We start from the raw sequence: 72089 nt of genomic DNA on the forward strand, positions 1-72089 counted from the left end.
AAAAATATGGAATTGAAGTCCAAAATATAATCAAAATACGTATTATAATATTCTAAATACTAGTTACAAAACCAGAAGTTTTATAAATATGGGATAACATATGAATCTGAAGTTTCTAAAAATTAATCTCAATATTTCTCCTACAAAATCAGCTATTTTATAATTATAAGAGAATATTTGAATCTGAAATTTCAAAAATTAACTCATATATATTGTCTATGAAACTAGAAGTTTTGTAAATATGACAATATTTGAACTTGAAGTTCCTAAAATTGGATGGATAATATTAAATGGGCTTTTTGCATGAGTCTCCACCTAGAATTTATGAGCCTTGAAAAACTAACTAAATAAAATGTCCTAGAAGGACAAATATAAGGCTATTATCTTTCGACATCATATCCCTGAAGGATTACAAGCCGAAATATGGATATAATGATAAATCCATTAAATTTGTGGAGAAATTTGAGAGATAGATTTGAACATCAGATTCAATAATACTCTCAATGGCTTTATAATTTAGTATAACTCTGCAATGTTCATAATCGTTTCCTGAATGTGGAAGATAAAATATTCCCCACATTTTATTTTATGGTCCTGTAGTAGCAATAGCAGAAAAGGAATTCTGAATTAATATTTTTTCGTTATACATCATTCCCTGAAGTGAACGCAACTACTAGAAGTAGTTATCATGAGTATGAGTAACTCGCCCCATAAGTATTACATCGTTCCCTGAAGTGAACGCAACTATCAGAAGTAGCTATCATATATGTGAGAAATAATAGAAAATCTCAGTCACACCACCAGAAGTGGATTAAGACTGAGACGAAATAAATTATAATGTAAAGTAAACCACAAAATAATAAGTGTGGTTATAAATGTCATTGGTGGTGTAACTGTAGTACACACAAACATTGGGTGAATCTATATTAAGCACCCACAAGAATTAAATTTTTGATAAGTTAGATATTGTCGATCTAATGATTCTTAATGTTTCAAATCTTTTTTCAAAGAATAACAATATGGGTCACTTGAATAATGACAAGGATGCCCAAGATTTTTATAAGTCCATCATATATATTTATTTTGGAGTCATAAATATTATTTTGTCTTTCAGTATCATATTCTCTTCCTTTCAATATTTTGTGTACGTTATAACTAACGTAATTTTTAAATGAAAGAAAATGAACTCCAAAATTGAAGTGTTGACTTCAAAAGCTGATGAGAGAGACATGTGTTTGGTGGATAGTGCAACAACGCACACAATTCTCAAGGAAAATAAATTTTTCTTAACTTTAGCATTAATTGAACCTAAAGTAAATACTATATCAAGATTAATTAATTTGATAGAAGGCTTCGAAAGAGCCACAATTATGTTAAACAATGGGATCAAATTAAGCATCAATGATACATTATATTCAAGTAGATCCAGAAGAAATCTACGGAGTTTTAAAGATATAAGGAAAAATGGTTATTATTTTGAAACCATGAGTGAAAATGGTGCAAAATTCATCGATATAACTAGTAATACCTCCGGAAAAAGATTTATACTAGAAAAATTATCTACTTTATCATCTGGATTGTATTATATAATCATAAAAGCAATTAAAACCTACGCAGTATCGAACCAGAAGTTTGTTGATCCAAAAGCATTTATGTTTTGGCATGACCGTTTAGGCCACCCAGGATCTACAATAATGCGTAGGATTATTAAAAATTCACATAGACATATATTACAGAACCATAAAATTTTATTGTCCAATGAACAATTCTACACCATCTGTTCTCAAGGCAAATTAGTAATAAGACCATCCCCCTCCAAAATTGGAGATGAATCCCCATCATTCTTACAAAGGATTCAAGGGGATATATGTGGACCCATTCATCCACCAAATGGGTCATTTCGTTATTTTATGGTCTTAATTGATGTATCTGCACAATGGTCTCATGTTTATTTATTGCCTACTCGAAATGTTGCATTTGCTAAACTGTTAGCACAAATTATCAAATTAAAGTTATATTTCGCAGATTATTCGATCAAGTCAATACGGCTAGATAATGCTAATGAATTTACATCTAAAACATTTGATGATTATTGCATGTCTATAGGGATTGAGGTTGAACATCTAGTCCCGCATATCCACATACAAAATGGATTAGTTGAGTCTCTTATCAAACGACTTCAGGTAATTGCATGCACTTTATTACTAAAAAGTCAATTACCTACTTCTATGTGAGGACATACTATATTACATATTGCAGCGTTAATTCACTTGCGACCTTCTTCTTATCATCAATATTTTCCCTTACAATTGATCTTTGGTCACCAACCTGATATATCTCATTTGAGAATATTTGGTTGTGTTGTATATGTCTCCATTACGTCTCCTCAATGCACAAAAATGGGACCCCAATGCCACTTGGGAATATATGTTAGATATAATTCACCATCCATTATCAGGTACCTAGAACCATTGATAGGTGATCTTTTTACTGCACGATTTGCAGATTGTCACTTTGATGAGACAACTTTCCCATCTTTAGGGGAAAAGAAAATGTCTCCTAAAGTTAGACATGAACTTACCTGGTATGTACTTACCATGTCTCATTTAGATCCTTGCACATCCCAAAGTGAAACTAAAGTGCAAAGGATAGTGCGTTTAGAAATTATTGCCTTTCAAATGCCTGATGTATTTGTAGATACGAGAAAAGTGACAAGATCACATGTTCCAGCTGTTAATGCACCAACAAGAATCAATATAACTGCTGAACAGTCCATTCGAATAATGACTAATCAATCTATCTCACTCTAGAAACGTGGTAGATCTATTGGATCGAAGGACACTGTTCCTCAAAAAAAAAAGGCAAATAATCAAACAACTATCAATCATAATGATCCTAAGATAAATAAAAAATCTACACTCTCTAATACTCTTCCAAAAGAGGTTATGGTCCCTAAAGTGACGCAAACCCCTAAAGTGGTACAAAATCCTGAAGAACAAGAAAATAAGAATATTGAAATATCTTTAAATTATGTTTATACACGAGAAATGTGGAATCATGAAACAATTATAATTGATGATATATTCTCATTTGCAGTAGCTACTGAAATTCTGAATGATGATAATTTTGAACCACGTATCGTGGCTGAGTGCAAACAAAGACATGATTGGCCTAAATAGGAAAAAACAATTCAAGTAGAATTAACTTCTCTAACAAAACGTCAAGTGTTTGGGTCTGTAGTTCCAACACCTCAAGACATATAACCCGTTGGATATAAATGGGTATTTGTGAGAAAAAGAAATGAGAAAAATAAAATTGCTAGATATAAAGTCACGCTTGTAGCCCAAGGCTTTTCCTAAAGGCCCAGTATAGACTTTGATGAAACATATGCACCTGTGATAGATATAATCACATTCAGATATTTAATCAGTTTAACAGTCTCTGAAGGACTGGATATACGTCTAATGGACGTAGTTACTGCTTATATGAAACTCCCTGAATGATACAAATTACCTGAAGCAAAAAGGGTTAATTCAAGAGGCATGTACTCAATTAAATTACAAAGATTATTATACAAATTAAAACAATTCGGACGTATGTGGTACAATCGTCTCAGTGAATATTTGAGAAAATAGGACTATGTAAATGACCCTATATGCCCATACGTCTTTATCAAAAGGCTAGAATCGAGATTTGCTATTATAGCAATTTATGTTGATGACATGAATTTAATTGGGACTCTTGAAGAGCTCTCAAAAATTGTTGAATATCTAAAAAAAGAATTTGAAATGAAGGATTTGGGGTAAACAAAATATTGTCTCGGCCTGTAAATCGAGCTCAATTCAAATGGAATACTTATCCATCAATCAGCGTATATTGAAAAATTATTAAAACGTTTTAATATGGATAAGGCTTATCCTTTGAACACCCCAAATGGTCGTTCGGTCTCTTGATCCAAAAAATGACGCATTTCGTCCTAAAGAAGAAGATGAAAAGATACTTGGTCCTAAAATATCATATCTTAATGTCATTGGAGCCTTATTATATTTGGCCCAATGCACGAGACCGGATATATCCTTCGCAGTTAATTTATTGATCTGATTTAGCTCTGTACCAACCCATCGCCATTGGAATGGAATCAAACATATACTTTGTTACTTAAGTGGAATCAAATCCCCTAAAAATCCTAGTTTGGTTAGATATGTAGATGTTGGTTATTTTCCTGACCCCCATAAAGCCCGTTCACAAACAGGATATGTTTTCACTTACAATGACACAACAATATCATAGCGCTCCACCAAACAGATCTTGGTTGCAACTTCTTCAAATCATTCAGAAATTTTAGCTCTTCATGAAGCCAACCGAGAATGCATATGGTTACGGTCTGTTATCCATCATATCCGAAATGCATGCAGTCTACCTTCTACAACAAACACTCATTCCATATTATATGAAGACAATGTAGTATGTATTGCCCAAATTAGAGGTAGATACATCAAAGGACACAGAACAAAACATATCTCACCGAAGTTCTTTTACACTAATGAGCTCCAACAGAGCAAAAAGATTGATGTCAAGCAAATAAGATCCAGTGAGAATCTTGTAGATTTGTTCACTAAGACACTACCGACATCAACATTTGAAAAGTTAGTATATAGCATCGGTATGTGGCAACTCAACAAGCAACTAAATTAATCCTACTACAAAGAGGGGGAGCATTCATCAGGGAAAAATTTGAAGTTTATCAAATATTGGACAAAAGGTATACCGCACTTTTTTTCCCTTCACTAGGTTTTATCCCACTGGGTTTTCCTAATAAGGTTTTTAATAAGACAGTTTAAGCACGTTCCACGCCAACTTACAGGATATTTAATAATTATATTTTTTTGCTTTGGTTTTTATCCCACTAGGTTTTTCCTTAGCAAGGTTAATATAATTACCTGTAAGTGGTAAAAATCCAAGGGGGAGTGTTGAAGAAAGTGGATTTTCCACCACGTGAGAAGAAACTTTGGCCAAAAGAGTGTGAAAGCATTAAATTGTTTTTGCTTGACTTGAGTGTGAGAGCCATTTTTGTTTACCGGAGGGGTGGCAAAATTTCCTATAAATACCCCCCTCCTCTCTTCATGTAATATACACTTCTTCATCCAAGATTTGCTTCTTGTGTCCTCACTCTTGCTTCTTTCTTTCTTTTATCGTAGTTTTGATTGAATAAAATCATAATTCTCATTTTGCAATTCAATCACTTTGTCATTTATTCTATTATATTTATAACACAAATAAGTTTAATAAAATTCCTAAGAATAAACCTTATACATTCAAAAATTATGAATTGAATATATGATGTTTGTAAATTTTAAAGTTTATTAAATTTTTTATAAGTCCAATAATATACTATATATTAATTAGATATCTTTTTCAAAACCATTTAACGGAACAACTTTTCAAGAGCTTAAAGACAAATATGATTTAATTTCAACATTTTACCTGTATACATCCTTTTGATTAAAATGAATTTATTTAGTCTATGAAAATCATATCTAATATATACAAGTATTAGGCCATCGTATGATGATGGCAATAATCCTGTTCTAGTATAAAAATAATAATAATAATAATAATAATATTTCATTATGAATTTATGCAACACGCATATTATCAATCACCTCGTAACATAAGACATAACCAAGTCTTAACCCTCTCAATAATATTTAGAAAATATTAAAAATAAATTCCGTTCAAAGGTTCAAAATTTTTAAGAGTTTTTTAAACTCTTCATAGGATGCTTCTCTCCACGGAGGAGAAAATATAAGATGTTCAATTAATCTATATGAAAAACTTATTGGATGTAAAGGGAGACTGATCATTTTAGTCCAAGAAAATACCCATCATATATGAAGAAACAAGAAACATGCTAATTAGAACGAGACACAAAAATAATAAGACTAATTGCTTCATATTACTAATGATACACAAATAATCATAAAACTTAGTGTCACATTGCCCACCATAAGAGATGCAACCAACTCAATTCAAACTGAATAGCTAGAAGCCAAAACATCATTCAACATTTAAACTCGTCTAGTTCATCAGATATGATCCGTTTAATTTACAACACAACAACTTGGGTGAAGTTGCTCCAAATTAGAAAGAGTTAGATAATCCCACCAATCTGATATCAAGGAATGGCATCGCAATGTGAAATTAACAAATGAAAAGCCTTTTGAAAGTATCTACCGTTTGGTGGGATGGTTCATAGGGTTGAAAAAGTATCACAAATGTAAATCTATCTTACTTTGGATTCCTAAGAACAATAATCACAGAATCTCCTCGGAGGAACATCTTACTGATGAATCTGTCCTTGTTAACTGGAAGCACTTTCTTCTTGCCTTTTCCAGTTTTTGGAACCTACAACAATGGAATTAAATATTATAATTTTTACATTGATATGCAACTGCCTTTTTGAAAAAAAACAAAAGATGTCTTGCAAAGAACCAACCTCAGTCCACATTTCTCTAACATTTTCAAGAACCATGTTGCAGTGGCGATCAAATGCTCTCACTCGACCAAGGAGCTTTTTGTTATTTCTACAATTAATAAGCACCTGTCCAATATGATCTAACATATTCAGTTTAAAATGACAGACTTTCCCTTTAAACAACTTTAAATCATAAAGCAATCAATAAAATTACCTGGGTGTTGTTTTTAACACTCATCATTAACACAGATAGTGGTCCAGTGTTGAACTCCTCTTCCTCATTCTTAATAGTCTGCAGCACAAACTAAAGGTAATTAACAAATTTTCAATGAGGAAATTTGGGCGGGTGGGTGTGTTTGTGTATACTAGTATGTTCAAACTACAAAAGTAACTTACATCTTCTTCCATTGGCCGACTGCAATAATATCAAGAAAAACAGAGGAAAGTTATCTCAGTAAATCAGCAATGATAATCATGAACTTAACAACTACTAAAGAGCAAATCAGTACCTCATGTTGATAAAAGCAACGAGTTACAATCTTCAACCAAATCCTAGAAGATGACCAGGCAAGAAAACACACCAAAAAACCTACTAATTAGAAACTGAAATTTGCTACTATCAATATTGAGCCTCAGAAAGCACTCTGAATAGATTAACTATCATAACAACATTCACAAGTGTTACTGATGTAAAAATTAGAGTAATAATACATTCAACTCACAGAATGGCCATCAAAATCAATTCAGAAACAGAAAAGAGAAAGAACTGACGATATTTATAATTTACACATGCAAAATGTTAACTTAACGCTAACTAAGACAAGAACAATATTTGATGTAAAATAGAAAAGAGAAAGAACTGAACTATATCTTTAAGGCTAACTAAGACAAGAACATGTAACCTAACTCAAGGAAAATAGATGATGATGTGTTTGTGGCCGACATTGGAGTCACAAGTGAAAATAGTTACTTAGGCAAAAAATTTACAAAAAGACACTAAAGAAAGCCAAAACCAGCAGAAGCAAAATGCAAATTATCATTACTTTCAATATTGGTCCCAGTTATCTAGACACTTGAAGGGCGCAAAACCAAGACATGACCGGCAACACCCGACATCTAACACAGTGGTAACTAAAATAAAATGACAAGACAGATCTTCATAAAAATTCTCTTCACCTCAGATCTCCATAAATTTCCACCATTATCTAATACGGAGAACGAAAAATTTTCATTTCTAGATCAGAAAAAAGAAACGATGTCTCCATTCCATTTACATATATTCACTTAACACAATAAAAAAGTAAAAAATAATAATAATAATAATAATCAGATTAAAACTAAATATAAAGGCCTCTTCAGTTCAGGTCTCCAAAAAATTATCCGCATGTAATATCTCGGAAGAACGAAAGTACAATTTTAGTCATCCCCAGAGGCTGAACTCTAAACCCTAAATCACAGATCTGAACGTTAAAAATTAAAAAGAAACAAAACCCATAAGATATCTCCAGTTCAAGTCTCCATAATTCTTCCGCAAGGATATATTCTCAGAAGAACGAAAGTTTTTATGATTCTAACATCATTAGAGACATTTTGAAAATGAAATGAAATTAAAATATTCAATAAAAGAAGAAACCCAAAACCCAACAAACTCTGTAAACAAAACCATGGAGAAACGAATGGGGGAAAGAATACCTGAGCTTGAAAGCAGACAGGGCAGTGAGTTCAGATCCGAAGCTCAGTGAGTGAAAGACTGGATCGATTTTATGGTACAAGATGCAGAGCAAAACCCTAGGAATCTTCTTTATTAGGGTTTTATTATTGGGCTTGTGAATATTGGGCTGAGCCTGGGCTAGGCCCTAAGGAATTGTCTTAATTGATAATTTTGGCCCCAAATTAAATAAACCGAAATTAATTTCTAAAAACTAAAATATATTTTATTTTTTTAATTTTGTTTTCAGCATTTTTAATGCCACAAATAGTAGGAATTAGAAAACTATTGTGGGAATAATATCAATTTTTTTTATATAACGTTTATTAGTATGCAATGAAAAATGAAAACTACACCACCTCTTAGGTTGGGTTTGAGGCAAGTTTAGTTCATTATTTGATTTGAAATAGTCAAATTTAAGTTAAGGTAAATTCAATTTATCAAGTTTGAGTTAGATTCCAGATTAATACTGATACTAAAACTCATTTCACCAACATTTTTTTTTATAGATGATCCATATTTTTCCCTATTTATTTTTCTCCTTCTTTGATATTACTATTTAATTTATTCAAAACTTGTTGTTTAACAATTCCAACAAATTGAGTTCGGAATGATTTTGCTAAATTTGACCCAACGTCAATTTTATCCTTATTTAGATTTAGCTTAGCTCGCTGATTAAATTTAATTGATAGAACAAAAATAAATGAAAATGATATTTTATCAAAATTTTTAATTTTCTTTTTCTTGTAAACTCAATTTCACCAAACAATATATTTTAAATAAAATATATTCCTCATGACCCCACTGGATAAGGTAAAATTCTCAAATTCTCCTTATTTTTTATGTGTCATTTATTTATTTATTTTTTTATCTCCCAATATATTTTTTGCTTGTATTTTGTTTAACCCCTGTATAATTAAATATTTTTTTATTGTTTTATTTTTTTTTTTCAAGTTCCAATTATATTTTGATCTTTAATCTTTTTCTCTTCAACTATACTTTATGTAGGGAAATCAAGGTGTATTTCCAAACATGTACATCAGAATCACAATTTAAAAATTTCATCAAAAATCATGAATCTTACCATGATCCGTATATAATCATATTAGAACATACAATTAAAAACAGACAACCATAGGGTGTATCAAGACCATACCAAGGTGAGTAGTTCCTTCGTCCTTTTTGGTCTCTAGATGCATTAATTTACGCTCTAAATCGAAGTACAGGATTACATCTTGGTATCTACAATAAGCATAGACTAGAAGAGGCCCAATCGCACACGAGAGATTTGCTAAGACTTTTGTGAATAAGCAAGTATTTTGAGTGTACAGGCATACTCAATATATATAGGGCAAAAATTATGTAATTGTGAAATCACGTATTTTTATATACAGTATGCATCAGCGTCCACCATGAGATACAATCGTTCACCATTATGCACAATCATGTATCCAATGTTTATCTTATTTGTACAATTGGTAATTATCCAGATTTTGGAACAGATAAGATCTATGAATAATCCTTAGGGAAATTGAAATTTTTACCACTATTTTAATCCGTGTATACAAAAATGTCACTCATTCTAAAGCTTAAACAAATATACCACAACAGTAATCAACTTCCCCAAAATACTCCTCTTTAATCTTTCATGCAGATATTCTCTCTTTTTTTCTCTCTTCTTCCTCTTTTTTCAAAGTGATAAAAAAATCATGCAAAGAGATCTTTAATCTCTTCATCTTCATCTTCAAAAACAAAATAAGGAAAGAAAAAACTGAATTCTTTAGATTAAGAATTCTTCAAAGTAAGGATATAAAAAAAAAAAAGTAACCCACAAAAACTCAACCACATCCACTTTATAACCTGAAAGAAATGAGGATCGAAAAAGATTATTTAGTAGGATTTAACTGAAAAAAATAAAAAATTGGTATTTAAAGATTTAACTGAAAAAAAATTAGCATTTAATTGAAAAAAAAATAAAAAAGGATTGGCGTAAGTTAACTGGGGAATAAGGGTTGGCGCCAACCCTTGGCGTTTGTTCCATATTATTATATATTATAATATATAATATTATAATATATTATATATTATATTAAAATATAATACTGCAATCTCAGGACATTATTTGATCTGAAAGCACTTTTAAAAGAAAATTATGTATAATATTTCAACCTTTAAAAGTTAAAATGAAGGATTGACTGGTGTTAACGCCAAGGGTTGGTGTCAACGCCAACCCTTTTTAATTTTATAAAGGGTTGGCGTCTGGCCAACCCTTTTAGCAAGGAAGGGTTGGCCAACGCCAACCCTTTATTTTATTTATAAAGGGGTGGGGGTCATGCCAATCCTTGCATTTTTACTGTAGAAGTATTATATTTTTATATTTTATAAAGGGGTGGGGTCATGCCAGTAAAAAAGGCTGCAGTATTATATTTTAATATAATATATAATAAATTATATTATTATATATATATATATATATATATATATATATATATTATAATATATAATAATATGGAACAAAGGTTGGCGTCAATGTCAACCCTTGGCATTAATGCCAACCCTTATTTCCCAGTTAACTTACGCCAATCCTTTTTTTTTTTTTCAGTTAAATGCTAATTTTTTTTTTCAGTTAAATCCTACTAAATGATCTTCTCCGATCCTCGTTTTTTCCAGGTTATAAAGTGGATGCGGTTGAGTTTTTATGGATTGCTCTTTTTTTTTTATATCCTTACTTTGAAGAATTCTTAATCTGAAGAACTCAGTTTTTTCCTTCTTTCTTTGTTTTTAAAGATGAGGATGAAGAGATTAAGGATCTCTCTACATGATTTCTTTATTACTTTAAAAGAAGAGGAAGAAAAGAAAAAAAGTTACAGAGAAAAAGAGAGAGAATATCTGTATGAAAGATTAAAGAGGGGTATTTTAGGAAAGTTGATTATTGTTGTGGTATATTTGTTTAAGTTTTAGAATGAGTGGTATTTTTGTATACGTGGATTAAAATAAGGGTAAAAATTTCAATTTCCCTAATCTTTATCAAGGGATAATACACACTCATGCATAGACTATGCACAATCATGTCTAAGCCAATTTTATACATATCAACTTCATACTTGTCTAATTGGATAAAGTCCAACAGTTACAATTTATTCCATAATAATTCACATTTTGAATCCAAAGAATTTTTTAGACTCGAAATCGTTTATCCAAATATTAGACCCGATTCATATTAATTAATCATATGTCTCTAGAGTTTGATCAACTTCTATGATATATAACTCATAAGTTCTCCGTTAGCTTGGTAGTGCATGAATTCATACTGGACCCACAATCTGACAATTATCCCTACAAAGACCAAAATTGGCGTTTAGCAATACATCATAACCACCCAACTAATAAAGTGTCAATAGTACAATTATTTGTACAATTTGATTATTTCATTATATGATATTAATTTGAGGTTGATACATATATTTAATATCTACCTCAAGGGGCCTTTTATATGCATGGAATGTACCAATGACTAGACGATATTAGATTGTGCTTCAACTTAATCCTACTATAGCAATAAATTCAAGTGGTTGTTAATGTTCATCAATAAGTTTATCAGAGATATCAGTTGTTATACCTGAGAGTAACACATCCTCTATTGATCTACTATACCCTTTATGCATCTCTCAATATAGTTAATCATCACTTTTTTTAAAATTCTTTCTCAAGGACCAAATTGGACTAATGTCAAATCATATCAATTTTTGTATAAGATAGTCTGATGATTTCAAGTCAAAAGATTACATGAAACACTGTTTGTTAAGAAAATGTATTCCATAAACAATAAAACAACCATACATATGAAATCCTCTTAGCAAGTCAATCTGGTTAACATATCTACAAGACATACACCCATGTATTGCATCAAATTGTTTACGAATAATTTTGACACATGATATCTATCACTACCTGCCTAACTAAATTACTGTATCCTTGGTTAGTATAATATTGGGACTATGAACGTTTTTCAAACAGTTATCTTATGTGAACATAGAGTTTTCATGATTAGTTGACATGTTTTGCTCTCCCCGTCACAATTGTACCATTATAAAGATATTTATCAATTTTTACATACAAGATTTATGATAAATAAATGTCATTTTGTTATTCAAAATCATGATAACAATTGATTGTACAATAGTGATGATTGACTCTAAAATAGTATCCAATGCTTTATAAATTACAACACAATATAAACTTAACATACCTACATCATGCATTATTTTTTAATAGAAAATATTTTAAGAGAGTAATATTGTATGTACACATGGTAAATATTAATGGATACACATAAATTGATTTGTTATTATGTGATTAGTTGATCTAATTATTTAATTTTTTTATAATTCAAAATTATCAAATTATATGATTGTATTTTTGTTACTATTAGTACCCAATCATTCGTGCATGAAATATTATTAAATCTTTAATGTTCCTTACAAACATATATATTATAATATTTCTATTAAATGTTTCAAGTTTTTTTTTTTATATTTTTGAAAAAAAAAACACCATCAAATGTTTCTTTGAAAAAAAAAAACTTCAATTTTGTAGGCATGTGAAAATTATCAATCAATACAAATTTATAAACTAATTCTATGAATTAATAATTTTCACATTTTTTATTTCTAAATATTTTAAATTGTTTTACCAATGTTTTCACAGTTAGGTTGGACAACAATAGATGAAAGGATTGATGCAAATTAGCCCAAAGTTGGACCTAATTACTATATAAATAATATTTAAAATAATTTTATATATTTATTTATTAAATATAAAATCCAAAATTATTTTATTTAAAAATTATTGTGGCTAACACCCTTTGTGTGGCCTCAGGAAGCTTCCCAATTTCCACTTGTTTCAAAAAACGGAGAAAAAAATACACTTATTTCTACAGTGACATCAGGTTAATGTTAGAATAAATACTTGACTGGATAAACAGACAAGTTTGAACTGGTTTGACCGCGGTTAACTCTGATTCAAAACCTTTACCAATCCATCACTCAAATTGGATTAGCTCTGCGTAAACCGCTTTGATTGGCCGTTCCGGCTTTTAAAAGCGTGGTGCCACTAAAACTCTATCCCCCAAAGCCTATCTACACGTTGGATAAAAATTGTCACAGCATCACAATGATAACAGCATACCGTAAGCAGAGTATTTGCAATTCAAGTCAACCAATTTCGCAAAATAAATAACAGATTGATAAATCGGACGCTTATAGAGTACAAATTTGAACAGTAACATAGTCCCGGCTCTTAATCTTTTTAAACGCAGATGACTTAACATACAGTTCAATGTACAGCATCAGAGGACAAATCTCATAAAGATGCGGCAATCTAAACTTAACCACAAACAAATCCCAGATTAATTCTAAACAACTTCTACATGTAAAGCTCATAGAAATTTCGCACAATATACAACAGATAAAATTTGTTTCTCTTTCATATTTCATTCACCAGATATTTGCTGCCTATGGATGCTGCCTGCAGGGGCCTGGGGAGCCATGACATGGTGTGTATCGATTGCTTGAAGTTTTTCTATTACATGGGCACATATACTGGAGATTCAAGGTTTTCCCTAGTCCAAAGAAAAAGCTCCATTGCAATACCTGCATAATTCATCAAACAAATTGTTGGTTTTCCATTTATCTGAGATATTCATTGAACTACGAAACATAAAAAATAACATAAGGGAGCAATAACAGCCACAGAAAAAGCAACATCAATCTGAAGGATGAATAATCACACTGATGTTATCGTCACTGAGAGAAGTTCATCACAAATCCAGAGAAAAATTATTACCTGTTGCTGAACTTCTCAAAAGCATCTGAGGCATATAGAATCGTTTCGTTTGCTTTCTCAAGAACCATATAAAGTTCCTTCCCTCTTGTTACCCGAGCAATAACCCAAGCATTATTTTTTGCTCGAATGCATAGTTCCAAATCTTTCTCAGCATCTGGATTATTGTATTTTGCTCTACCTTTTTCCAAATCTACCTCTTCTCTAAGCTTGCTTAATGCAAGTAAAGATTCCTGCAACACAACAACACAAAATGAACAAATTTATAAGTTTTATCATCTCAACAATATTCTTCAGCATATTTAATACCAGTGCTCTTAGTGCGCATCACATTTTAGATGGTATCTCCAAATAAAACACACTTGAGTAGTTACTTTAAGCCTAAACTTTCGGAAGAACATAAAGACCTGCTACCTTGACTAACACACATGAAATTAATTATCAACTTATAACTGCAAGCACAAAGATAGAATATCATCATATCTACAGTCACTACTATGATAGAATATTATTGTATCTACATTTCCCCAGACTGTCAAAAAAAAAATAATTCTGGCTCCACCCTGCGTAAGCTATCTATTGAGGAAGATAAATTAGTGTTGGACTACACATGTATCTGATCTAATAAACAATCAAAGTACTCTTATGAGCTGTCCTCAATCCCTAAACAGAAGAATAAACTGACAAGGCAAATTCAAAGAAACAAATGCTAACACTTTAACCTTATGAGATTAATGACAAAAGAATATTAAGTTTGAAACTGCAGCAAAAGGTTTTTAATCATCCAGCCCAAATAATTTAGTATGGATACATTCTTCTGTATTAAACCGGACATACTCACAACACAATTGCAACAGTGTGCTTTACCTTTGTTAGTGTAGTAACCTTTCCTGGTGGAGAAGCCCTTGAGATATTTCTGTCACCATCTGCAAGTAAGTAACGATACCCACTGACATGGTATGCATTCTCACCACCCCAACCTTTTGATAGTTTCTCTTCAACTTTTAATATCTTTAGTGAAGCCTGAAAGATGCAAGAAAGAAGATAAATTCAGGCATTAATATATGTTGTTTCAGATCTACAATGATAATTGTTCACTGTTCAAAAGAAGTAAGAACCCAAAGTCGCAAATAACTGACAGCATAAAGCAGAATTCAGGAAAAATCCACAAGAAACTTGTAGAAAGGAAATACACAACAGAGGAATCTTAAGGTGCTAGAGGATAATAAGAAAGCTTTAGGAGGATAATTAGTAGAATTAAATAGATAGAAAATCTTATTAATTTAAAATATCTGATGACCTGAATTAAACAGACAGAATAATCTGACATGATTAAGAGAGCAATTGGATGGGAATTCTGTAATAAACAAAAACTTTTGAGGGTAATGATTGACAAATGATAGCTAACAAGAAAAATAAGCTAGACAAGTTCAATAGCGAGAAACATAATAAATCAACAATGAGGTCAGGAACTAACATTATCAAGAACTTGTTGCTTTACTGCAGAAACACCTTGCTCTCCATTTAGAACAGAGGAAACAGGAATTAGAAGGATTATGGTAAGGTTTTTATACTGATAAGGACAAAGGTACATTCCCTCCTCAGTCTGCTGAAGCCAAACTGTTGGGGTGGCACAAATCAAGCTACCAGCATCCACACCCCATATATCAGTGACAAGAAAACCATCCTTTCCCTTGGACCATTTGTCATTCTGCAGGGGTCGTGCAACATGATTACTATTGTCTCTACCAGGTGAGGTATTACTTGAATGATAAATTTGTTCTGAGATAGAGGCAGAATGGGCCAAGTTAGACCCTGAAGCAACATCAGATGAGGTACTTGATCTCCGTAAATACGACCAAGAACTTGCTCCAGAGGATAGAGCATGTGGGGTTAATCTTGAGACAGCATATGTAAATAAGTTTATGGTGTCATCCTGACAAAGAGATTGCAAGAGTATTAGCAATACAGGAATATGTCCCAGCAATTGATTATTCCAAGGTTCTGTCAGAAATTCAATCCTTAGGGATCTCCTAAACTTTAAGGATGGTAAAAAATCTGCACAAACAATAAACGAAACTGACAACTGAATGGGCTTTGAAGATCAAAACATACAGGAGAAAGCGTTGTTGAAACCAGAAGGTTGTGAAATAAAATCAAGGAGTAGCACTGTGTGTTCCCAGCAGACGATTCCAGTACCCTGACAAGTGACTGCAAATATGAAATGTAATAATTAGAATTAATTAAATAACAAATTCCACTATTTTCTGCTCATCTGGCAGAGAAAAGCTTGTTCATCCAATTAATATATGAATATTTTTCAATCAAAAATAACAGACAATTAAATTCAATAAACTTGAAGTCCGTCATTTGGAATATTTCATTGAAGAGGGTTAAAGAGGTTGAACGTAAGTATTTGGAGTCACAAAAGTTAAATACATCTTTTACATAATGATAAAATGCTTAGAAAAGTATCTATACACATTCGTTTGAAAAAATTAACAATTATTTATAAGATTAACCAACCTTTACAACCATTTTTAATGCTATCTCTCCTTCTCTCTGAATGAAAGTAAAATTATTAGAGACATGCAACGCTCATTTACTCTTGAAATTTCAGTTTTTTTTAGTGACAACACTTCAAAGATTGAAGTAATAAGATAAAATAGATTGAAAACTGTGCATTCACTTTTATAATTGCATAGAATTTCAGAAAAAAACTTGCCAAACAATTGAAGAACCAAAACATTAGCAAACATGACATACATAAGCACATTGAGTAACATAGTCGGTGGGTTATAATGATAAATTTTAGGCTAATTTACACAAATATGATCCTGCATAAAAATAACAGTACAACATTTCTGGTTCAGTGTCTGATTAAGAGAAATGATACTAGTCAGGCAAACTGGCAACAGTTATTCCCAAAAAACATATGCCAAAATTGGAAAATAACATTAACTTCCAAATGTCAGCCAATATTCAGAAAAGCTTCCAGCAGAGCACAATGATTTGTTCAACCGTAGAAATAATCAATTTTACAGACCAGACTCTAATCTACAAGTACACAACCTGAAAGATGAAAGTGAATCTAGCAAATTAATATGCTGAAGCTTATTACGGACACAATATGAAGAATTTTTTTTTTCCCCATTTTGTAAACACATTTTAATGACAAACCTGAACCTCAATTGCAGCCTCCCTCCCTACGGTCAACATTTGTACAGTTCCACGCTCCTTCAAACAGTCACGGAATGATGGTAATTGGAGTTTCTTCCCCATGAAAAAATCTGCCTCAAAGAGAAAAGTTACATTAATGAAAGAGATATAGCAACTTCAGCATTACTTCAGTAGAACAGTTCCATTGGACGATATTTGATACAGCAACTTCAGCATACCCCAGCAGCAGGTATCCAAGATAGAGCGCTTGTGAAATGCTGACAATTAGTTACTCAACAATGAAATATGGTGAACCAAAGTCAATGGAACAATGGATTTTGCATAATTTTACTAGGTACATGATTGCCAATAACTTACCACTTAGATAATCCATGATGAATGGATACAAATGAGAACGAATTAGTCCACCACTAGGTTCTTTTTCAAGCATTGCTCTTAAGGATCCATAAAACATCAAGAAAAGGGAGTGCACTTCCTTCATAACCTTCCGTAATGCATCAATTCGCCATATGGCTTCTAATTCCTTACTTTTCTCAACTACCTACAACAATTTAAGTCAGTGATTAAAATCACTAAGCACATCTTACAGATTCATAACCAATTGTCACCAAAGAGGGAAAAAAAAAAGAGGAAGAAAAAATTACCACTACATAAATGACTTAATCAAAGGTAGATACAACAAACCTTTTCATGAAATAAAGCCATAGACTAGTAAAAGAGTGTTCTGAATAATGAAATCATGACAGATTAAGAACCTCACAATTACTCTCTAATTTCTTTACGTAGCTCATAACTTGCAAGAGCCCATACACCAGTACACTTGAGAATTCCAAAGCCTAGTAGAATTAAGAACCAAACTATAAACTAAAAGCATATAAAGGGCAAAGATCAATGGTACCAGCTATTTTACACAAATGATGCTGAACTTTTACACTGTTAGATTAATGTACTTTCAACAGTTGATATCACAGCAAATGTAATGCACATTGGGAATAGCATATGTCATTTATTTTCAACCATTTAAAATGAGTGGATGTTGTTAATTCTGCCTGTATATAAAATAATGACGGTAGAGAACTAAAACTTGGTTTCTCTACAAAAGAGAAGCAAGAAGAGCATTTACAGGGATGCCAGTCAGGCCATGAGATTTCATCATCATCAATACTTACTCAAAACATTACATGAGATATTAAGAAAACAGCTTGGAATCAACAGATACCATACCATCACCATCCAAATATCGGGTTCTGCTTCATAGAAAACATGAGAGTGTTTCTCTGCTTCTATGACCTCACATGCAGCCTCCGGTGAGAACATTCTGCATAAAGCTCATGTTAGATACATTCTAACAACAAAATATTTAAACATTTAAATAAAAGTCTAACTTGAACGACATACAGAAACCAATTAATTTTAAAGTTTTACAATAGAATTTAAAACTATCAGTGAATCACACCAACTAGACTTGGTGATGACATAAAAATAAAATTTGGCTACTGAAATTGATAGAATAGGGTGAAGAAAGAAGAACCAACAAGACTTGGTGAACAGACAAATAAAATTGGGCTACTGAAATTGATTTTAGGGTTAAGAAAGAAGAACCCATTTATGACTTGTAGCGTTATGAATAGACTTGCATGTATCTTCTGTGTTTAGCTTCCCCTTAAAAATATTCTAGAATCAGGACAGTGACTGACCTTGTAAATGTGATAAGTCCTTCGCTTAGCCCTATCACAGAAAGTTGTGTAGAAAAGGGCAAATCAGCAGGAAAGAAAAACAAAATCTTGTCCAGCTCCTGCCCTTCATTTTGTCCCCTTCTCAAATCAAATACACAAATTTGTATGCCTTCACTGGCGGTGCTCACGGATGCCAAACCCATAATTTACACAAATTCATAAACCTTCATAAAATTGCAGAATGAGAAGCAGCATAAGATCAGCAGATAACTAAGAGTCGCACATAGAACAGAGATATTAAGTAAGACACCTTTTTAACATCTCACAATTTTGTATCAAACTATAAATGATGATTTAGAAAAGAATATCATCCAAAAATCCTCTAAATAGGGGGGAAAACAAACCATTATAAAATAAGTGGCAATGGCATGAACTATGACGCTTTATATTAAATAAATGTCATTCTTACGAAGTTAAAAGACCTGTACTGCAGCATGACCCATAAATAAAACACAGAGAAGTTCCATATAATTAGCCAACTCATAGGTTTCAAAGTATGCAGAAACTGATAAACACTGTTAATAAAACAACGAAATGGGAATTAACATCCTAACATCCTAACTTGAAACTCTCTCCTAGCAAAACAATAGATTTCAAATTAAAAAAAGATTAAAAAAAAAAATTAGCAGCAATTCAGCTCAACATAAGAAGCAAATACTGCATTCTATTGACCAATTCATATAAGACAAACACTTCTATGAGAAAAAAAAAATTGTTTGATCTTAAAATTCAGCCATGAATACCAATGAAAATGAAAAAAATTACAAGTAACAGCGAACTCTAAACCTAGTTAATTATAGCGCGGTTAAAAATGGAAACTAAATCCATATCTGCGATAGAATTTATTTAATCGCCTATCAGTTAGGTTAAATAACCCTAAAACTTGTAGAAATATACGAACAAACATGCAATCAAATAAATAACAATAAAATAAAAAATGCAGAAATAGTTGAGTAGTTAAAAACGAAATCCTAACTGGTCAGCGGAAAAATTGAGAGAATTTGGAAGACTTACTTGGAATCAATCAAGCAGCTGCAGTATTTTCATATCGGCCCTTTTTATAGAGGGAACCATAATAATAAAATCACAGTCTTTGCCTGCCGTGAGATTTGAATGGTGGTTACTGTTAAATTCAAGAATTCGATCGGTTCTTACAGACAACTCTTCTAAGGGAAGCCTTGGGCCGTATATTATTATACATTATTTTTTTAATTATATTTAGTTTAATTTTGTAATTATAATTTGTAAAAATATTAACAATAATTTGACATACAGAAATAAATTATATTTAGAACATTACAATATATATAAATAAATTATATAAATTTTTGTATACAATATGATGTGATGGCATCTAATTGGATGTTTTTGAAGTGTAAAAAAAATTAAATAATCACATCACTCAATCATAAGCCGACTAACTCAGTTTGTACATAAAAATTTATATAATTTATGTATACATATAGTTTTATTCTTACATTTATATTTATGTTTGTGGTAAGTATTAATGCAAATTTAATACAAATTATAATTAAATAATGGCTAAGGAATTATTTTCTGCTCAAGTTTAATCCAATCTTAAAAGTACACTTGTGACAATTCAAAAACCTAAACATCTATTTATCCCTAAATTTCTGTTAAAACTGTAATTAAATATCAGAATAAAACCGTCATTTTAACAATGATATTAAAAAATATATAATTTTATCTTATTTTTCCCTAAATTTTGAAAATTAACATTTCACCTTAAGCCTTAACTTTGAAAATTGACTTTTTCTTACTAAAACCTCTAAGTTTTTTTTTTTTTGGCCTCTTCACCTACCTGCAGTTTCAACCTAAACCCGGCCATTAGAAACTTTACCCTAAACCTAGGGATGACAGAGCATTTTCCTTCAAAGGATAATATTCGTAGTCCAAATTTAGACGATAAAACATCATCTTTTGCTAGACGATGCTCGTAATCCTGTGACAATGCATTTGTCGTCTAGAAGAAAGTTTGACTTGATTTTAGGAGAGGGTTGTTGTTCGCCAAAGGAAGTAATTGGATTTTGGGATATCAAACCCTAAGCAAGAAAAGTAAATTTTTCAACTATTAGTTTTAAGCAAAAATATTAGTTTTTTAAATTGAAGAGACAAATGATATATAATTTTAATTATTTATGTATTAAAAAATATACATACATAGTTTTATTGTAAAACAATTGTCCGATTTGTTGTCAAAGTTTCTTAAATGAGAAATGTAGTTATAAGTTAAATAGTGACATATTTGAGTAACTATAATAGTAAATACATATAATCTAAACCTAAGATTTAAAATACAGCCTAATTCATACAATGGTTTAAAACCTACCAATTTTTGTTGCAAACATCAATTATTATCTTAATAATGTAGTGTAACACTTAAAGAATCAATTTTTGATCTGGTAGACCATATTTCCGAAGTAAGTGCAGCAAATATATTTTAGAAAATTTCAAATTCTTTCGTAACTTTCAAATTTAATTTATTATAAATTTTTAAAATATCTTCTTTAGTTGTATTTATACTAACATACTAATATCTTAGACAAAAGGTGGCCTTAATAATTTCAGGAAAAAAAAAACATTTTCTAATGAAAAAATTAGAGAATTTGTAGCAACTATGAATTCTACTACTCATGCAATTTGTGCATTGTAATATCACATTGAGATAATTGAAGAATGTAAATTAAAATTAAGTTGAGTTTGAGTTTCCATACCTATTGAATTTTATTTGATGGATTATTTGTGATTCTTTTTTAGGTGTCATCTCATCGTAAAGACATTATATTTTGCAAATTCCACATATCTTCTCTCCTTCCCTTGTCCAATCTTTAAAGTTTTTTCGATTTAATTTCTAGTTCTTATGAGAATACTACTCTTTTATATTGGTTTAGATACAGTTTTGGATATGTTTTGAATTATAGTATCTAAATTTTCATACTGATAGAATAAAAATGGATCTAACATATCCATTTCTTAGGTCAATATAGGAAAAATATATATATAAATAATCAACATCAAATTGGGAAGAAGATAATTCTCCAACCTTAAGGGAATCTATTACAAATTTTTTGTATAAATAAAAAACTAAAATAACTATAATAAGGTTGACATAATTTAATAAATAAAATAATCAAGAAATTAGATAATGAAAATAAATTGAGAGAAATTTTATAAACTTGAGGAAGTTTAAGAGTTGAAAGTAAGAGTAGAAGTGATATGAGAATGTTGTAGGAAGAATTAGAGAGGTTTGGGGGGTATTTTAATTGTGGTGTGTGGGGTGGAACATGCAAAATCAGCAAATGAGCATAGCAATTTTTACATTTTTTTACTGTTATTAATTTTTTACCACCGAGCTCTAGGTCTAGTCCTAGGGACCTGTATAGGAAAGGCCTAAGCTTTGGGGCTCAGGCTCGGGCTTGGGCCCTTCTTCCTTGGCCCAATCCAGCTCATGCTTGCCCTTTCTTGGGCTTGGTTCGGGCTAAGCCTGGACCTTAAGGACTAGACTTATTGTAGTATATCAATAAACGAACATCAGCAATAGAACAATATGATGGGTGGAAAAATGTCTTTTCATTGTTGGTGTTCACAATTGCCCAAACAAGATGTACACTGAACCATTGTGAGATTTAATGCAAAAATACGAAGAGACATGAGAAAAAAAAAATAGATAATCGATTTTTAACATAGTTCGCTTTGAAATATCAATAAACCTACCACATCGTAATGATATTATGTAATATATGCAAGAAGTTGTACTACAGTACTAAGGGATAATCAAGTCCTAGAAGTGTCTCTCTCTTAGTCCTCTCACTACTAAAAATTTGTATTAATGGACACGAGAGTCAGAAGTATAATTGTATAGTGAAGTGCAGAAGTGTATAAAATGATGGGCACCGTTGTGATCTCTATATTATAGGACAATACTTACACTTTAATTGTGATTGTTAGAATTGTGATAAATGATTCTGAGCCAATGAAAAATTATTATTTAATGTTAGATATATTACAGAAGTCATGACAGACGTGAACCCCTATTTTCTATTTGTATCTTCTAAATGAGATAATGTCCCAGTCTTTTTCTTGAATTATAGGGTATTGAATTATCTATCTGCTGGTTGGTGATCACTTTCATGAATATTGCATAAAAAGTTATAAGTATATAAATGTAGTTATAATTTTAAACTAAATGTTAATTTTAAAATCATAGGAAAAAATGTAATTAATTACTACAATTAGTGTGAATATTTTTAGTTAATATATATTTTTTAATATTATCTTGTATTTTAATTGATGACTTATGACTTTAAATATTATTTAAATTCATTTTATATAAATTTTAATATACATTTTTATAGGAAAGATATCCAACTTAAAATTTATATGTTTGTTCACGTGGAGCTAGTTAAAGTATAATTTGCTAATATTTATGAGTTATTCAATAAAACAATATTATATGTATTTAGTATTGAGTATCTAATCAAATACTTAGATGATATATTCTCATATAATTGAATATTACTTTATCCTTAATTTAAAATTATTTAATCACATTATAATATATTATCTGAGTATTCAATTAAATATTTAAAATTTTATACATATAATTTCATTGTATACAATGTTAATATGTTCATAATTTATCTCATGGGTGATATACAAAGCATAACTTAACAAAACTTTGTTATCATAATATACAATTAATTTAATAATATTTTTTAATATTTCCTTTTAATGTTAATTTCTTGAGTTAATTTTGTTTTTTAGTTATAAATATTTTACTATCACCATTGAAAAAAAAAGGAAAACAAATAAAATTATATATATAAGGTTTTGATCTTGAGTATATAATTAAATATACATATAATATGTCATTATATAATTAAATGATTTTAAATTAAAGATAAAGTAATACTCCTTCATATGATGATGTATCATCTATATATTCAATTGTATACTTTAACCTGTGTGCACATAATATTATTTTTAATAAAATTCTTCTTTCATGGTCTTGTTAGTTAACAAAAACTTTAGGATTCAACCATTATAACACAAAATATTGATACGAATGTGTGACATAAATCATGATTATTGATTCATGGTAATTTAACGGGCTGCAAATTATTTAAGGGTATTTGTTAAATCTTGGAAGGTTATTTTGTGAGATATAATATACCTACGTTGGACATCTTACAATTGATTATGCCCACTAAACTAAGATGCAGCCAAGATATCAATGTCAAAGTTCATTGCATCTTGGTCATTGTCCACCCATGTTGTGACATGAAACATGGATACTAAACCAGTATATGTCATTGACAACTTATTTGGAAAAAATGTATGATGTATTTTTTTGTGTTGTGGACTCTGGAGTGAATATGGAAACATTGGTGCAATGACTAAACCTCAAAGTTGTAACCAAAACATGTCACATGGAAGAGCTTATTTTATAATAGTTAAGTATTACACAAATATGACCCAATATGTCTTCGTGTCATCTAATACATATTTGATCACTAAAGTAGTAAGTGTTAGAGAATTTTTGGATATGTGCTAACATTAATTATAATTTGGTAATTGAATAGTCCAATAAAAAGTTAATAAATATGTTTAATGTCATTAATAAAGATAAACTAATACACTTTATATGTTATAATTTAAGTAAACAGTTCAATGTAGACATTACTGATTATTAAATATTTGATGAGAGATACAATAATTATTTATATATTAGTTAGATCATTTCTCTGAAACTCTAACATTACAACTTTACTTATTGAATACCATCATTCAAAGAGATTTTTAGGGAGGAATATTGGTCACTATAATATAAATAAATTTTAAGAGTTTTATAGATTCAAATGATATGACTTAATCAGACATCATTATAATCCTATTAGTTCTTAATTTAATAGTTTATAAGTTATGAGAAAATCATGCAATTTAGATTGAATTATGTTCTGTTCATGTAAATTGATTTTCTAGTGATAAGATGAGAAATTCTCAACCACTTGGTCAAGTGAGCTCACACAACCTTGGATTTTCCTTTTACAGGCCAATGCAACATTTTAAAAATAAAAAACCCACAAATTTTAGTTAATGCTCATAAAAATTGTATATATATATATATATATATATATATATATATATATATATATATATATATATATATGAAAAGAAAAGATTACAAAAATACAAGGAAAAATAAAGATCTTGGGTGCACCTGAGATGTCACGCGTGTTGCATATAAATTGCTGGCAGCTAAAAACCAAAAAAAAGAAAAAATCGATTACCCCTCAACTCTCATCAAAGTCCATATTTCACATATCAAAAACCCCTCACATTCACATTGTCACATATCAAAAACCCCTCACCAAACGTAATTACATTCGCTAAACTCTAATAGGTGTACTAATTTAACTTAAACCCCCAAAACACATAGTCTACGTTTCAATAACCCCATGCATAGTGAAATTTTAATTACCCCGTGAAGTGTGATGATATTACAAAAACCACTCAATACATGTGAAATTGACACGTATAGTAAAATATTTATTACCCTAGGAGTTTAGTAGAATATTAAGTACCCTCTATGTGAAACTATATTTAACTAAACCTCCCATTTTGTGCACTAAAATTACAATAATATGTGCCCTTAAATTTTTCTTACGGATCAAGTGTTCTAGAATTAGATAAATCTCATTACACAATTAGTGTTAGTGTCAAATTACATAAACCCCTACAATTTCAAACTACACTATGTTACCCGATACGTGTAAAACATGCATACTAGGTAACACATGCATATTAACAAGAACAATTAACATATTTGACAACATTGTTTTGTTAAACTTAAAATCTAGGAAAATTAATTAAATTATCCAAAATTGATTGGTCAAAAAAATTTGTCCAAACTTTTTAAATTTAAACAGAAATGTCCTATTTCATTGTGAAGAAGAAACTACCCTTCATGAAATAAATAAAGAAGAAGATGAAATTTTCTTTGAAAAGCACTTCAAAGCTCAAGTTATTGCGCATGGGTATAAAAAAGCGAGAGCCATGATTAAGAAAATATTAACAAAGAGGTAATTAGAAATGTTTCAACATACCCGTTTTAGACACTTCCTCAACCTTAAGAATAGTCGATTCAATGGAGTGTTAGTATGCTTTTTTATCCTAAGAGAGGTAAATAAGATGAACTTAAGTGATGAGTTATGGTTTAGAGTTAATGAGGTTGACGTTAGGTTTAGCCTGTATGAGATCACCATTATGACAAGCCTTCGATTCAGTCGATTATTATTTATTAACATGTATCTTCCGCCTAAGGCCAGAGATTAGATCCAACATACATATTTTCACAAGCGTAAGTCAGTTACATATGTTGATCTGAGTTGTGTTTTCCAACAGAGGCCTTGAGGGGAGGATGACACTAATGCAGTAAAGTTGGCTCTGTTGTATTATCTTCACATAGGGTTATTAGAGAATGATTTGGGGAAAACAATCTCCTGAAAGATATTACAATTACCTGATCATCTTGATAGATTTAATGCATAACCATGCGGAGTATGAGTGTGATAGATGACGTATCGATCAATCTATGACAATATCTCTTGAATTTGCATGGATTCCAGCCCTATGAAGAAGAAAGAAAATCTTATGAAACAGTATAGTATCATGGGGTTCTCCTTAGCTTTCCAGGTAATTGTATCATTTATTAATTAAAAAAATTGTGATTAAAATAAAAACAATTTAATATGATTATAATTTTTTAGAGTAACAAATTTAAGTTGAAATTGCTGAAATTGCAATTTTATATATGCGAGACTTTAGGTATGCTACATCGATGGATAGATATCATACCAGTTTCAAGTACATATTGAGGTGGCACATGAAAAACATTCCGGGATGGGATGTTATCCCCATTATCTTCACTGGAGTACAGTAAGTAATAATTTGTTATTGATTCAAATATGAATAAGGTATAACAAAGTTTACTCAAACAAATTTGCAGGATGATGTTAATTTCCCGTTAGTTTTAACTCTGATTGAGAAAGTTGTAGGTTGGTTTGATGACACTATTTGATACATAGGAATGTCAGATAGACAGTCTTCTTTATCGACATCTTCCTCATCCTCATCAAAAGAAGCATCATTTGCTCATCCTAATGTTGTTTCTCTAATCATTGATTCGTCTCATATTAAGGCTCCGATTTAACCTATTATCACTGAGCCCACTCTTGTCAACACCCTTGTTATAACCCCTGTCATCGAGCACATATCACCGAAGTCTCTTGTTATGCCCTCTATAACTTAGCACACATAAGATGATCCTCACATCACTAGACAAGATATCTCTATGCGTTACTTTAATGTTGCATTGACTCAATGGGATAATCTTATCTTGGATTGGATGACACTTATGAAGGATAAGATGACTCGCATTAAGGGCACAAAATCTCATCTCCGTATAGATACTGTCGTGCAGGTAAAAAAGTTAATGATAGACATGTTAATCAAATATGAAAGATGTAAACCCTAATATAATCGTATATGTTGTTATAGTCTCCTCATGACAATTATGATGTACCGTTGATGGGTGTCCCACATTCACATCTCCACCTATAGTTGAGGCAAGTACTAAACTGTTATGGTATCTTGGAGTTGTTATTTTATAAATACTTTGATTATCTATTAACTTGTGATTATTTATATTGTTACAGTATTAGATTTTTTATGAGGGACCATCGAGGAAGGATCTTATATTGACTTATGATGTAACCTTTCCTAACTAATAGGTGTGTTACAGAAAAACAGCACGAGTTCCTCTATTTTAGAGGGCCCGAGAAATTTTTTTTTTCTATTATGCCCTGTAACACTCCTAATTAACAATTCACACAAACCAGTCCTACCAATCGACTAGATTTTCATCACGTAATTATAATAAACAAAATAAATACTTATTAGTAACCATCATAAAAATTACCACCCACAAAAACTTTATAACCAATTTCAATGACTAGCCAGATATATATATATATACAATCACATATATACCTATAGGAAACAAAATATATACATATCCACCAATATTTATATCAAATGTGTGTGTGTATATATATATATGCATATATTCACATATACATCAAGACCTATAAATCCACAAAAATATGGTGCCTTTCTCCTTTAGTCTCATGTCTCACTAGTGCTCCCCGGGATATATATATATATACAATCACACATATACCTATAGGAAACAAAATATATGCACATATATACATACATACATACATATATATATATGAATATATGCATATATTCACATATACATCAAGACATATAAATTAACAAAAATATGGTGTTTTTCTCCTTTAGCCTCATGTCTCACTAGTTCTCCCTAGGAACCTTTGCTGCAACTCTTTATCAGCCACATAGGCTTGCATGCATGATTCTACTGCAAATGACTTTCATAAAATATTTGCTAATTCTTTTTTTTTTTGGTCAAATATTTTCATTGACCGGTCTAAACTACATATGACAGTACTCACATATATATATATATATATATATATATATATATATATATATATATATATATGTATATACATATATATACATATGTATATACATATATATACATATGTCTATACATATATATATACATATCTATATATATATATGCATATATTCACATATACATCAAGACATATAAATCAACAAAAATATAGTGTCTTTCTCCTTTAGCCTCATGTCTCACTAGTTCTCCCTGGGAACCTTTGCTGCAACTCTTTATCAGCCACATAGGCTTGCATGCATGATTCTACTGCAAATGACTTTCATAAAATATTTGCTAATTCTTTTTTTTTTGGTCAAATATTTTCATTGACCGGTCTAAACTACATATGACAGTACTCGCAGTCACCATACAAGGTACAATCCTCTCTTACACGCATATCTCACTTGTTTTTTTCTTTGTTGTCCACACAGTACAGCTGGTTGTCCACATAGTACAACCGATATCTTTCTTTGTTGTCTACACAGTACACCTCACGTGTAAGAATTTTAAGTACGTTTTCTGCTTTCCTGTATCATATGAGTCATTATAAAACAAAAACATTTGTTTTCTATTTTCCGAAAACATGCATAACTTAGAAAATGTTTTTCCTCTTTCTTTATTTTTCTGAAATCATGCATATGCTATGATTTCTTATGTATGCATGTATAACCATAATATGAAATATGCCTATTCATTGTTTTTCCTTATTCTTTTCAAGCCTCATCGAGCATCAGATTATTTTCTCATACATTTACATATGAATATACATATTTATTATAATGGGTTTTTTTACACATATCATGCACATAATTAAGCAAAATTAACCTACATCACATAAACTGACATTTTTGCCCTTATGGATATAAGGGTTATTCCACATATCATACACATAATTAAACAAAAATTAACCTTATGGATAAAATTACATGCTTACCCTTAATGTAAATTCTTTCATCAATTCATCATTTCTCATATATTCAACACACAAAATCCACTAAGCTAACCCTATGAATATGAAATGTCTAAAATACCCTTATGGCCAAAAATTACATCATGAATCCTAATGAATTTCTTTATCCTTTTAAGCATAAATCACCTTAATTCTAATACCTTACACACTTATACAAGTAAAGGTTATTTAAATAACCTAACTCAAATTACTTCAAGTATGTAAAGTATGAAATTCTTACATTTTCTTTGCTAATTAGGTGATTTAAGCTTATCCTCCTTCTTTTCTTCTTTCTAGCAACCTTAATCAACCAAAAACATAATCATCCATCAAAACTCTAAACTTCACATCTCTTAAAAATTAATTTTTTACCTTAGAACTTACCAGAATTGATAGATCTACACTTTTTATAACTGGAGGCTTTGGAAATTATGTGGTTTAGCTAGGTTTTTTGATGAATTTTGCTTGAAGGAAAAACTTTAGCTGAAATTATGGAGATTCTCAGCCAAGGAAGAAGAAAATGAATAGTTGGTTGGTTTTATAAGCTTTTTGGACTAATTTACCCTTAATCTTTTCTATAAATGACTATTTTATCCTTACCCAATTACCAAAAACCCTTAGCACCACCATATAATTTCAAGTGTGCCATTCAATTTAAATTCCCACTTTGTCTCTTAAATCCTTCTAAAATGACCATTTTACCCCCTTTGAAAATTATTGCTCATTTAATAACTTTCTATAATTATTTTACAATTTCTTTAAACAAGAAGTTATAAAATCAACTCTAGGGATAATTTTGGAAGTAGAGTTCACTGGCATACCTGAATCCGGGTGTTACATATGATGTTGGTGATAAGACATTATCGCATGAGGTTCCTTATTAACACCTTCTTTGATAGTTCAGGTAAGTATAATGTCGTCTGTATATATTATATCTGAATTTAACATTCGATTTTTGATTCCCTGTTAACTCATAGTTGTCGATATTGTGACGGTGCCTTAGGGTTGATGAGATCACATTGAGGGCAGATCCATATTGACATCCATTATGATAGTAAGGGTACGTATAATGTCGACTGTATATATTGTAATCTTTGTTAAATACTTTGATTAACCAATATAAAATGTTAATATTGTTACAGAATGTTGGGTATGATGGATCATCCCAAGAGGATTCCCTATTATCACCTTTCTTGATGGTTGAGGTAAGTACTCGGTAATTTGACTAGTTCATGAGTGAATCATATGTGATCATTCACTTTTTATCTTTCTTTATAATAGGATATTCAATTGTTCTATCTCAACACCCTAAGCAAAGGTAAAAAGATGATTGATATAGCCTCTCAGTTGATTGACATAATCTCTCAACGGAACGATATAGTTCAAATCCTGTCATAGGTAGAGATAGTTCAGGTATACAAATTTCATTAAGGTTTTCATTACATTTTAAATAAATGAAAAGTATATTGTTTATTTACTGTTTTTATGTATTTAATAGTAGCCGGTCCAGAAGTTTGATATAATCGATCTAACCTCTCTTGAGAATTCCCGACCATGACTCCTACCTTACAGAAAGTATTTAAATATATTTGGAAATTTCACGAGTAAATATAATTTTAAATGACATTTTTTTTATAGTATTTTCACACACTTTGTGGTCGACTTGTCAAAAAAGGACCGTTTGTTCATAGTCTTTACACAAATTCATTGAAATTGAGGGTCTAATGGGTGAGGCCTGTTGTGCTGTTATCGAGGACCAAATGCCAGAAAATTTTAAGAAATGGTATGATGACCTTGACCTCTTCAAAAAAAGAGAGGCGTATGACATAGGGATAAAGACCAAAATTTCCTTTTGGGGTACAGTGATGGAGACATTTGGATGGTTGTCTGATGAGGTGAGTTCACTTGGACTTAATTTAGTTTTTTCATATACATTACCATTGAGATGTGTGATCATGTTATATTATATGTTTTTACAGTACGTGGATTTTTTTTAAGGTTTATTATGTTGGTGACAACATGGCGTTACAAAGGAGGTCCGTTAAAACTGGACAATAGTTCTGGCTTGTTTTGTTGTACATCTCCCTCATAAGTATGTCGCAAGGATAAAAGATCAGGATAATTACAAGTTTCTTTCACTTTTCATTAGACTAATTGATATGGATTATCCCTCGGATTTACATTTGAAACCTTGGGATGTGGTGGATGAGGTTTGAATTTGATGATCAATTACCTTATGATGATTAATTAATTAATAACTATTCAAGTAAAGTCTCTTAAATATATTTTATCAATGTGTGCAGGTTTTTATCCATGTAAACTTCGATAATGCAGATTGGGTGGCAGACATTGTGGATTTTAATGAGTGGATGATCACAGTTTATGATTCATTAAAGAATTTTACTGTTGATCTAAAATGTTTGGTACGAAGATGTCAGGGTATATACTATGATATCACATTTGCTAGCTATGATGATATTTTGGTCTCATGCGGCCCATACTTCACAGGATGTCCCATTTGTATTGTATAGTGTTATGGATATACCATAATAGGTACTCTTATCAAGGGATTGTGGTGTGCTTATGTTACATTATATCGAGTGTCTAGCACTTGACTGACCTTTATCCTTTAAAGGCGAGGACTCGATTCACTTATGCACGCGCTTAGCCATACAGTTATTTTTCCAGAATATTAATTGACTTTTATGTTATATCCATTTGTATATGTGTATATGCTTATGTATTTATATATTTTATGCGTTAGTGTATTTATATATGTTTATTCATTTATATGTTTTATTTGTTAGTATGTCCATATGTTTTTGTCGTATGTATATCCGTTGGTTATTTATATAGTTACCATAACTGCATGATCAAGTCAACAACAAATGATGGAAAATAGATATATGAAATCAACATTGACATATATAACAATTATAATCACCAAATTTTATAGATACATTTACAATCATAAGTTTTATAGATAAAATTAACAAGCACAATCACAAATTTTAAATATAAAATAACAAGTACAATCACAAATTTTATATATAAATGAACAAGTACAATTATATGTGTAATTATCCTTACCTTTTCTTTTTAGTTATTGAACTTGATGGTATAGAACTGGATATTAGAACAAGACTCTTGCAATTTTGTCTCATATATCCAAGTTTCTGACATCGACTATAAATCTGTTGTTCAATTACCTCACCTTGTGAAAGATGTTTGTTTTTATTCGTTGAACGACCTGCGTGATGACTATGGATGAATGGCGGATGGATAACACATGCCTCATATGCATGTAACCACTCTAATTGATCTTTAATGGATTGACAGCCTTTGCATAAACTATATGGTAAAAGGTGGTGCTGAAGTAAGAATGCACCCATTGAACACAAGTGGTGAGCTTCATATATCTTGCTATAGTAATGACATGCTTATAGGGAATCTGCGATAGTTGAAATTTTTAACATATACATGTTCGCTCTGCAAGGTCAACCATACCGTCATATTGGCCACTACCCAAAACCTCGTATTGTTGAGATATAATAGGACGCACCTCTAAGTTTGAGGACTTTCGCATACGTTTGACAATCTTCTCCTCTACCCAAGGTGTTATTAGGTTGGTGCAAGTATGTGCAAATCATATAAATATTAACACATATGGTAAGTAATTAAGTATAAATAAACACATTTATAACATTTTATATTATTGAATATCTATTTACTAGCATGATTTCTTTTTTCATAAAATCATCGCTATAATGTACCTCTGATGAGCTCGACAATCATAGTAATTGGTAAACCATATCTGACAAGTGCATTGAATGACTCGAAGATATTGGTTGTTATTATATTATGCGTATGACCAGGGAAATATGCCTTTGCCTATCGATTATAACCTATCTCACATAAGTACATTGCTGCATCAAGGTGCATACGGGACAATGACTTTAGTATCTCTCAAAATTCATATGTCTTAGTTGCTTTCGATACATCTACGTAACTTTTGCATCCTTCTTATACTTGGATGGCATGTTACAGTGAAGGTAATGAAAACAATAGTCATGGTGCACACCTAAATGAGGTACCTCACCCAAACAATCCTTTAACTTTTTTAAAAATCAACACCATGTGTCATGATTTTCCTTGGGATTGATGCTAAAAGCCAATCAGTATATCTAATTATTACCATTCAATACAACGACAATAAATAATTGGCCTATATATCTGTTCTTTAAAAAGGTAACGTCAATATAAATAATTGGATGAATATGTTATTGGAATGCACGGATACCATAACCTAATGTCATGTAAAAATATTTAAATCATTTCTACTCATCCATTAGTATATGTGTCACAATGCCCAAATTATAACATACTAAATTGTAACAATACTCTGACAACAACATAAATGACTCTTTTAGGGTCTTCCTTAATGATTGAAGTACCCAATTTCTTGTCTGTCATACTTGTGCATATGATATATCAATTTTATATCAGTTGGCGATGTTCACAATGATCTTCTTAGGTCGATACATACGATCAACCAATATAATCTTGTCCTAAAAATTTTCCCTAAAGCTCGGCCACTTGCTTGCTTATGATGAGACAATATCTGATCTCTATGACATGTGTGCTGGCTATCTAAATGATGTAGTTCAAAACTGTCACTTTATCCCACCCTGTCTGCCCATGCACATTAATTACATTATTGATTATGACATTTAACCTCTTATCTGATTGTGTCTGACTTATGCATTTTAAATTGATATTCCTTCTTAAGAACATCTCGAGTTAGTGTATCAATGACATATTGTTTACTTAGAAATAATGTACCAACTTTTTGAGAATCATCATCTTTTTGCACTCCTCAACTTGTGGATGTGGATAGTTGGTTAGAAAATTTGGTTAACTAATGAAATGCATCAATACGAACATTCCCGTCATTAAGATTTGTTTGCGGGAAACTACTTGTACCCCTAATATCTTCACTAACATGTGTCATCTCTTCAAACTTCGATTCCTTGATGGGAATATCATGTATAACCTTCCCATCAAATTCACTCAAATCTAGAATTTTTTCTTCGTTGCCATGAACAAATTCTTTTGCACTATATAATACATCAATATAAACATCATTTAAGTGTGGGAAGTCTTCTCAAAAATTCTTATTTTGGTTTGATCCCAATATCTTAAACTAATCTCATGATCTTATAGATAACTACTTAACTCATCACTTTATAAACTCTTATCTGCTTGTTAAACCTCACAACAATCATCATGAAGTGTAGTTGTTACAAAACTAGAACACATTCTTTAAAGAGGTTAAACAAACTATTAAAAACTTCAATATCTTCATCATTTGAAGTTTCAACAGAGATGTTGTTGTCAAGATGTCTTGTTCTCATGCTTATTTGAATGTTGTTTACTCTTTGATCTATATTAAATTTTTTGCTCACTATTTGGATTAATCCCTTGAATATCGTGTGCTATGAAATTTTAATCAATTTCCTATTACCTTCAATATTTTTTATTACGCTATCATCTCTTTCTATTCATTCTCCCCTTTTCTGATTGAAGCATATCCTATCATTTGGATTAATCCTACGATAAAATATATAATCAATATAAATAACATGATCAAAAATACTATTTAAATATTTGTGTTACATTATTTTATTAATAAGTTCTAGTTTCGTAATTTTATTTTTATTACACAATTACACCTATTCTATGATTCTACTACATATTGTGAATATACTTTGAATAATTTGATTCTAATTTTTTGAAATATCACTTTACCCTTTATATCATCAAATATCATTTTACCCCTAAATATTATCTAATATCTCTAATGCCCTTAATTGTAAATTATCATTGTACCCCTAAATATTATCTAATATCTCTAACACTATTTATTATAAAATATCATTTCATCCCTTATTATTATATTACAAAATACCCTCTATAATTTTTTATTATTTTAATTTTTACACACAACTTTAAGTTATTATATAAGACACCACATATAATTGCATTATCAATTAAAGTAATAACGATTAAAGTTATAGTACGTATAAATACTTTGATATCATGAATTTTTTTTTTCTCGCTAGAAATCATGATCACAAACTTTTTTTCTCTCTTTGGAAATCTCTCTCTGATAATAAGAAAAATTGTATATATTAATAGATAAAGAAATATACATGGGTTATATAGAATAAAAGAAAAATAGTTTTGGCATTTTTTTAGATATTTTGGATATTTTCATTTAACTTCTTTAAAATCAAGATATTTTTGTTTAGGTTACAAAATTATAAATAAATTTTTTATAACCCATAAAATATAAGTAATTTAATTAATTTCCCTAAAATTTGTTCAATCTCGTGTAAATATGTTATCACACTACTCAATGCCATTCATGCCAACATATCAAATCAACACAATAGTTAAATTATCAAAATAAAAAATAAACCCCGAACTAGGAATTTTGTTTAAGGGAAATTATATTAAATGACCAAAATTAAGGGGGTCTAAGCAAAATTACCTAAAACAATCAGGTTTAAGTAAAAATATCTCTTTTTGTGAAATGACCAAATTGCCCTTATATATAAACAAAAAATTTTTCTTATTTTTCACATTATTTTCCCACGGTTCCACTGTGCAAATTCAAAGAAATTTTCCTTTCCCACAGTCATCCCACAGGCAAAGAGATTTCTGTCAATTTTTATGTTTTTCAACAACCAAAAATGACAAAGAAGGTTAGTATATTTTCTCTACTCTTGTTTGAATCAAGTTATTGTTCATATTATTGAGATTTAAGGGAGATTTTGAGGTTTGAAACTTTAGAGTTTCGACTTTGAACAATGTATAAAATGTTTTGATTCTTAGTTGTTTTCATTGAATTTCTTGAGGGGTCTTGTGTTATATGCTATGTAGATTTGATTTGTGTTGAAATTGGAGGCAGAAACGATGATTTTTTTGCCTGAAAATGGGTTAGAAGCCATCGGTACTCGGTCCGTGGGAACAGTGGAACCCACGGACCAAATGAATTCTCCTACGGGCAAGAGAAATCGACCGTGGGTTGGGGGGAAAGTTAGCTTTTTCAAACTTCTAGGGACCGGGGGTAGTCGATAGTCCATGGGGGGTCTTATGAAGATTTTACATGAAACAGTGCCCTGATGCGGTGAAAACCGTGAGTTGGGGGAAAACTAGCTTTTTTTACAATGCCGGGGTTGTTAGAGATTAGAAAATTGTTGATGAGGCAAGAGATAAATATTGAATCTGTTATAATAAAGATTGTTTTAGGGGGTAAATTGATTTTTTTCATATCTAGGGTTTTTCGATGTGTAGTTTTCGAATTTTATATTCGTTTTTCCTGTTTTAGGGTTTTTCAAGATATAGTTTTCAAATTTGATATTCCGTTTTTTTATTTTTGTACCTTGTTAGGCATATTTTACGATGTAATAACGAAATTTTTGATTGATATTTTAGTTTTTTCATTTATAGGATATATTGATTCGTATTTTCGAATTTCAGTTTTGTTTTTTCAAATTTCACCGTTTTAGGATTTATTGACTTGTATTTTTTAGATTTTCGAATGATTTTTCAATTATTAACATTATTGGGGATTTCAACATATAGAATTCAAATTTCAGTTTTGTTTTTTTTATATTTGTCGTTTTATGATATGTCGACTTATATTTTCAGATTTCTGAACGATTTTTTGATTATTGACACTCTAGGGTATTTTAACGTATAGATTTCAAATTTCAGTTTCATTTTTTCGAATTTCTCTTTTTTAGTATATATCGACTCGTTTTTTTCAAATTTCTGAACGATTTTTCGATTATTGACATTTTAGGGTATTTCAACGTATAAAATTCGAATTCCAGCTTTGTTTTTCAATTTTCTCCATTTTATGATATATCAACATGTATTTTCAGATTTTCAAATGATTTTTCGATTATTGACACTCTAGGGTATTTCAACGTATAGAATTCGAATTTCAGTTTTGTTTTTTCAAATTTCATTGTTTTATGATATATCGATTCATATTTTTGGATTTTCGAATGATTTTTTGATTGTTGACATTCTAGGGTATTTCAACATATAAAATTTGAATTTCAGTTATATTTTTTTGAATTTCACCTTTTTAGGATATATCGACTCGTATTTTTTAGATTTTCGAACGAATTTTTGATTGTTGACATTCTAGGGTATTTCAACGTATAAAATTTGAATTTCAGTTCCGTTTTTTTGAATTTAACCGTTTTAGGATATGTCGAGTCGTATTTTCAGATTTTTAAACGATTTTTTTATTATTGACACTCTAAGGTATTTTAATGTATAAATTTTGAATTTCAGTTCTGTTTTTTCGAATTTCACCGTTTTAGGATATATCGACTCGTATTTTTCAGATTTCTGAATAATTTTTCGATTGTTGATATTTTAGGGTATTTCAACATATAGAATTCAAATTTAAGTACCATTTTTTTGATTTTCATAGTTTTAGGATATATTTACTCGTATTTTCAGATTTTCAAATGATTTTTTGATTGTTGATATTCTAAGGTATTTCAACGTATAAAATTTGAATTTCAGCTTTGTTTTTTTATTTTCACCTTTTTAGGATAATGAAATCATATTTTTTAGATTTTTGAATGATTTTTTGATTGTTGACATTCTACGGTATTTTAACATATAGAATTTGTCATTTTTGTTTTGATTGTTTTTATGTTTTTTTGATTTGTCATTTCTATATTTATTTACATATTTATTTTTTATGAATGTCTTACGAATTTTTAAAATTTTTTGCAAGATACTTCTCGTAAAAGGAAACATGTCAAAAGCGAGCTATGAATCTCCGATGAGTCTAAGCACTTCCTAGTAGAGGTTATATGTTGTGCACAACGTACTGCATTGTCCAAGATTACTTCTACATTGACCCCGAATCAGCTTCAACTGTTTAAGAGGACATGTTTTGGGCATCTCTTTCGTCTACCCAAAACCAAATTTTCCAGAGTATTGGTTAATGCATTTCTCTTACAATAACTACATTAACCTTCCGTTAGAGACAAGTTATGGCTTAGGGTTAACGGGGTTGATGTGAGATTCAACTCGTTTAAAATTTCTTTGATGATAGGGCTATCATTTAGTCAACTCACTGCTCTTTCATCATATTTTCCTCGTTCATCTGAATATAGGATCAGAGATACATACTTTCAGGGTTGTCCAAAGGTGCAATATCATGACATAGAACGTGTTTTTTTGGCTAGGCCATGGGGGGACGATGATATTGACGCTGTCAAGATGACCTTGTTGTACTGTCTTCATATGATGTTGTTAGGGAATGATCGGGGAAAGAAAGTATCTGTTGAATACTTACAGTTGGTTGATCATCTGGACAGGTTTAATTCCTATCCCTAGGGCATTGTCGTATGGTAGATGATGTAAGAGTCTATGTCACAGGTGAGTAACAGAGTCTGCTCTGGACGGATGCTTGAAATGAGTAAATATGACCTCTATGAATTTCTTTTCGTATTTCAGGTAAGTTTAAATTTATTGATTATATATATTAATGGACAAAAATATGAATTGATTTATTTTAATCATTAATGGTTATATTGTAGTATTGAATATATGAGATGTTAGACACCTTGTATGATTAGGTTGATGACTTTCCAATATGCACCCGTAACCTGCAAGTTGGTAAATAATATGAGAACTTTTTGGTCAAAATGTATAAAAAAGTTAAACAGAACAAAATTTTAATACTTGTTTAAAAACATTACCTTTGAGTCTTGTTTATACTTTGCCCACGTGTTACACAGAAGGTGATGACAACAACATCCATGTTGGACACCTGGAAAGACTTCAACCATTGCAGAGTATATAACATGATGTCGATATGAGATTATCGCTAACTCTGAGAGATCATGGATGCATTCTTTAATCTTCCTGAGAAACCAATACCATGTGTCGTGATCTTCTTTTTTATCGACACTGAAACCAATAGAGTATATCTGGTTATTACCATCAAGGCCCACCGCAAGGAATAAATGACCTAGATATAGACCTTTAAGGAAAACAACATCAATGCATATAACAGGTTGGAGATATTCTCTAAATGCATGAACGGAACATCCTAATGCTATGAAAAAATACTTAAATTGATGGTCATCGTCTGTTTCAATAGCAATAACGGTTCCCAGATTAGTACGTTGTAGATTGTAGCAATAATTTGGTAAAAGCATAAATGATTCCTCTGTGAGCCCCTTAATGAATTTAAAGCTCAGTTTCTTACCCGTCAAGCCTGTGAATATTAAATGTCAATTTTATACCGATCAGTGATGTCCACAATTATTTTCTTAGGCTGATAAATTTGATCAATTAACACAAACTTTGACCTTATTAATTGACCTAAAGCACGGGCCCTAGCTTGTCTGTGATATGACATTATTTGATCAACTGAACATGTGTGGGTTGGATTTATTTAGTTGATTCGAAACACTTCACCAACTTTGGATGTGGTTGCATGTATATACTACTGATAATTTTTAGTCTTGCACTTAATATCCCATCGCTGTAATACTCTCAGGTATGTTTCAGGGGCATTTATGTCTTTTGATCTTGTTTTAAGATATTTTCAATTTTAAATATATATATATATATATATATATATAAGAAAAAAGAAAAAAAAGAATATGAGATTAATATTATATAAAGAGAGAAAAGTCAAAAAAAGGAAAGAAAATGAGAGAAAACACTTTTGGAGCTTTGGTAACCAAAAGATATCTTTCTTTTTCCCTTTTCCTATGTTCATATATGTTGGATGTAAGTTATATAAAGATGTTAGTGTGTTTTGGTGTTGATTTAAGGCGGTTTTGGTGATAAAAGAAGCGAAACAAAGAGGAGGGAGCCAACTTGTAAAGATTTGGCTTGAAACAAAGTAATGGGGTATTATCCTTAATATGTTTCATATTTTATGCTTTTGAATCCTTGGATCTATGTTATAAATGATGATTTTGAGCTTGAGAAATGTTGTTTTGCCATTTGAGGTATCTATGTGCGTGATTTTGTTGATGGCAGAGAGTTAGATAATATTTACAGTTTTACCACTGATTTCATCCCACATTTTGGCTATCTTATCTGATAAATCATGAGTGCTATTATAGCTTATTGAAAAGCTCTTTGAATCCTCTTTTCAACGATATATAGCTTGTATGAAGTAAAGACTATTAGGACTATTAAATTGTATGAAAAAGAAGGCTGCCCTATCACATGAATAGTCCGTGAACAGTATTTTCCAGTTTTTGGAAAGAAAGAAAAGGAGGAGAAAAAAGGAAAGGAAGAAAGAAAGAAAGAAAGGAAAGGAAAGGAAAGAAAGGAGATAAAAAGAAAAGAAGAAGAAAAGAAAGAAAAACAAGAAAAGGAATTTGGACTCAACATTCAGGGGTCGTCCCAAGAGTATAGTCTGGTGAGTTATGAATAGTTTTAGATGGAAGAAGATTAGTAAGATATAATGCATGCATGCATGCTATGAACTATGAAGGGGCACTTTACACTATACCGCCCGCAGTAGGGCACGTCTATAGTAGGACATAGACGTACAGTAGGGTATAGACCCACAGTAGGGTTCACTCGTAGTAGAGCATAATTTAGATTCAAAAATGGTGTAGTGAGAGAAAGGAAGAGAGCATAATTCAGAAAAGTGTCAAATTCCTATAGTCAACTTCCAGAAAGTATCAAATAGACACTAAATGGGACAAAGTATGACCCAAATAGTAAAGAATGAACTAGATTATCCTCTCGATTTCTTATAGAGGTTATGATGTAGGGTTGAGTCCCAAGAGTGAGTTAGAACAAGAAATTAGATAGTTTACTTAATTCTTTCCCCTTACTGAAAGTACTTATCTCTCACTTCCTTTTCTTTCATGTTTGTAGGTACGAGTGATCGAGGTAGCTGCGAGGCAGGGTCAGGTCAGCGAAGATAGATTCGGTTGGTGTAGGTTATCTCTGGTTTATATTACATGCATACAGTCACATGTTCTTGTTGACTTCTTTTCCTTTTTGAGATGATTGTATAGTTGTATAGGATTACTTCATGTTTTCAGATGCTTTCAGATGAGTTTTCATATAAGTATATACATTTTTTGTTCGCTTACAGATTTTCAGTTTTTTTAGAATAATTTCTAAATACTTTTAGTGATGCGTTTATTTTAAAGTATTTTCAAAGAAAAAAATAGACGCTCTGGGTATTAATTCGTAACATTTCTCCTTCGGTGGGTAGTACTTTTGGGGAGGGATGTTACAATCGCCCCCTATTAGACTTCTTGACCATGAATTGAAATCCTTTCAGTATAACAAATTGCTTTACAACATCTTTCAATTATACTTTATTATGGAAAATATCACCAAACTTTACACCATTCTTCTCTTGAATCGATCTTATACCACCTGATGATGTTGATAGTTGTGGAGGAAAATCAGAAAGCTACCTAAACAGATCAGTAGGGACATTGTCAAAAAATGGCCCAGAATAATTTTCACCACCTGAAATAGGATCTTTAAGCTACAAATTGTTCATACCCTCGGTAACAAGTGGCATATACTCGGGCTTTGCCTCTTCAGAAGGAATATTAGATATATCATTTCCATCAAAGTCACCATAGTCAGGAACCCTATCTTTCTCTCCATGAGCCCATGAGTTTGCAATGTACAATGGGTCATTACTGAAATCAATCAGGTTTTCCAAATCATATTCTTTTTTTACTCTACTCATTTCTTCTTCATCTTCATCTTCTTCCTTCTGTCCTTCAATTGGGGTATATATAACAAAAATAGGAATACATTCTTATAAGTATTGAGACATATCAATAAGACCCTGTACATCTTCATCATTTTGGATCTGTACGGGATAGTCGAGCTCAATTTTTCTTGGCTTCATTGATAGTTGAAGGTAGTTTTTTATTGGATCAAGACCGCAAGATTTCTTCAAAACCTGAATAAATCTCTCAAATGTTATTCCAAAGGAATTTTAATTAATTGTTTGGATTCTTCAAAATATTTCATTATGTTATCACCTTGAATCCATTCTCCTAGGTAACGAACCGATGCACAACCATCCGTTTAAATTATCAATTCTGCAATGACAAAATTTTGGAAAAAATTAATCATTTATAACAAAAAATCTATAATAACTATTTAAAACAGTCTTACAATGATTACTATCAAAATACCCCTCATATTTTTTAAATATTTTATTTAACCCCTATAATTATTTAACATTTTATCTAACACCCTTGTATATTATCTTGTATTAAAATGCATCTATCTATTCTTAACATTCCATTTAAAACGTTTTTACAATATTTAATATCAAAATACCTTATATATTTTTCTAATATTTCATTTAACCCTCTATAATTATCTAACATTTGATTTAACACCCTTATATGATATCTTGTATCAAAATGCATTTATCTATTCTTAACATTTCATTTAAAACATTCTTACAATGTTTAATGTAAAAATACCCTCTATATTTTTCTAATATTTTATTTAACCACTTATAATTGTCTAACATTTTATTTAACAACTTTGTATGTTATCTTGTATCAAAATGTATCTATCTATTCTTAACATTTTATTTAAAACGTTTTTATAATGTTTAATATCAAAATACCCCCCATATTTTTATAACATTCATTTAGCTCTCCATACTTATCTAATATTTCATTTAATACCCTCGTATGTTCTCTAGTATCAAAATACATCTATTTATTCTTAACATATTATCTAAACCCTTCATATATTATGTAATATCAAAATACCCCTATATTTTTTTAACATTTTATTTAACCCCCTATAATTATCTAACCTTTCATTTAACACCCTTTTATGTTGTCTTGTATCAAAATACATTTATCTATTATTAACCTATTATTTAAATCCTTAATGTATCATGTAATATCAAAATACCCTCTATATTTTTCTAATATTTCATTTAACCACCTATAATTGTCTAATATTTTATTTAACAACCTTGTATGTTATCTTGTAAATGTATCTATCTATTCTTAACATTTCATTTAAAACGTTCTTACAATGTTTAATATCAAAATACCCCTTATATTTTTTATAACATTTCATTTGACCCCCCATAATTATCTAACACTTCATTTAACACCCTTATATATTGTCTTGTATTAAAATATACTTATCTATTCTTAACATGATATTTAAATCTTTTATATATTGTATAATATCAAAATACCCCTATATTTTTCTATCATTTCATTTAACCCTTATATTATTATCTAATATTCAAATACCCCCTTTACATGATATACAAACTATATTTAACAAATAAAATTAAATTTTGAGTTAAGATTCATATAAATACTTTTTTTTTCACGAATTGACTTTTTTCGATTCGAATTAAGAAATATAAACTTCTTCCTTCCGAACGAACCCATACTAATTGATATTGAGTAAAAATAAGAGTGAGAGTGAGTGTTTAAGTGATATGAAAAGTGTGTGTAATAAAAGTGAGTGAAAAAGTTTATATAGATGTGGTGAAGGGTAATTTCGGTATTTTAAAAAAAGTTTAGGGCATTTTTGTTTAAGAATAGGAAAATTGAGCATTTTTACTTAAGAATAGGAAAAATGAGTATTTTTGCTTAATAAAGGGGTAAAAAAGGTATTTAATATAATTTCCCTTTGTTAAATAACCTTAAATCTAAACACCGAAAGCACAATAAGACAAATGATAATAATGAAATTTGTATAATGAAAACACGAAACAAAAACAACTAATTTTTTTTTCTTATTTTTGTAGTATGAAAATGACTTTAAACAATTGCAACAATGTAGAATGTTGACGAGGTTGAGTAACTTTTTTGGAAATGGATAGATCAGTAAAATTTTACTTCAGATATGGGATGTTATCATCCAATCATAATTTGATGGCAATACAAATATAACTATTAGAATGCGTCTGGTTGGAATAATATTTTATATTAAAAGTGAAAGATTACTTTGAAGATAAATTACAAAGAAAATTAGTTAATATAAATTATTACTATATTTGATAAAATTTAGTAAAAATGAGTAAGTATAAATAATTATTGTATTTGATTGAAGGTAATAAAAGAAAACTAATATATTATTTGACTTAAATATTCTTAAGTATAATTATTTTAAAATATTCTTTCTGTTATTTATTATATTAATTGAAAATGAGTGTATTTTTCCCCTAAAAAATTTATAAGTAAAAATATAATTATAATAAAATCAATATTACTTTGATAATCTTTTAATAAGTAAAGTAAAGATAATAATCACATTAACTGTTATATTACCTGTAATATCACCATTAGTAATAAAAAATATTTTATTATTGACAAACTAAATAAAATAATTCTAATAATAAAAGATAGATTACCATTGTAATATTTTATTTTAGCAAACCAAACGACCCTTGGGGGCTTTTTAGTTCCAGTTTTTGAAAATTACCTTAGTAATCTATCTTTTAATCTCTTGTTTGGTTTGTCAGTAATAACATATTACAGTAATCTTCTATTATCAATGCTGACGTGACAGGTAATATAAGTGGTAATCTGATTACCACCTTCACCTTAGGTATTCAAAGATTATCAAGGTAATCTTGATTTTATTATAATTATTTATTAATTTTTGAGACAAAAATAAATTTATTTTTAATTAATATGACAAATAATATAAAACATATTTAAAAATAATTATATTTAAGGGTATTTAAGTAAAATAATTTATTAGTAATCTTTTATTACCTTTAACCAAACATAATAATTATTTATACCTATCAAATTTTATCAAACATAGTAATCATTTATACTTTGTAATCTTTTAAGTAATTTATTTTCAAAGTAATCTTTCTATTTTGATAATAAAATATTACCCAAACCAAACATCCTCTTAGATTATTGTTTGTATCCGCTATGTTAAAAGTGACTAATTTAACTAATTATTTTTTAAATGAACTATTTGTAATTTCAATAAGTTGACTAGTGTTTTAAATAGGTCAAACTAGTTCTACCAGAATTAGATGATCAATCAGTTTGGGTTAATGTTTAAAGTATAATTAGCAACCAAACTAATTAACCCTGTATTGAACCAAATAGATCACGCTGGATCTTGAGTTCTAGCAATTGTCCCCCAAAAATTATAAAAGGAAGGCCGAAAGACTATTTTCCACCCAAGGTTTAGTGAAAAGAGAAATTATCACTAATTAATTTTTAAAAACTTAAATGCCTATTTATCTGTTAAAATTTACTATTGAGGTTAAAAATAAAAATATTAAAAAAACTAAAAAATTATCATATTTTTCTTTTAAGGTTTAAAAAATCTAAAAATTTTTCTCATACCCGAAGTTTGGAAAATAACCATTTCCCTTAAGGTTTTGATTTCCTCCCAAAAATCTTTAACGACCTTTCTTTGGTGGACAACTAGTCTTCTTTCTCCATCGGAGCTCCCTTTTGCCTTCCGAATCATTCGATGCTCTCGTCGAATGCTAGGGGGCAATCATGTGACGTTATTTTTCAAAATCTAACAATTGTCGAATTGACTGATAACCAGTCTTCTATCTTTGTGCATTGCATGAAGACTTCATTTCTTCGTTTGATTGATTTGTGTATCACATAAATTCACGTCGATGAATTTTTAGCAGACCTCTGGTTGGTTGATGATTTGTCCTCCTCCAAGAAATGGGTGGAGTGTCGAGAATGGAGGTTGACCGGTTTCAATTATTGAAGAGTTCAAGGGAAAAATCTCAAACTATAAGGGCAAAATAGTTATTTTTAAATTTAGGAAAAAACTGACAAATTTTTAGTTTTTTAATATTTTTAACTAAATAATATTTTACTCTTATTTTGAATTTAATTCAATTTAAAAAATAAATAAAATCTATTTATTTAAATTTAAATTAAATAAATTTGATCTCAATTAAATTAACTGTAATCATATCTAAGTCTATTTTCAGTTAAATATCTGATAAAAATTTTTAATATTTATTTAATTTATCGCTCATCTATCGATCTATTTAACCAATCAAAACCCGGACCAATTTTCAGGACGGGTCAATGCTATGAAAACATTAATGCTGACATGATCTCCATAGTTTGCCAGCCTTCGTCGTTACAGGAACCACCAATGAAAGAAACATTCACACGATGTACGTGCGTAAACAAAGAAACTGCCTCTTACGTGGACCCCACAGAAAGCCTATAAAAGGCCCCTCTACCGACCACGCACGGTCGCCCTCGACCTCCACCCCCCTTTCTACGCTCTAAACAAATCACCACTTTAAATCTCAGCTCTCATCGAACTTCCAATCTCCAATTCCAATTTCAAACAACTCAGGAAACATGATCGAACAGAAACCGTACATCAAGAAGAAGCTCCGGTCAAAACGACCTCGTTTGCTTCGATCAAAGATCTCTCCGGTACTTTACGACACCGATACTAGAGGCGTCTCTGTAGTCTCCTGCGATTCCAGCTCCTGCACTTACTTCGGTGGCGATGAAGTTTCTTCTAGCTCAAGAAAGAGACAACTCGGTGAAGTTATCGGAGTGACGAAGAAGACTGAAGATGACGCGCGGTTGCGGAGGATCACGAGGTCTTACTATAAGCGACGGAAGGAAAAAGATGAGGTTAGTGAGTCGTCTTGTGTTCTCACAAACTCCGGAACTGTTTTTGCAGAGGTAAGTTCCAAGTTCAATGAAGGTTATGAAGACGCCAAAGAAAATGAACAAAACGGCGTTTCACGATCCAATGATATTTTCAGAATCAGTGCTGGTAATTGGAAAACTTCGTCGGAGAGGAATGAAAACAACATCGACGTTGTTTCAGTTCCTTCACGTGTTGAAAATGAAAACAGAGCATCACTAAGGCATGAACTATCTGATAATTTCAAAAACGATGCTGCTAATTCGTGTTTCATGATTTCAAAATCGGATTCTGTGGTGGACGAAAAGCCAAGCGGCCCTAAATTCGATTCCGATCTCGCGTGTACGGAGGAGCTATCATACGACGATGTATGCGAGTGCTCTTCGAGTCATGGTACTGTATTTTCTGAGCTGCAATTCGATTTTTTCCCAGAGAATGCGGACCCCAATTTGTCGGATTGCACTCGGTCTATTTTCAATTTTGATTCTGAAAGCCAATCGTCTGAGATATCTGTTGACTGTCCTAGCCCTCCGTCACTTACTTACTCTCTGTTCCTGGAGTTCAGTAAGCAGTTCTCAAGATCGACTATTCCTCTAGATTCCAGAAATTGTTCTATAGTTCAAGAAAAGCATCTACATCAGTCTGCAGTAAGTTTAATTTTACTTTCCAGGTTAATTTCGTATTTATTAGTAGCCAAACAGACGTAATTTAAATTTAATGCTCTGTTACTTTCATTTTGTTAATTTGATTTTTATCTCACTCTTTTCTATTCATGCAGATATTAGTTTACTTCGCAGCCAAACAGACCTAGTTGTACGATTTCGTTTCGTGTCACGAATTGATTTTATTAATCTCTTTTTTATTTTTTAATTAAGATATTAATTTTCTATTGATTTTGTATAGGCGAAACAGAGCCTTGTGGATTACTAATTAATTAAAAAGCGCTTTCGCGTAATTTGGGGAATTTAACCTTTCCGTCGCTTTTGAGTTAGTTATTTACTGGTCAACCAAAAAGTGTTAAAACAATAGGAAAGCGAATTCCCAAATTATTTGGTTTTTGACAGACATCTACTGGAATCGTCTAACCTTTATTTTTTATTTCATTTTTTTTTTTTGTTTCAACTTTTAGTTGGTGACATTCGTAAATGAGGAGGACGAAGAGAGTTATCAGAGGATACGTGAAAGGGAGAGAAGACAATTGTTCTTGTATGACTACCCCGATGAATACCTTTCAAGTACAGAATTCGGCAGTCTCATTGTCCAACAACGGTCGGAGATGGTCCACTGGATCGTCGAGGTGGGTGCTCCTTCATCCACGTGTACACCTCCACAATTAATTGCCATTAAATCAATTATTCGATATTTTTACAAAACACAGTTAGGAAGTACATCAATACCTTCTCTCTCGGCGGGGCGATTTTTCGAGAGTACAATCATGTCCAGTCATTATGTGACACGTTTTTATTTATATAAAAGATCGCTCACGTTGTTTTGTGAACTAGTTGTGAGTTTCTCTTGCAAGGCCAGAAGAGGCCAAAAAAATTGCGTGCTTGTCATTTGAGGGCGTTTTCGTCATCTAAATTTTGTTAAGCCTGTCGGCCAAGTCTCTGCACTGCCGTTGTTTGATTGTTTAATTCGCAACCACAAAGTTAATTCTAAAGAATTTGAAAATATCAGTATTCGCAGTCTGCTGCATTTCTTTTAATTTTTTTATCACTCATGATATGTTGATTTGAACGTGTTGCTTTATGCAGCAATGCGGTGCCAAGGAGTTACAGCAGGAAACAATGTTTCTTGGAGTTAGCCTTTTAGATCGGTTTCTAAGCAGGGGTTTCTTCAAAACCAGAAAGAACCTTCAAATTGTTGGAATAGCCTGTCTTGTATTGGCCACTAGACTTGAAGAAAATCAGCCCTACAATAGGTAATCATCCTTTTCTTTCCTTGCATGTAAGCTATATAAAAACAAAAAGGTAATTGATTTTCTGCTCACTGCCTAATTTAAGTTGTCAAAATGTGAATTCAGATAGCTTTCTTGAAAATTGACAACGACGTAGCAAATGGGTTTTTGCTTTACTATCTTTTAGTGGATTGCCCTGGTTGGAGGCTTGATTGTGCATAAGTAGTAAGACATCATGAATTAATAAGTCTGTCTTGTTTATTGTAATCTTGAATAGATGAATATGCATTTTGTTAAGGTAAAGCTGCTATGAAATTTCGGATACACGACAACTGGAAAAAATAAACTCAAAATTAACCTTTAATTCCCTATTCTCTGTCCGAAATGTCTATGGCCCTCTTTAGTTGAACATTTCTCAAGTTCAATATGCTACGCAATGAAATAGTCTCTGTAAATTATAATCATAGGCTATCTGTCGCTTCCAAAACTTTCTTGATCTTGTTAGCTGAAGAGGTTTGTCCTTAAGGATGTGATTTACTAACTCTTTTTTTTGCATTTCAGTGTGCGACAAAATATTTTCTGCGTAGGGAGCAACATTTACAGCAAAAATGAAGTGGTAGCCATGGAGTGGTTGGTGCAGCAGGTCCTTAACTTTCAGTGTTTCTTGCCTACAATTTATAACTTTCTGTGGTAAGAATTTATTCGTTCTCTCATTATATTAACAGGAAAACTGAAGCCTGACTGCTGAGTTTATTATTGAAAACCTTCATAGTTGTTCTGATTCCTTGTTTTGGTCCATAAACAACCATAAATACATACGTTTAATATAATTCATATCTTTTCCCCTGAATATGAATATGAATTTGTGGAAAGGTACTACCTGAAAGCTGCCGGAGTTGACGCCGAACTGGAGAAGATGGTCAAGTACTTGGCAGTTCTAGCTCTATCAGACCATGAGCAGCTGTCCTATTGGCCCTCAACAGTTGCAGCTGGCCTTGTCATCCTAGCTTCTCTAGAAAGCAGGGGAGATTCCTCCTACCTAAAAGTCATCGAGGTAGAAATACTTTTAGAACAAGCATCTTTTAATACAAATGAAAATAGTGTCTCTAACCAGCAACTATCAAAATGGCTAGCCTGGTGTTCCATTACTGTTTCGACTTGATCCCGTTTGTAATTCACATATCAAATTTGGCCTAGGTTGACTTAAAGGGTCATCCATAGAGAGATAAATAAGCTTGAGTTCTGACTAGTGAATCCAATTTCGCAGATTCATGTTAGAACAAAAGATAATGACTTACCTGATTGCATAAAGGTATCAAATTTGCATAATATAATTCTAAATATTATTTCAAGTTAAGAAGACACTTACTTTGTGTTTAACTCTAACAGAGCCTGGAGTGGTTGGTACAGCATATAAGCTAGGTAGCTTACAAGGAGGAACCTGACATGAACATCGTGTTCTGTGTTTGCTACTGAAGGTAAAAATCAAAAGAAATCTTTGGAAACACACTCCAGTAATAGGTAACGCACACAACTTCAAGTCTTTCACAATTTCAAACGGCAATTGATGCTTCTTTTGTGCCCATAAAAAGGGGGAAAAAAAAAGAAAAAAGAAAAAACATTTGTACAAGTTTATGTGCTTGAATAAATTTCTAGTTCTTTGGCTATGCCCAACGTTTGGGCGTCAATATAGTTGTTTTTAAGTTGGGAATTGATGGTTTGAATTGGTCTGTTCGAGTACGAATATTGCATAATCATGTGAAATTTATGTTTCAAGGAAACAAAACGAGGAAGCTACTCCATTGACTGATGTTGTCCACACGACTTCAGAAAAGAAGGAACAGAACATGAAAGCTACTACATAAAATCAGTCTGAAATTCGGAGTAACTAGAAAAGAGTGAAAGAAAGTAAGAATTTTACATGATCTTTGAACAAATAAAAGATCTCTTTATTGGTAGTCAGTGCCATTATTTTGTAAATGGCCATGAATGGAGGGATTCAAAATGATAAATCAAATAATACACCTCTAAAGGATCATCCGTCTCTTACTGCAAATGGACAATCAACAATGCCAAGATCAACCTACCTCAAATCATGACGCTACCCTTTAGACGTTCTTGCAAGAATTGTTTTATCTTGGATGTTCATTGCAAATAGGAGGCAATTCTCACGAGTTTCTTCAGCCAATAGCTCAGCAAGACTTTTATCTAGACTATAACTTCATCTACGATTAAGAATTGAGGCTCTAATTTGTTCAAACTCGGGCCTCATTTTCATAAAAAAATTGTGGACAACGAGATTGTTGCTTAAATAATTACGGTTTCAAGAGCATCTTTAAGAATGTTGGCATCCATCATATCCATTTCATTCCAAATTAGCATCATGGAAGAATGAAGACTTGACAGAAGATTGCGTGAAAAAGCCTAAAAGACGTGACATTCCAAAGGCCTTTGTTGCTGTAGATCCATCAAGCACTACCGGTATGTCACCTACTTTTCCACCTAGAGATGGCAACGGGAGGGGAAGGGAGGAGTGGGAACGACTATCCTCATCCCAGATACAAGGAAGTAGGGAAATCTCCTTCTCCGTCCCAAAGGAATAATTCTCTCCCTCATCCCATTTCTTTGTCTCTTTGTCTACTCCATATAAGTACTACAATAATAATAATATGGATATTTTTGTAAATTATGCTTTAAAAATAGATATGAAACTGGGAATAGTAGTGATATACCTATTCCCACCTTGTCCCTATTTCTAGAAATTATTTTTATCTTTATCTCTTCTTATGTTAAAAAATTCCCTCCCTCAATAGGGCAGGATGAAGACCTAACTTTTACGGTCAAGTTGCCATCCTTATCTCCACCCATTGTTGGTATGACTTCAACCAATACTGATCACGCCTCAATTTTTTCTTTAGAACTATATTGGTTAATTGTTTAAAACCTAAAATTTTTGGAGTAATAAATTTAAAGGACACCCATCATAGGACCGGATATTAAAAAAATATTCATGATGTATGTTCAATAACAATAATGAAAGTATTGTAGTTACCAATGGTCAAACTCTTCTCGTTTTGCAAAAGTCAATTCATTAACTGTTATTCTAATCAACTTGTTATCTTTGACTCTCAATAATGTGCTTTACTGAAGTTTCGGCCTATTTGTATCAACTCGGCCCATTTTTTTTATTTTGAATATACATTAATTAGGAGGATAATTTATATACAAGTTGATAAAATCAATGGGACAATATCCCTTAATTTAAAAAATAGTTAATAAAGTTGATGTAATCCACAATTTAACGTAAGTTGGACTTTTGACAAAATTGGATGGCTGAACATAATTCAAAGAACTTTTGTGATATTTTATTTTAATAAATTTTTTGATATTATATAAATGGTTCATGCCATGTAAGACCTATATAAAGGTCATTTTCTGATTAAAATTTGATTGAAACTTGTTCTTGAAAGGATTTCACTTGAAGTTGTCTTCCTCTATCCAAACTTTGCCAAAGGGTTTGGTGGTGAATTCCAAGTTAGTGGCCTAGTTTTTTGTTAGAGTAGATGTCCTAGAGCCAATTGATTTGATATATGTAATTGTAATTTATCTCATTAATTAATAAAAATATTTATAGTTATTCAGTTCATTTGCTTGTTTATTATATGATTGCGTGAATAACATGCCCTTAGAATAGTAGAATTGTGACGAAAGGATTAGACAATTGATTGTGGGAATTCTATGCACACATTAAGTAACTATTCTAGAAATGCCCATAATTTTGACATTACAATGACTAATAGCATATGTAATGGTAATGGGATTATTATAAAGTTGAGTGACCCCACCAAAAGGTGGTGATAGTTCTCAAGTGTTAAAACTATTTGTTGATGGCTTGGTGCAACACATAGGTGAATGTTGTAGATGTGTTCATCGGATTGATCCAACTAGAGGATATCCACGTGAATGGTTGTTCTAGTGTTTATAGAATAAATCCTTTGAATAACACGGGTGCATGCAATCCTTTAACTTGAGATTGTTAGACTGTCTCGTATAAAGATCGGTATGGTTTGACACTATCTAACGTATCATTGTAATAGAGGTATCATAAAGGTAGCAATTGTCATATCGTGAGATAATGGAAACTATGGTTAATCAACAAAGGATTCGTCACTATTGAACATAGGAGAAGATATCTTATATGCAAATGTTGAAAGACATTCATGACTGCTTAAATTTGTGGCCATAATGGGATAAGGTTGTAACCTAATCCGTGTAAATCATTAATGTGTATCAACTCATGTAACATCCCCCTCTAGAAATGCTATCCACTAAAGGAGAAATGTTACGAATTAATATCCGGAGCGTTTATATATATATATTTTTAAAATACTTTAAAATAAACACATCACTAAAAATGTTTAGAAATTATTCTAAGAAAACTGAAAGTCTGGAAGCGAACAAAAGATGTATTACCCATATGAAATCTCATCTGAAAGCATTTGAAAACTTGGTGTAATCATATACAACTGTACCATCATCTCAAAAAGGTCCAAAAGCAACAAGGACATGCGACTGTATGCATGTAATACAAACTAAAGATAACCTGCTCCAACCGGATTTATCTTTGTTGACATGACCTTGCCTCGCAGCTACCTCAATCACTTGTACCTGTAATCATGAAAGAAAAGGAAGTGAGTGATAAGAACACTCAGTAAGGGGAAAGAATTTAGTAAACTATCTCCTTTCCTGTTCTAACTCACTCTTGGGACTCAACCTCACTCACAACCTCCATAAGAAATCAAGGGGATAATCTAGTTCATTCTTTACTATTTGGGTCATACTTTATCTCATCTGGTGTCTATTTGATACTTTCTGGAAGTTGACTATAGAGATTTGACATTTTTCTAAGCTCGAGCTCTTTTCCTTTCTCTCTCTACACCATTTTTGAATCTAAATTGTTCTCTACTACGAGCATGCTCTACTATGAGCAGACCCTACTGTGGGTCTATGTCCTACTACGGACGTGCCCTACTACGGCGGTGTAGTGTAAAGTGCCCCTTCATAGTTTATAGCATGCATGTGGGTCTTATATCTTACTAATTTTGCTTCCATATAAATTTATTCATAACTCACCAGACATTACTCTTAGGAAGACCCCTGAATCGTGAGCCCCAAATTCCTTTTCTTGCTTTTATTCTTCTTTTCTTTTTCTCTCCTTTCTTTCCTTTCTTTTCCTTTCCAAAACTGTGAAATACTATTCACAACCCTGTTTATTTGACAGGGCAGCCTTCTTTTTCATACAATTTCATTGTCCAAACGGTTTCTAATTCATACAAGCTATATATCGTTGAAAAGAGGATTCAAAGAGCTTTCCAACAAGTTATAATAGCACTCATAATTCATTCGATAAGGCAGTCAAAACGTGAGATGAAATCAGTGGCAAAAACTGCCTTCTCTGTTTATTTGATAAAGCAGTCCTTGTGGTTCATACAATATTTAACAGTCCAAATGATCCCCAATTTATACAAGATATATATCATTGAAAATATAATTCAAAGAGCTTTCCAACAAGATATAATAGAACTCATAAATAATTAGATAAGATAGTCAAAACGTGAGATGAAATCAATGGCAAAAACTGTCTCCTCTGTTTATTTGGTAAAGTAGTCCTTGTGATTCATACAATATTTAACAATCAAAATGATCCCCAATTCATACAAGCTATACATCATTGAAAAGAGGATTCAAAGAGATTTCCAAAAAGCTATAATAGCACTCATGATTCATCAGTTAAGGCAGTCAAAACGTGGGACGAATTCAGTGGCAAACTGTAAATATTATGCAACTTTCTGCCATGAACAAAATCACACACATAGACATCCCAAATGGCAAAACAACATTTCTCTACTTCAAAATAATCATTTATAACATAGATCCAAAGAACCAAAAGCCTAAAACAGGCAACATATCAAGGTTGATACCCCTTTACCTTGTTTCAAGCCAATCTTTGCAAGTTGGTTCCCTTCTCTTTGTTTTGCTTCCTTTATCACCAAAATCACCTTAAATCAACACCAAAACATACTAACATATTCATATAATATGCATCCAATATATATATACATAGGTAAAGGAAAAAGGAAGAGATATTTTGGTTACCAAGGCTCCCAAAGTGCTTCCTTTTATTTTCCTTCCTTATTTATCTTCCAAAAGCCTTCCAAATCACAAACTTTTCTTCAAAAAACACAGAAAAAGCAAGAGGAAAGCTACCTCCTTATGGAAGAGATGGGAGAATGATGGAAAAAAGGGTATGAGATGCCTTTTTGACTTTTCTCTCTATATATCTAAGCTTTATCTCATTTTTTTGTTTTTATTATTATTATTATTTATTTCTTTATATATATATATATATCTAAAAACACACACATACATGTTAATATATATATCTATATTTAAACTTGGAAATATCTCCAAATAAGGTCAAAAGACGTAATTGCCCCTGAAACATACCTGAGGGTATTACAACTCATATAGAGGAAATATTGAAATGACACACTTCTATGTCTCAACCCTAAGAAATATTGGTTCAGAAAATGATTGAATTACATATAACTGTCAGGTTGTAAAAGCTTATAGGGATGTTCGTTGACATTCTTTTGTTCAAGTGGCTATGACGCTTTGGTAGAGGCTAATCTTGGTCTGTGTCTAAATTTAACCTGAATTCGAACACTATTGATTCAATAGATAACTTATGGGTTATACGCATTAAGGGTTTGATACGAACCAAGAGGCAAAACTCGTTTGATGACAATCCTAAGATCATAGAAAGAGAGAAACATATGGATGTGTTTTGATTGGAATCATTTGATAGATACAGTGTCACATGGCATCCAACTGAGCAAGGCAAAATTGTGGATGTGAGTCAACTGGCAGAGTTAACTTGTCGGTAAGGTGTCTATTAAAAGTTGTGAAACAAAATTTGTTTAACTAATTAAATTGTAAATGATGTATTCAGAACTCTTAATTTTGTTTCACAAGTTGACTTATTGAAATAAGATTAGCCAACAAATTGAGCATGTAAATGATGTATTCACAACTAATTACATTTGTTTTATTGAAATAAGGTGTAAATTAGTCAACCGGTTGAGTTGGAATCCTAATTTCATATGGATTCTTATACATTAAAATTTTCAATAAATTAAGAGTCATAATTTAATAAGAACTCTTGGACACCTTATCACTTAAGTAGTTTGAATCCTAACTAACTTGGGATTCATACACATCTTATATAAAAATAAAGGTGTTTTGTTTGAGTCAATTTTTTTTTCTTTTTTACAACAAGCCAACACATACATATAGAACACACATCTTCATGCTTAGAACTTTATTGATGCAAACTTCCATTGTTGTGACCTTCTGCTCACTCTGTTGTGATCAAATTTCCAAGATCCAATCTATAGAAGCCTCAGTAACCTTTTTTCTAGATCGCCTCCCATTAGTGCTCGTATGGATATCAAGACACTGCCTTAAAAGGGTTGGATGATGATCTTTACATAACCATGTGAAGTCTTGGAGGAGCCAACAAATCAGGTATAATTTCTAAACACCCTATGTATGTTTAACATATTCATGAATTTACGCATTAAAACGAGTATCCTTAATGAGTTTTAGGATCTTTTATAAATTTTAAAATTTTTAATTCCACTGCGCTGCTGGTCAATGACAACCTAAAACCCTACATATTTAAGCTTGGAAGATTATTTGACTCTTATTTGTAAGTTTACAATTGTGTGATTTTGAGTTGTAACTTGTCATCTATTATTGTTGTGGATTTTTGTGAGTTTGGTTAAACATTAGTTTGTTAATGATATTTGGGTTGAAGTATAGTGCAGTTTTGTGTTGGAGGAGAAAGATTATGAGATTTTTGATGAAATCGAATGTTTGATAAATATGATTAATGGTAGATTTCATTATATTAACTCATGTCATGTTTGCATGATTTCACATCATTTACATGCCCAATTTGTTGGCTACTTTTATTTCAGTAAGCCAACTTGTGAACAAAATTGTATTGTCTCATTTTCTTTATACGGTTGTCTCATGTAGGATCGACAAACAAGAAAGTGATTGGGAGAGGTTGTAGAAAAGAATTCTTTGTACTAGATTTTGGAACTGCTTCATATGTGTCTTCATGTTTCTTTGCTCTAACTTATGAAATAAATTCTACAAATAAAATTTGGAGGCTCTAGCATTGTCGTCTTGGCCAACATTATATTTTAAATAAATCGATTATTGATAAAATTTTTGAAGATTGTACTCTTGCTATGCTTTACCTTTTAGTATAAGTGTAAATTATACCACATCCATTTTTAATATTATGCATTATGATGTCTAGGATCCAACTTTTGTTAGTTCTTTAAATGGGAAATTCTATTATGCACCATTTGTGGATGATTGGTCACATTTTTCATGGATGTATTTTTTGCCCTAAAAATATGAAGCTTTTCATGTATTTTAGTATTTCCTTGTTATGATTGGTACATAGTTTGACAAAAAGATAAACGATAACTGGGTTGGTATTGAGTTGGAGGATAAAGGGATTATCGGATGGGCCAAAGGAAACAGATAAGATTTAAAAGTTCAAGAAAGCATTGAATTATTAAATGGATACAAAGGTGCAATGGAATGCAAAAGGGATAGTGGCACCACAGTTTTGTCTTCTAGAATAAAAAGGAAGCCAACACGGTTTAATGATTTTGTGATGTAGATATAGCAAGATCGGTTAGGATAATTATTGCTCGAACAACCCAAGAGAAAAGCTAGATAAAAGGTTTTATCCATTTTTTATATTTTGAATTATCACAACATTAGCACTCTAGAATATTCTGTAATAAAGACTATAAGAAAGAGATGTAATTCCTAGTGGGAGGCTAAGCAATTTATCGACATAAAGTTTGCAATTGGAGTTTTGCATTGACACAAAAAGTGCTTAATCATATCAATGAAGGTTTTATGAAGTGATTCAACAGAGTTCATGTCCAAGGAGTTTGCAACATATGTAGCTGGAAAAGGCATAATTCATCAAAAAAGTTGTCCTCATCAACAACGATAGAGCCATAACTTTTATTAAGGGGTGTCTTTGTGACTTTGTCACATATCTTACCTTAGAGTAATATTAAATCATATACTAAATTCTATACCACAAATAATAAGTTTTAATTACAATGTAAAATACCACCAATCCAATATGGTAAATTTATAATTTATAGGTGTAAATCTAAATTTTTTTATTCTACTCAAGATATAAATCATAAAAACTGAAATATTAAAATACATCTCAAACATACTTCATCCAAAAAATTAATCAAAATTTTTTTGAGCACAATATTACTTTTATCATGAATACTCAATATTGGTGGATAATTAATTTTTTCAGTAACGCTATAACATTACAAATTATGTGGAAGATGACAATATATAGTAAAAATAATTTTTTAAAAAGGTGCTAATTTGAAATGATATATTAATTAAAATAGGTATAAAAATTTCTGCCTAAATCTTTTTAGACAAATTTTTGATGTAGTTACTTTTCTAATTAAATTCATCATTTATTCCAATAATATCTTTTCCCTTATAGTCTGTCTTCCCTTCAGTTGTGTTCTTTTTCAACACATTTGATACAACATACTCCAATAGTGCATCATCACATTGAAAGCAACTTTGGTAAATTATATTATAATAAATTGAAACTTTCATTAAAAACTTTCATTATATTATAACAAACAAAAACATCAACTTCTTTCAGAAATCAACATTTAAAGTTTTAAACTTTTATTAATCGAAGTTTTCACAACAAGTTTTCAATGAAAGTTTCAATTTATTATCATATAATTTACCAAACTTACTTTCAATGTGATGATGCACTATTGGATTGTGCTACCGTCAGGTATGTCAAGAAAGAAAATGACATAAAGGAAGGTATACTATAAGGAAAGGGGTATTATTGGAATAAATAATGAGTTTGCTTACAAAAGTAATTGTATATTTTAGGTGAAAATTTTGTTACCTATTTTAATTAATATCCTAATTGGAACTCTTTTAAAATACTTGAAATTTGAAAATTAACATAGAATATTAATTTATATTTGGTAGCAAATTTAATATTGAACATTACCTTTTTGTGGTGGTTAAATGTTAGACCTGACAAAATTTGATATGACCTGTTAGCTCGATATGACACAATATAAAAATTATCAGATTAGGATTAGGGAAATTATAAAAAATGGCCAAAATACCCTCCCTGTAACATCCGAATTCAGGTGTGTCAGTAAACTCCACTTTCAAAATTACCCCTAGAGTTGATTTTATAACTTGTTGTGTAAAGAAATCGCAAAAGAATTATAGAAAACTACTAAATGAGCAATATTTTTCAAAGGGGGTAAAATGGTCATTTTATAAAGATTCAAGGGACAAAGTGAGAATTAAAATTGAAGGGCACACTTGAAATTATATGGTGGTGCTAAGGGTTTTTGGTAATTGGCTAAGGATAAAATAGTAATTTATGGAAAAGATTAAGGGCAAAATAGTCCAAAAGGTTTATAAAACATATACCCTATTCATTCTTCACCATTTTTAGCCGAGAGCCTTCCATTTTTTGCTAAAGCTTTCCTTTCAACTAAAATTCACCAAAAAGTCTAGTTAAACCACCTAATTTTCAGAGGCTCCAGTTATAAAAAGTGTAGATCTGTCAATTCTGATCAGTTCTAAGGTAAGAAATTTAATTTTTAAGATATGTGAAATTTGGGAGTTTGATGGATGATCATATTTTTGGTTGATTAAGGTTGCCAAAAAGAAGAAAAGAAGGTGAATAAGCTTAAATCATCTATATAGCCAATAAAAGGTAAGAATTTCATACTTTACATACTTGAAGTAAATTTGAGTTAGGTTATTTAAATAACCTTTACTTATATAAGTGTGTAAGGTATTAGAATTAGAGTGATTTATGCTTAAAAGGATAAAGAAATTCATTAGGAGATGTAATTTTTGGCCATAAGGGTAAAAAGATAATTTTGGCCATAAGGGCAAAAATGTCATTTTATGCGATATAGGTTAATGTTGTTTAATTATGTGCATGTTATGTGAAATAACCCTTATATTAAGCCTATATTGTATAATTGAAATTAATTTGAGGCATGATATATATATATATATATATATATATATATATATATATATATATATATATATATATATATATATATATATATATAAATGCATGAGAAAATAATATAATATTTGAGAAGAAATGAAATGAATAAGGGAAAATAACAAATGCGTATATTTCATATTATGGTTATATATGCATACATGAGGAATCATAACATATGCATGATTTAGAAAAAATAAAGAAAGAGGAAAAATATTTTCTAAGTCATGTATGTTTTTACAATGACTCATATGATACAGGAAAGCAGAAAACATACTTAAAATCCTTACACGCCAGCTGTACTGTGTGGACAGCAAAGAAAAATATTAGCTGTACTGTGTGGACAGCAAAAGAAAAATATCAGCTGTACTGTGTGGACAACAAAGAAAAACATTAGCTGTACTGTGTGGACAGCAAAGAAAAATATTAGCTGTACTGTGTGGACAGCAAAGAAAAAAAAATATGCGTGTAAGAGAGAATTATATTTTGTATGGTGACTGCAAGTACTATCATATGTAGTCTAAATCGATCAATGAGAAAGAGAGAGAAACAAATTAGTAAATATTTTAAGAAAGTCATTTGCATTAGAATTATGCATACAAGCCTGTGTGGCTGATAAAAAGTTGAGAAAGATGTACCATCAGAAAATAGAAATGTCATGACACTCATACATGCATAAATCATAACGAGTGAATCATATTTGTATAGTAAGGAAATGAATAAATGTGTGAAAGAAAAGAATTATGATATGTGTTAAATGCATGTTCTGTGTCAATTATTTTGTTGTAAATAGTTCAGACACGCTGAGTATGAAAAATATGAGAAAAGATTAATATTGGTATAAAATGCTTTAAGTGTTGAGTATGATTTTCTTACTGAGCCATAGTCGCTCACTCCGTTTAATTTAATATTTTACAGGTAAAGAAATGCAGCAAAGATTCCCGGGGGGCACTAATGAGACATGAGGCTAAGGGAGGAAGGCACCATATTTTTATTAATATATATATATTTTGATGTATATGTGAATATATGCCTATATATATATATATATATATATATATATATATATATATATATATATATATATATATATATATATACTTGATGTAGATATTGGTGGATATGTATATATATATATATACAGCTAGTTATGAAAATTGATTATAAAGTTTCTGTGGGTGATAATCTTTATAATTGTTATTATTATGTATTTAATTTTACTAATTGTGATTAAGTTGATAAAAACCCAGTCGATTGGTAGGACTGGTTTGTGTGAATTACAGATTGGGAGTGTTACAGGGCATAATTAAATAGAGAAAAAAATTCCCCGAGCCCTCTAAAATAGGGGAACTCATGCCGTTTTTCTGTAACACACCTAATGGTTAGGAGAGGTTACATTTTTGGTATCAGAGCGCGATTTTGGGCGCTTAAAGGAAGATATAATATAATATGTGGTAATATAATACAATATATCTATGATTTTGCATTCTAATATTGCACAAGTGCCCCTCATGTCTCACAGATTAGCTCCCGAGAATCGACTGCAGTAAGTTGTTTTCTTTACCTGTATTCAAATAATAGAATATTATGTAATTACACTTATGCAGTTATTAGATGATGAGTACCACAAGACGAGGACGAGGACGGGGTCGTGAAAGAGGTATTCAGAGAGAGACGGGAGAACTGTCTAACCCTGCCTCGTTAGTTGGTTTAGGATTTGGGCTAGCAGAAATAAGAGATATAGTTAGTCAGGTGTTGACTGAGAGTCAAGATAGACCCACACCTGAAAATATAGCCAGAGATGCCATCCGAGATGAGATTAGAAGTGAGATTCGTGAGGAAGTCATAGAAGAAATCAGAAATGAAATGAGGAATGAAGGGAGAGGAGAAATTAGAGCTCAAAGGCGACTTGAGCCCATTTATTCCTTACCTAATCAACATACCCCTTCTGAATTTAAAGGTACTAAAGATCCTTTAGTGGCTGATGAATGGATCAAGCAAGTGGAAAGTACTATGGATTTATTTTCTATGACTGATAGAGAAAAAGTTCGGTATGCCAGTTTCTTGATGAGGGGAGAGGCCCGCGTATGGTGGGACCTAGTTAAAGAAACCAGAAATGTGGATCTGATGACCTAGAAAGACTTTAGAAGGGTATTTGAGGCCCAATACAGAACAACTGATGTGGTAGCAGTCAAAGTTCAAAAGTTTATTTCTTTACAGCAGGGAGAGGGTTCAGTAAAGGATTACTCTACCCGTTTTGATGTCATAGCCAGTTTTGCTCCAGGTATGGTGAGTACCCCTAGTCTCTGGTTGGACAGATTTCTTCAGGGCCTTAGACCGGAGATAGCCTTGCATGTGCTAGCTGGACCACAACCCCCTCAAACTTATGAAGAGGCATTGGAGAGAGTATTGAGGTTGGAGGTATATGTTAATAAGCTACCCAGGAATGCACCTTCTATGTCAACACCTCTATCATTAACAGTACCCCAAACAGTGATGCCAAGTCAATTAGCTTTACCTGCTTCATTGACTATTTCAGCACTTGTTACAACATCAGAGGGGTAGTTCAATTAGCTCCAGTTTCAGAAACAATAGAGGAAAAAGAAAATTCCAGTCAAAAGCAAATAGAAAAGGCTGGAAGAGTGATAAGAAGCCTAGAAAAGAAAATATTCCCCAATGTCAGATTTGTGGGAGACATCATAGTGGGGAATGTTGGTACCAGCAGAAACAGGTGATTTGTTATAGATGCCGACAGCCAGGGCATATAGCAAAGGATTGCCGAAGTACTGAAGTGCCAGTTCAGATACAACCACCACAAAGCCTAATTCCACCAGTGCAACCAGGGAGAGGTACTAATGCACGGGTTTATACAGCTACCCATAGTCAGGCGGAGGCTAGTCCATCTGCAGTTACTGGTCAGCTTTTTTTTCACTCTGTTTCTTTATATGCATTGATTGATTCAGGAGCTACACACTCCTTTATTGCACCAGGGGTTATTGAAAGGGTAGGTTTAGTGCCTGTTAGATCTACCCATTCCATTAAAATTGAGATACCAGATGGTGGGAGTGTGATTACTGATAAGATGTTAAAAGACTAGAAGGTAGTGATACATGGGAGAGAGTTAAAGGTGGACTTGATTGTCTTTGATATGCCCGATTTTGATGTTATCCTAGGCATGGATTTCTTAGAAAGATATGGAGTTGAAATTGACTGTAGAAAGAAAAAGGCTCGATTCCAACTTGACAATAGGGATTACTTTACTTTCGGAGAGGGCCATCAGCCTAGTATGATGATCAGTAGTGTAAAGGCGAAAAAATTATTGAAAAAGGGGTGTATGGGATATTTAGCTCATGTGGTGCATGAGCATGATGTTCAAAGATTGAGTGTTCGGGATGTTCCCATAGTACGAGATTTCTCAGATGTCTTTCCTGATGAGCTACCAGGTTTACCTCCAGAGAGAGAGTTGGAGTTTAGTATCGAGTTAGAACCTGGCTCAGCCCCAATTTCAAAAGCCCCTTACCGAATGGTTCCAGCTGAATTGCAAGAATTAAAGAAACAGTTGCAAGAACTTTTAGATAAGGGTTTTATTAGACCTAGCCACTCTCCTTGGGGAGCACCCATACTATTTGTCAAAAAGAAAGATGGGTCGCTCCGTATGTGCATAGATTACAGAGAGTTGAATAAATTGATAGTGAAGAATAAATATCCGTTGCCTCGAATTAATGATCTATTTGATTAATTGAAAGGAGCTTCTGTGTTCTCCAAAATTGACTTGAGGTCGGGTTATCACCAAGTGAGGATTGCAGAGCAAGATATTCCAAAGACAGCTTTTCGGACTCGCTACGGGCACTACGAGTTTGTGGTAATGCCCTTTGGATTGACTAATGCTCCAGCAATCTTTATGGATTTAATGAATCGAGTATTTCATGATTGCCTTGACAAATTTCTGGTGGTATTTATTGATGATATCTTGATATACTCTAGATCAGAAGAAGAACATGCCGAACACTTGAGATTTGTGCTACAAAGATTGAGAGAAAAGAAATTGTATGCCAAATTCTCTAAGTGTGAATTCTGGTTGGATCGAGTAGTATTTTTGGGACATGTGGTTACTAAGGAAGGTATAGCTGTGGACCGCAGTAAAGTAGAAACAATACTTGAATGGGTGAGGCCGAAGACTGTGAAAGAGATTAGAAGCTTTTTAGGGCTAGCCGGCTATTACAGAAGATTTGTTCAAGGTTTTGCCCGGTTAGCCAAGCCACTTACAGCTCTTACCAGACAAGGAACTCCTTTTCTATGGACTGAAGCTTGTGAGAAGAGTTTCCAAGAGCTAAAAAGGCGGTTGACTACAGCTCCTATTTTAGTATTACTAGAGGAAGGTGTAGATTATGATATTTATTGTGATGCCTCGCATAATGGCTTGGGAGCCGTGCTGATGCAAAAGGGTAAGGTGATAGCGTATGCCTCTCGGCAGTTAAAAGATTATGAAACACGCTACCCTACCCATGATTTAGAGTTAGCAGCAGTGGTTTTTGCTTTAAAAATTTGGAGGCATTATTTATATGGAGTTAAATGTAATATCTACACCGACCATAAAAGTCTAAAATATTTTTTCACTCAGAAAGACTTGAATATGAGACAAAGAAGATGGTTGGAGCTGGTCAAAGATTATGAATGTGATATTAAATATCAGCCGGGTAAAGCAAATGTGGTAGCCGATGCCTTGAGTAGAAAGATTGTCATAGCTCACCTCACCATTCAGATAGAGTTACAAAAAGAGTTTCAGAGGGAACAGATTGAGGTGATAAGAAGTCAAGTGGCCAGATTGGAAATTCAACCTAATCTCTTTAATGAAATAAAAGAGAAGCAAGTAGAAGATTTGTGGTGCCAGAAAATAAGTCAACAGATATATGAAGGGAAAGCAACTGAGTTTCAAATGATAGATGGAGTGCTCAAGTTCAGAAACAGGGTATGTATTCCCCAAGATCTGGAATTGAGAAAGAAAATTTTGAGTGAAGCACATGATACACTTTACACTGCCCACCTTGGGGGAGCAAAGATGTATCAAGATTTAAAGAAAACTTATTGGTGGATAGGTATGAAGAAAGATATTGGAGACTATGTAGCTAAGTGCTTAGTATGTCAACAGGTTAAAGCCGAGCATCAGAGACCTTCAGGTTTACTGCACCCACTTAGTATTCCTGAATGGAAGTGGGAAAATATTTCAATGGATTTCATCATTGGCCTACCTCGAGTACAAAAAGGCTATAATGCATTATGGGTGATTGTAGATAGATTGACTAAATCGGCCCATTTTATTCCAGTGAAAGATAGTTTTGCTTCAGATCAATTGGCCCAAATTTATATACGGGAGATTGTGAGATTACATGGCGTACCCAAAACTATTGTGTCAGATAGAGACCCCAAATTTGTTTCAGCTTTTTGGGGTAGCTTACAAAGAGCAATGGGTACTAGGCTGGCATTTAGCACAGCATATCATCCTCAAACAGATGGCCAAACAGAAAGGGTGAATCAAATACTAGAGGATATGTTGAGAGCCTGTTGTTTAGATTACAAAATGACCTGGCATGAAATGATTCCATTAATCGAATTTGCATATAATAATAGTTACCAGTCCACCATTAAAATGGCCCCATATAAGGCTCTTTATGGAAGAAAGTGTAGATCCCCATTACATTGGGATGATATTGGAGAGCGAGATGATTTGAGTAAAATTCTTGGGCCTGAGTTAACCCAAAGGATGGTGGAAGATATAAAGATTATCAAGACTAGATTGAAGCAAGCTCAAGACAGACAAAAGAGCTATGCAGACTTGAAAAGGAAAGAAGTAGAGTTTCAACCGGGTGATAAAGTTTTTGTGAAAGTAGCCCCTTACAAGCACGTGATGAGATTTGGAAGAAAAGGGAAACTTGCTCCAAGATTTATTGGCCCATTTGAAATTTTAGAAAGAGTGGGCAAGGTGGCTTATAGACTTGCACTTCCACCTAGTATGGATCGAGTTCATAATGTATTTCATATTTCTTTATTGAGAAAGTACATTAGCGATCCTTCACATGTCTTGAAATCAGATGATGTGGAATTAAAAGAAGATTTAGTTTATGAGGAGCAACCAGTGCAGATACTGGACAGAAAAATAAAAGAGCTCCGAAATAAGACAATTCCATTAGTGAAAGTATTATGGAAGAATCATAAGGTGGAAGAAGCCACATGGGAGGTTAAGCAACAAATGAGAGAGAGATTTCCCAACTTATTTGTTTAAATTTCGAGGACGAAATTCTTTTAAGGGGGGAAGAAATGTAACATCCGAATTCAGATGTGTCAGTAAACTCCACTTCCAAAATTACCCCTAGAGTTGATTTTATAACTTGTTGTGTAAAGAAATCGCAAAAGAATTATAGAAAACTACTAAATGAGCAATATTTTTCAAAGGGGGTAAAATGGTTATTTTATAAAGATTCAAGGGACAAAGTGAGAATTAAAATTGAAGGGCACACTTGAAATTATATGGTGGTGCTAAGGGTTTTTGGTAATTGGCTAAGGATAAAATAGTAATTTATGGAAAAGATTAAGGGCAAAATAGTCCAAAAGGTTTATAAAACATATACCCTATTCATTCTTCACCATTTTTAGCCGAGAGCCTCCCATTTTTTGCTAAAGCTTTCCTTTCAACTAAAATTCACCAAAAAGTCTAGTTAAACCACCTAATTTTCAGAGGCTCCAGTTATAAAAAGTGTAGATCTGTCAATTCTGATCAGTTCTAAGGTAAGAAATTTAATTTTTAAGATATGTGAAATTTGGGAGTTTGATGGATGATCATATTTTTGGTTGATTAAGGTTGCCAAAAAGAAGAAAAGAAGGTGAATAAGCTTAAATCATCTATATAGCCAATAAAAGGTAAGAATTTCATACTTTACATACTTGAAGTAAATTTGAGTTAGGTTATTTAAATAACCTTTACTTATATAAGTGTGTAAGGTATTAGAATTAGAGTGATTTATGCTTAAAAGGATAAAGAAATTCATTAGGAGATGTAATTTTTGGCCATAAGGGTAAAAAGATAATTTTGGCCATAAGGGCAAAAATGTCATTTTATGCGATATAGGTTAATGTTGTTTAATTATGTGCATGTTATGTGAAATAACCCTTATATTAAGCCTATATTGTATAATTGAAATTAATTTGAGGCATGATATATATATATATATATATATATATATATATATATATAAATAAATGCATGAGAAAATAATATGATATTTGAGAAGGAATGAAAAGAATAAGGGAAAATAACAAATGCGCATATTTCATATTATGGTTATATATGCATACATGAGGAATCATAACATATGCATGATTTAGAAAAAATAAAGAAAGAGGAAAAATATTTTCTAAGTCATGCATGTTTTTACAATGACTTATATGATACAGGAAAATAGAAAACATACTTAAAATCCTTACACGCCAGCTGTACTGTGTGGACAGCAAAGAAAATAATCGGTTGTACTGTGTGGACAACCAGCTGTACTGTGTGGACAGCAAAGAAAAACATTACCTGTGCTGTGTGAACAACAAAGAAAAATATTAGCTGTACTGTGTGGACAGCAAAGAAAAAAAAAATATGCGTGTAAGAGAGAATTATATTTTGTATGGTGACTGCAAGTACTATCATATGTAGTCTAAATCGATCAATGAGAAAGAGAGAGAAACAAATTAGTAAATATTTTATGAAAGTCATTTGCATTAGAATTATGCATACAAGCCTGTGTGGCTGATAAAAAGTTGAGAAAGATGTACGATCAGAAAATAGAAATGTCATAGCACTCATACATGCATAAATCATAACGAGTGAATCATATTTGTATAGTAAGGAAATGAATAAATGTGTGAAAGAAAAGAATTATGATATGTGTTAAATGCATGTTCTGTGTCAATTATTTTGTTGTAAATAGTTCAGACACGCTGAGTATGAAAAATATGAGAAAAGATTAATACTGATATAAAATGCTTTAAGTGTTGAGTATGATTTTCTTACTGAGCCATAGTCGCTCACTCCATTTAATTTAATATTTTACAGGTAAATAAATGCAGCAAAGATTCCCGGGGGGCACTAATGAGACATGAGGCTAAAGGAGGAAGGCACCATATTTTTATTAATATATATATGTTTTGATGTATATGTGAATATATGCCTATATATATATATATACTTGATGTAGATATTGGTGGATATGTATATATATATATATATATACAGCTAGTTATGAAAATTGATTATAAAGTTTCTGTGGGTGATAATCTTTATAATTGTTATTATTATGTATTTAATTTTACTAATTGTGATTAAGTTGATAAAAACCCAGTCGATTGGTAGGACTGGCTTGTGTGAATTACAGATTGGGAGTGTTACAGGGCATAATTAAATAGAGAAAAAAATTCCCCGGGCCCTCTAAAATAGGGGAACTCATGCCGTTTTTCTGTAACACACCCAATGGTTAGGAGAGGTTACACTCTCACTAAGCAAAAATGCCCAAAGTTACTATTTTCAAGCAAAAATGCCCAAATTTACTATTCCTAAGCAAAAATGCCCATGACTTTTTCTAAAATGCCAAAATTACTCTTCCCCTCATTTATATAAACCTTCTCACTCACTATAAGGGGTTAAATAAAATTTTATTAAAATTAGGGGGGTATTTTGATAGTAAACATTATAAGAACATTATAAATTTCTCAATAAAATTTTAATAATAGATAATTGAGGGGTCAAATGAAATGTTATTAAAATTTGAGGGGTATTTTGATATTAAACATTGTAGGAGCATTATAAATGAAATTTTAAGTTTTTTCGAATTTCAGCGTTTTACAATATATCGACTCATATTTTTAAGATTTTCGAAGAATTTTTCGATTGTTGCCATTCTATGGTATTTCAACTTTTAGAATTCGAATTTTAGTTCCGTTTTTTCTAATTTTACCGTTTTATGATATATCGACTCGTATTTTTCAGATTTTCGAAGAATTTTTCGATTGCTACCATTCTAGGGTATTTCAACTTTTAGAATTCGAATTTCAATTCTGTTTTTTTGAATTTCACCGTTTTACGATATATTGACTTGTATTTTTCAGATTTCCGAAGAATTTTTCGATTATTGCCATTCTAGGGTATTTCAACTTTTAGAATTTGAATTTCACTGTTTTACGATATATCGATTCGTATTTTTCAGATTTCTGAAAAAATTTTCGATTGTTGCCATTCTAGGGTATTTCAACTTTTAGAATTTGAATTTCAATTCCGTTTTTTTTGAATTTCAACGTTTTACGATATATCGACTCGTATTTTTCAGATTTCTAAAGAATTTTTTGATTGTTGTCGTTCTAGGGTATTTCAACTTTTAGAATTCGAATTTTAGTTCCATTTTTCCGAATTTCACCGTTTTACGATATATTCACTCGTATTTTTTAGATTTTCGAAGAATTTTTCGATTGTTGCCATTCTAGGGTATTTCAACTTTTAGAATTCGAATTTCAGTTTCGTTTTTTCAAATTTCACTTTTTTACGATATATCGACTCGTATTTTTCAGATTTCTGAAGAATTTTTTGATTGTTGCCATTCTAGGGTATTTCAACTTTTAGAATTCAAATTTCAATTCCGTTTTTTTTGAATTTCAACGTTTTACGATATATCGACTCGTATTTTTCAGATTGCTAAAGAATTTTTTGATTGTTGTCATTCTAGGGTATTTCAACTTTTAGAATTCGAATTTTAGTTCTATTATTTCGAATTTCACCGTTTTACGATATATTCACTCGTATTTTTTAGATTTTCGAAGAATTTTTCGATTGTTGCCATTCTAGGGTATTTCAACTTTTAGAATTCGAATTTCAGTTTCGTTTTTTTGAATTTCACTGTTTTACGATATATCGACTCGTATTTTTTAGATTTTTGAAGAATTTTTCGATTGTTGCCATTCTAGGGTATTTCAACTTTTAGAATTTGAATTTCACCGTTTTACGATATATCAACTCGTATTTTTTAGATTTTTGAAGAATTTTTCAATTGTTGCCATTCTAGGGTATTTCAACTTTTAGAATTAGAATTTCAGTTTCGTTTTTTCAAATTTCACCGTTTTACGATATATCGACTCGTATTTTTCAGATTTTTGAAGAATTTTTTGATTGTTGCCATTCTAGGGTATTTCAACTTTTAGAATTCGAATTTTAGTTTCATTTTTTCGAATTTTATCGTTTTATGATATATCGACTCGTATTTTTTAGATTTCTGAAGAATTTTTTTATTGTTGTCATTCTAGGGTATTTCAACTTTTAGAATTCGATTTTTTTGAATTTCATCGTTTTACGATATATCGACTCATATTTTTCAGATTTCTGAAGAATTTTTCAATTATTACCACTCTGGGTATTTCAACTTTTGAAATTCGAATTTTAGTTCTGTTTTTTTGAATTTCACTGTTTTATGATATATCGATTGATTTTCAATTTTTTGAAATAAATAAAATACGAAAATTCTCTGAAAACGATTCGTATTTTCAGATTTTCGACTGATTTTTCTATTTTTAACATTCTAGCATATTTCATCGTTTTAGGATATATCAACTCATGCTTGATAGCAACATCACTCAAATCACATATAAAATGAAATCAAATACATATCTATATATAATGACAGATAAAGTACATCGTACACATACGCACATGCAATAAATATATACATACGAACGTATGAAGAACGATAAATAAACAATGAGCTAACTAAATATACATCCGTGAGCTACTCGATATAGTGAAAATACAACTGCGACGCTAAATGTTGATGCATAGAGGTAGACGACTCTCGGGGAAAATCGACGCTCCGTGACAACACCAAACACTAAAAAAAATGTAACATAAACACACCACAGTAACCGAAGCCCATTCCTTGCTGAGGGACATCCGTCGTTCGATATAAAGCGAGGGAATCACGTCGTGGAGTCTGCCCAAAAGCGGTCCAAAAACTTGTTGCCTCTAATAACGCGGGTATGAATGTCATATACGATCGCATACGCTGCTCAAGAGACCCCATATTCCCCGAATATGATACATCTGAATTGTATACTGTAATTGATCACTCACGAAAATCTATAACTCTGGCCACTCAATGTGCACAGTCGAAGTTTATAGGGATGTAAACCTATAAATAGTGACAAATTTTAGTTAATTATAGACTAATTCAACTAATTCAATGTAATGAAAATACATATATACTATACCTGATCGACCATCCCCCATGGTTTATACAACAATCTCGGGGTGTACGCTGCCTCAACCATCCTCGTGAAGAGCCCCGAAAACTCAAACTACTCAAACAGTGTGGTTTGCCAACTCTTCCAAGCCATCTCAATATGGCCTCCGAAAAATGTGTGGGCAGTCATCCAACGCTGTGAAACAGTCGCAAGGTGGTCGTCCTGGTGTCGATGTAATAAAGCCAAAAAAGAATCCACATGCTAAAATGGTATAAACAAGTTCACATGTGTTAGTTATTGACAAATATATCAAACTTTTTTTCGAATTATATAGTATAGACAACTTACATCGTCGGTCAGCCACTAGCGTAACTCTACCATAAGCTGCCAAAAACTGTCCTTTGACTTCGATCCGATGAAGTAAACATCATATGTGTCAGAAGCCGCAGCGCTGGTGTACCACGTGAGGAAAGATTCCTCACGCTCTGAGGCAGAGGATGGAATGGTCCTAAGTTGCCGTTTTGCCCTCCCTTTGTATGGATTTGTATACAGAGG

General features: G+C 31.5%; 3 protein-coding genes and 2 non-coding genes across 11 annotated transcripts; 1 reads left to right on the forward strand and 4 right to left on the reverse strand.

Moving 5' to 3' along the window:
- Window positions 1-6028: 6028 nt before the first annotated feature.
- LOC123215737 (probable small nuclear ribonucleoprotein Sm D2) lies at window positions 6029-8290 on the reverse strand. Of its 3 annotated transcripts, XM_044635948.1 has the most exons (6): window positions 8168-8290; window positions 6985-7027; window positions 6872-6890; window positions 6690-6767; window positions 6497-6601; window positions 6029-6405 (listed from the first exon to the last, which is right to left on the reverse strand). In XM_044635948.1, exons 2-6 carry the CDS (start codon window positions 6987-6989, stop codon window positions 6289-6291), a joined length of 324 nt encoding a protein of 107 aa, XP_044491883.1. In that variant the 5' UTR covers window positions 6990-7027; window positions 8168-8290; the 3' UTR covers window positions 6029-6288. The 3 variants fall into 3 exon arrangements, with proteins under 3 accessions (XP_044491883.1, XP_044491885.1, XP_044491884.1); XM_044635950.1 differs by lacking the exon at window positions 6985-7027 and having other exon boundaries at window positions 8168-8241; XM_044635949.1 differs by lacking the exon at window positions 8168-8290 and having other exon boundaries at window positions 6985-7052.
- LOC123217811 lies at window positions 7825-7909 on the reverse strand. Its single transcript, XR_006502547.1, has one exon. It is a non-coding gene; the product is annotated as a small nucleolar RNA Z159/U59 (small nucleolar RNA).
- Window positions 7976-8062, reverse strand: LOC123217813. Its single transcript, XR_006502549.1, has one exon. It is a non-coding gene; the product is annotated as a small nucleolar RNA Z159/U59 (small nucleolar RNA).
- A 5114-nt stretch (window positions 8291-13404) lies between the features above and the next one.
- On the reverse strand, window positions 13405-20109 carry LOC123217387 (vacuolar fusion protein CCZ1 homolog B-like). 3 transcript variants are annotated; one of them, XM_044638393.1, is made up of 11 exons: window positions 19955-20109; window positions 18902-19104; window positions 18429-18522; window positions 17562-17745; window positions 17423-17461; window positions 17205-17314; window positions 16140-16235; window positions 15502-15960; window positions 14892-15047; window positions 14028-14257; window positions 13405-13834 (listed from the first exon to the last, which is right to left on the reverse strand). In XM_044638393.1, the coding sequence occupies exons 2-11, from the start codon at window positions 19081-19083 to the stop codon at window positions 13804-13806; spliced, it is 1581 nt and encodes a 526-aa protein (XP_044494328.1). In that variant the 5' UTR covers window positions 19084-19104; window positions 19955-20109; the 3' UTR covers window positions 13405-13803. The 3 variants fall into 3 exon arrangements, with proteins under 3 accessions (XP_044494328.1, XP_044494329.1, XP_044494330.1); XM_044638394.1 differs by lacking the exon at window positions 19955-20109 and adding an exon at window positions 19917-19932; XM_044638395.1 differs by lacking the exon at window positions 17423-17461.
- Window positions 20110-46622: 26513 nt separating this feature from the next.
- Window positions 46623-51404, forward strand: LOC123216092 (cyclin-SDS). Of its 3 annotated transcripts, none has more exons than XR_006502189.1 (8): window positions 46623-47822; window positions 48305-48472; window positions 48930-49096; window positions 49634-49762; window positions 49946-50126; window positions 50340-50384; window positions 50462-50593; window positions 50850-51404. XR_006502189.1 is itself a non-coding variant. In XM_044636454.1 (7 exons), exons 1-7 carry the CDS (start codon window positions 46875-46877, stop codon window positions 50492-50494), a joined length of 1671 nt encoding a protein of 556 aa, XP_044492389.1. In that variant the 5' UTR covers window positions 46623-46874; the 3' UTR covers window positions 50495-50796. The 3 variants fall into 3 exon arrangements, 1 of the variants encoding a protein (XP_044492389.1); XR_006502190.1 differs by having other exon boundaries at window positions 50462-50550; XM_044636454.1 differs by lacking the exon at window positions 50850-51404 and having other exon boundaries at window positions 50462-50796.
- The last annotated feature ends 20685 nt before the right edge of the window (window positions 51405-72089 follow it).

Source organism: Mangifera indica, chromosome 5, assembly GCF_011075055.1.
Source record: "Mangifera indica cultivar Alphonso chromosome 5, CATAS_Mindica_2.1, whole genome shotgun sequence".
In the NCBI taxonomy this organism is placed as follows: Eukaryota; Viridiplantae; Streptophyta; class Magnoliopsida; order Sapindales; family Anacardiaceae; genus Mangifera; species Mangifera indica.

Coding starts and splice junctions, on each gene's coding strand:
- LOC123215737 (XM_044635948.1), bottom strand. Junction 6,602..6,689: donor GTGTTAAAAACAACACCCAG/GTAATTTTATTG, acceptor CATATTGGACAG/GTGCTTATTAATTGTAGAAA. Junction 6,406..6,496: donor TTAGAGAAATGTGGACTGAG/GTTGGTTCTTTG, acceptor CCATTGTTGTAG/GTTCCAAAAACTGGAAAAGG.
- LOC123217387 (XM_044638393.1), bottom strand. CDS start 19,083: ATGGGTTTGGCATCCGTGAGCACCGCCAGTGAAGGCATACAAATTTGT. Junction 15,048..15,501: donor AGCAACAAGTTCTTGATAAT/GTTAGTTCCTGA, acceptor TGCATCTTTCAG/GCTTCACTAAAGATATTAAA. Junction 13,835..14,027: donor TTTGAGAAGTTCAGCAACAG/GTAATAATTTTT, acceptor TGAATTATGCAG/GTATTGCAATGGAGCTTTTT.
- LOC123216092 (XM_044636454.1), top strand. CDS start 46,875: ATGATCGAACAGAAACCGTACATCAAGAAGAAGCTCCGGTCAAAACGA. Junction 48,473..48,929: donor TGGTCCACTGGATCGTCGAG/GTGGGTGCTCCT, acceptor TGCTTTATGCAG/CAATGCGGTGCCAAGGAGTT. Junction 50,385..50,461: donor ACTTACCTGATTGCATAAAG/GTATCAAATTTG, acceptor TAACTCTAACAG/AGCCTGGAGTGGTTGGTACA.